At 38.9% G+C, this 72089-nt stretch overlaps 1 protein-coding gene across 1 annotated transcript; it reads left to right on the top strand.

Moving 5' to 3' along the window:
* The first annotated feature begins 26267 nt into the window (after positions 1-26267).
* Positions 26268-61092, top strand: LOC147480241 (uncharacterized). Its single transcript, XM_086578595.1, has 14 exons — positions 26268-26369; positions 26464-26598; positions 26697-26737; positions 37189-37282; positions 39169-39436; positions 39702-39848; positions 39952-40682; positions 40740-40945; positions 41418-41549; positions 41739-41811; positions 42133-42172; positions 42387-42459; positions 43920-44034; positions 61027-61092. The coding sequence occupies exons 1-14, from the start codon at positions 26268-26270 to the stop codon at positions 61090-61092; spliced, it is 2223 nt and encodes a 740-aa protein (XP_086434721.1).
* The last annotated feature ends 10997 nt before the right edge of the window (positions 61093-72089 follow it).

Raw genomic sequence — 72089 nt, 5'->3', positions numbered from 1 at the left:
ATCTTTGCATCTATCTATAAATATATTACATGAGTATCCGGATTGTTAGCAGTAAGTTTTCAAATCTAGGCTAGTAAGTACTTATTATACAAATCCTGGAGAATATAGCCTAAAGCCTTATATGAGCTAAACATTTGAGAAATGACACAAGGGAGAAGTAAAAACCGGATAGAGAAATCACACGTCCACTTGCTTGATCACTAAACCATATCCTAAGCGAGAATTTAGGCCCTCTTTGGATCGATATAGCCAGAAATTCAAACCTATGAATTATTTTCCGCTAGTCGCCCCTCTGAGCCTTTCATAAACCACAAATCCTTTACCCTGTTACAAAAACAAAACAAAACAAAAAAAAATAACCTACCCAATTTAGAATAAGTCTGAGAATAGAATGAGTGAAGGAAGAAGAAGAGAAAAACCTGTGTAAACAAAAAATTAGTTAGTTGCTTCAGAAAATAAAAGAAAAGAAGTTTCCATCCAAAGAAAAGAAAAAGAAAAATAGAAATAAAATAAGAACTCCAAAAATACAATAAAAGGGAGTCAAAAGCCAAAGAAAAGAAAAAGAAAAATATGGCTAAGGATGGAAACAAAGTGTAGAGGCAAAAGTAAATAACAAGGGTTTCTCTAGTTACATAATATGAAGACTCTATTATCTCAGACTTTTTCTTTTGAATATCCATTTCCTTCCTTCTTAAACCATCTCCTAATCCCCGCAACACCTAATAAAGACCTCTAGCTCAATTAGGAATAGGTTAGTGTGATAGTAAGTGGCAGATGTGTTTGATCGACTCCGGGTTCTTTGTGTGTCATTGAGAGTGTAAGGTAAAGTGTGCCCACTGCGCACTGGAGTAGCGAAACTCGAGTGGAAAAATCAGAGTGTTTGTATCTTGACTTTATTGTGAGAACCCACTTAAGGACACTATTCCGAGTTTCAGAAACGAACATGTTATTTCATAGTATTACTCATAGTAGATATATTTGTATCATAGATGATTGATTATTATGCATATATTAGCTTAAGTTTTGACTTGGTTATTCTTATTCATTGCTACTGAGATGTATAGATAGTTGAGACATGAATGAGGAAACGATAGTTTTATTTCTTAGTCGTTGTAGTATAGATGAAGTTTGTGAGTACCTTCACTGGAAAACTCTCACGAGGCTATAACTCGTCCACTAGGGAATTCCTAGTGGTTTAAGGCCTTATTGCATATGGTAAATGCAATCGCACTCAGCGAAACGAGAGTAGTTAGAACTCCATTTTGGTCGCTTATTCTAATTTCTCATATTTGCTTGAGGACAAGCAAAATGTTGTTTGGGGTTGGTTTGATAAGAGCCCAAAACTGTAGTTTTAACCCCTTAACAATCATACTTTTAGACCAATTATGTGAGTAATAAGTAAGAGTTAATACTGATTACGTGTTTTTATGCGTTCCAGGCTTTAAAGTTAATTATGTGCATAAATGTGCCACTTTGATGAGATAAAGGAGCAATGGTTGGTTGCTAAGGATGTCTGTGATTAAAGGCCAAGATTCAAGAAGACAAAGTCTTTGTAAAGCCCGGTCAAAAGATGGAAAGTCAAAGTCCACGCGGGCAGAAACAGTGCTTAAAGTCAGAAGAACTTCCGAAGACCGTATCTTTAGACTCAGACCTCGGATTTGGACCTATCTTATGTCAAAACGACCGGCTCGGAAAGAGTTTTCCAATGGTCCAAGCCTTGGCCCAGTCAAAGGAGTAGAAGTGGACGAAAAGTCTATTGACGTTGAATCCAACTGAAAAGGGGTCTGTGGACTGAAGGAATTGGGCTTTGGGCCTGATTCTCTGGCCCAAAACATGGCTCCAAGCCCATGCACGATTTTGGATCTGAAACATATAAAAACAAAGTGATGCTTAGCTCTGAAGGAATCTAGTTTTTGTGAGAAAAACTAGTTCATTGTTAATGGTAGTTAGGTTAGGAAGCTTTTGTTAATGGTAGATAATTAGACTTAGATTAGATATAGATTATTTTACATTAATTAATAAGTTTTATTCTTGTTTTAAATTCAGTACTAAATCATTGTTGTTCTTTGATTAGATTAATAAATTAGTATTCTTGATATCTAGTTTTAATTAGTTTTAGATTACTTAATTAGTTTTCATTCTTGTTTTAAATATTAGTATTGAATGATTGTTCTTCATTTAATTAGATAAATAAAAATAGTTTATTCTTGATAAATTCGATTTGGTCATTTACATTTCTAGATCTAGTTTCATTCATTGTTTGTTATTCATTTCTTAGTTATAGAAGTAGATTTAGATTATTGGTTAAATTAAGATTAGTAAATTTCAATTATTTATATTATGTCTAGTTGTAATTCATACAGAAATGATTGTGTAATGATTCTCGGCTAAACCTCCATTAGAGGGGGTTGAGAAGCCTTGATGAAAGCTTGATTCCGATTATCGTAGAGTCGTTGTAATTTCCTATTCCACTCTAGAAATGATTAATTCACCATGAGAATGGGGTTAATCGTTCACACGCTAGTTACGAATTGGTAGAAATGCCATGTGTAATTAGGAATTAGGAAGAACCAATCGTTCTGCGTCATGAAAGCAGTTCAATTCAGATTACGACGATTCGTCGCTAGTGAGTTAAGTTGAGTTAAGGTGGAATCAATCCCCCTCTAATTCCTTATCATAGAATCACGTAGCATTTCCATAGTCGTTTATTTAGTTGACTAGTTGCATCTTGTGGGTAGTTGCATCGTAGTCTAAACCACCTTCGTAAATCTCTCACTTGACTTTAGAGAGAGAGTAATTAGATACGAAAACACAACATGCGGAAGGACTAGGAGTGGAAAGAATTTCGCGTTCTAATCCCTAGTGTTCATGGCATTTCTACCAAATACTAACTAGCATGTGAGGTTGCCCACCCATTCTCATGGCGCAAACGACCTTCTAGAGTGGAATAGACTCTCCAACGATTCTACACTATACAACTAAGTTTTCATCAAGGCTTCATCAACCCCTCTAATGGAGGTTTTAGCCTTGATTCATCAAACCAACATTTCCCATTGAATTAACCATATACATAATCTAAATAATTGAACTTACTTAATTAAACAATGATTAAATCTAAATTAATCACTAACATGAAATAAGAACAAGAATTGAATTTAGATCTAGAATTTGAAATGACAAAAATCGAACTTGATAAAAATAACTACTTTATTGATCTAATGAAATGAAGAACAATAATTCAAAAGTTTAATCTAATACAAGAATTGAAACTAATTAAATTAAAACTAATTAATTCTAGATCTACAAGCTATTCTAATGGCTACTTTCTATATCTTATTTTCTAATTATTTTCTACCTAAAAGCTAATTATTTTCTTAACTTAAAACTAACTATTCTCTATATATCCTCTTTTCTTAAGAGCTAAGTCTTGCTTTGTGTGCAAAAGAGGAGACAAGATCCACATTTTCGTGCATGGGCTGAGGAGCCATGGTTTGGGGCGGAAAATCGAGCCCAAATCCCGATTTCTTCAGTCCACAGAGGCCTCTTCAGCTGGATTCGGCTTCAACAAACTTTTCGTCCACTTTTGCCCCTCTGATTGAGTCAAGGCTTGGATCATTGGAAAGCTCTCTTCGAGTCGGTCGTTTTGATGTAAGGTAGGCCTAATTCTGAGGTCTGAGCCTAAAGATATAGTCTTCGGAAGTTCTGCTACTTGCGCAAAGGCTTTGTCTTCTGGAATCTTGGCCTTTAGTCACGGAACTTCTTAGCAATCAACCCTTGCTCCTTTATATCACCAAAGTGATACAATTCTGCACATAATTGACTTTCATGCCTGAAATACATAAAAACACGTAATCAGCATTAACTCTTACTTATTACTCGCATAAATGGTCTAAAAGTACGATTGTTAAGGGGTTAAAACTACAGTTTTAGGCTTTTATCAAACCACCCCCAAACAGCATTTTGCTTGTCCTCAAGCAAATATGAGAAATTAGAATAAGTGATCAAAAATGGAGTTCTAACTACTCTCGTTTCGCTGAGTGCGATTGCATTTACCATATGCAATAAGGCCTTAAACCACTAGGAATTCCCTAGTGGACGAGTTATAGCCTCGTGAGAGTTTTCCAGTGAAGGTACTCACAAACTTCATCTATACTACAATGCCTAAGAAATAAAACTATTGTTTCTTTATTTATGCTCCCAACTATCTATACATCTCACTAGCAAATGAATAAGAATAACTAAGTCAAAACCTAAGCTAATATATGCATAATAATCAATCATCTATGATACGAATATATATACTATGAGTAATACTATGAAATGCATTACCAGGTCTGTTTCTAAAAACTCGGAATAGCGTCCTTAAGTAGGTCCTCACATAAATGTCAAGACAAAAACCACTCTGATTTTTCCGCTCAAGTTTCGCTACTCCAGTGTGCAGTGTTAAGGGGTTAAAACTACAGTTTTGGGCTCTTATCAGGTTACCACTCCAAACCTGATTATACCCTCGCATTCTTTGATCACCGACGGGCATTTATAAATTGCCATATTATGCACAGGTATACTATTAAGAACTTGCTTAGCCAAAACCACTCGGCCCTTGAAGGATAGCATCTTTCCAGCCCAGCTAGCTGCTCTTTTTCTAATCTTGTCGACCAGAGGAGCAAGAGTTGCTCTTGTAACCCTACCCACCGTTAAAGGAACCCCAAGATAGTTTTTCGGGAAAAAGCCCTCTTTTATGCCCACGATTTCCTCAATGACATGCTTTCTTCTGTGTGACATTGGGCTTAAGAAAATCTTACATTTTTCTTTGCTTATTAGCTGACCCGCAGCCAACTGATAGGAATCCAGAAGTTCCATGAGGTTAATAAGATGCCGCCTGCTTGCATTACAGAAAATGAAGATGTCGTCTGCGAACATAAGGTGTGTAGGGCTGGAATAGTTACTCTGACTCACCATTCTTTGTATTCTCTTGTTCACACACAGCCATTCCAATCTTTTACTCAGACAGTCCTCTGCAAAGGCAAAAAGTATCGGAGAGAGAGGATCTCCTTGCCTGAGACCCTCTCCGCTGTGAAGCAACCAATAGGCCCCCCATTAAAGAGAATGGAGATGGAATTATTTGCAACTGCTCCCTTTATCCATCCTATGAGTTTCCCATCAAAGCCCATTTTATGCATAACTGCCCAAAGGAAGTTCCAGTCTAGAGTATCGAAGGCCTATGATATATCCAGTTTAATGGCAATGTTCCTTCCTCTTTGCTTAACTTTCAGCTCATTAATGAGCTCAGAGGCCAACCCCACTGCTTGAGCAGAGTTTCGATTGGCAATAAACCCATATTGTTCCTTTGTGACAATCCTCTGAGCGAGGGTATTTAGCCGTGAAGCCAAGATTTTCGTAATGACTTTGAAGCTAAAGTTTGCCAGACATATTGGTCTATATCTACTCAGTTTTTTGGCGCCCTTTTCTTTTGGAATCAATACCAGGAAATTAGAATTAAAGTTGCTGGGAATGCGGCTTCTGATGAAGAAATATTGTACAGCTCTGACCATGTCTGAACCCACTATGTCCCAATAAGTCTGAAAGAAGTGGCCTGTGAACCCGTCCGGCCCTGGAGAGCTATCTGGATTCAAGTCAAAGAATGCCTTCTTGATTTACTCCAAAGGAGGCATCTTTATCAAGTTCTCATTATCCTCCTCTGTTACCGACCTTGGCATCAAATTAATAAGGTCAACATCAAGTTGCAGCTCAACTCTCCTCAGCTTCTTCGTAAACAACTGCACTATGTGTTCCCAAATTTCCTTTTGATCTGTGAGAGTCGCCCCTTCTGTGTTTTCCATTTTGATGATGTAAGATTTGTTCCTGTTCATATCGGCTAAAGCATGGAAAAACTTCGTGCTCTTGTCCAGCTCATTGTCCCATTTAACCTTGGACTTCTGCCTCCAGAAGGACTCTTCTTGTTCCAATAAGCCCTCTACTTTATTCTCTTGATTTATGATTTCGTTGGCCAAAACATCATTGTAATTCCTCTCCAAGTCTTTTTGCATACTCTCCAGCGCCGCAGACTCCTCTCTGACTTATATACCCAGTTTCCCAAAGACATTGCGATTCCAGGATTTCAGTGCGCCCTTCAGACGTTTGAGTTTCTGTGCAAACACAAATATTGAATGCCCTTCCATGGGCTCCAACCAACTTTGTTTCACCAGGTCCTCTAGGCTTGGGTGTGTGATCCACATCTTGAAAAACTTAAAAGGAACATTCCTGGGCCTTGGGATAGAGATCGACCAGCCAACAATGGGTGAGTGATCAGAACACAACTTGCTCAGAGCCTTATATCGCCATCCTGGGTGTAAGAGATTTCATTCATTATTTAAAAATGCTCTGTCCAGCTTCCCTACCACCTTGTCAACTCCCATCTGTTTATTCCATCACGAAAATTCAAACCCGGAGTGAGGCGCCTCCAACAGATGATTCTTGCTTACCATGTCTCTGAATTCTGTCATTGCCGCAGACAGGGGAGTTCTACCTCCTCTCTTTTTCCGTTGGGCTAAGGTAAGTGTTGAAATCTCCAAGAACGAGCCATGCTTTAGACTGCGCATTTGTGCTGTTCAAATCCTCCCAAAGCTGCCTTCTTCTCACATATATTGAGCTTGCATGGATGATGGTGATCCATCGATTCTGGGACTCTACAGTGAGATGCTGACTCGATTGACTATGCATAGTTGGAGCCATCATATCATTCTTCCAGAGCAACCATAGGTTAGGCACCCTATTGTCATTATTATTGTGGACTATTTGAGTGCATAGCCCCAACGAACAAAGATAAGCTGAAGAAAAGCTAGAGGGATCAGTCTTAGGTTCAGCTATTCCGATGATATCTGGCTCCCATTTTTCCACAAGCCTAGCTTGCATTTTATCATTCGAGATACCTCAAACATTCCAAAAGATGAACCTCATTATAAAAGGAGATGAGTTTATTTTCCATTAAGGCAAGCCTCAGTTCCTTTTTGCTGCCTTCACCCCAGACTGGAGCCTAGTCGTGGGTGGAGAAGTTGTCTGCAGTGACCATTGTGGCCTATATCCTTTTCTCTGTGATATGTTGTCCGCCTTGTCCGGTAGTAGTACTTCCTCAGCCATTTCAGCCCAGCTGATGGACGTTCTCTGTTCCACATTCTGCATACCCCCTGTACTTTACTGTGGAGGAGTACTATTTGCTGCACATATCAGACCTGAATCTACCTGTTAAGGACTTAGATTGCATAAGATGTTGTGCTCCCCATGTTTGGTGCCCTGATGGACTACCATGTTAAGGACCATGTCTGCCTCAAAATTTATGACCTTTCTCCCCGACTCCTCCGAAACTGGTAAGGTGGAGTGATTCACAATGTCACTGCTGCTGTCATGGATCACCATCTCGAGTGAGGGTCCATCCTTATCCACATCCACTGGTTCCTGGGCCACTTGTGGCTCTGTTGCATCAAAATAGACCTCCTTGGTGCCCCCTTCCGCCTCTTCATTGATTCCATTCAGCGTCTCAAATCTATTGTTCACCTATGGTCCCTTGTCCTTTCCTGAGGTACTGCCCTCCTTCACTTTCCAGACCTCTGTACTTGTTTCCCCATGTTCCCTCCTATTCCTGGATCCCATTTTTCCTCCGGGGATGCGTGGTGTCTGTGAGAGGAGGGGTTTCTCCTCAATTTGCATTGGGTGACCGACTCCACGTGCAATAGAGAGCAGAGTTTCTGGCACCCAGAATTCCTGTCCTAGTCCCGGCAGACGGATCCAAACTAAAGCATGAGATTGACGCTGTAAATCCGGGTTGAAGTTTGGGCTCCATTGACTTAGACGGAGAGGAACATCTTCCAAGTTCCAAGACCATTGCACCCAGACTCGATTCATGTCCTCTGCATTTGAAAACCGAATGAAGAGAAATCCCTTGCCTATGGGTGTGATGAGCCACTCCCCAGTTGGATGCCATTTCTCTTTTGCTATGATTCGAACCTTGTCTAGCGGCATCTTTGCCAGATCAATTCTCCCAATAAAGCAGAATTTGCAATACTCCATTCCTCTTTCATAAGCAGATGTCGAGATGGTAATAGAGGGGTAGTCCCCCATCTGTTCTGGAGGTGGAAGCTCGTTCATCACCACTTGTGGCAGCGCACTTAGTTTCATTGCATCTGCGTAAGACTTGGGGGGGTTTACTGTGTTTGCAGCAACACTCGAATTTCCCACCACCTCCATTGAGGTTGGGTTCTCCAGCTCGTAAAGGTTCATGCTTGCCGATTTTGTTCCAGAACTCTCACTGTGTCTCAATGAAGGATTTTACCTAGAAGAAATTGTGTCATGAATTTTGAGAGAAGAAACCTACTACACCAACCTTGTCAGAACTCTCACTGTTGATCAGTGGAGGATTTGACCCGACAAGTGGAAGAAAGATCCCTTTCCAGAACAAAGAGAATCCAAAAAATTTAATTCTCCTCTCCGAACTCAGCACAGTTCGTAGTGAAGGATTTCACCGGAGTGGATCAAAGCAAAGGAGTAAAGGAAAAGAAATAATTCCATTTTTGAACTCTACACTGTTGTCAACAGAGGGTTTTACCAAAAAAGGAATGAAACATGAGGTTTTGGAGAAGACAGGAGTTTGTACAGCCTTTTTTTAACCAAAGAAGGAAAAAATGGAGTACTAGATCATGGGCGCAACTTATGTTATATCCCTCCCAGTCGCCATAAGATTAGTCCCCATTGCTTACTTACAGTCGCCATAAGAATCATCAAATGCGATATATGGGGATGGATATGGGATCTCGTTAGGTTGGTGGTTAATTTAATCTTGTAGCATGTTCAAGTATCAGTTAGGTCTTAGTAGAGCACTTCCAATGTACTGATGCACTTATCAATGGTGGGATATGATTGAAAAAAATATTTTTAGCAAGGGCTTGTAGACAATTTATATCTTATTCCTTTCTCCTTCCTTACTAATGCACATGTTTCCTCAAGTTCTAATATGACCCTAATAACTTGGGACATACCTATTTAATAACTTCAATTAGTATATTTTTGACTAGTAGTAATTTTTGCCTTGGTGTTGGCATACATGTGTTAATATTTATGTTTTTAAGACTTCTGAAGGAGTTTGGGATATCGATGTTCCTTGGATCACTTATTATATTGGACAAGCAATGATAAACGACAAAAGGCGTAGCTGCAAGACTAGCATGCAGCTTGATGATTGCACAAATGGTGTCGCGATATGATTAGTTAAGATTTAGTTCTTTTATATTATAAGGTTTAGTTCTTTTGTACGCTGTCGCATTGTGTCAAGCTAGCTAGCTAGGTTTTGTAAACCTGATGATGGTGTATATGGATTAAGTTTCAATGTTGTAGACGTACTATTGTAAATAAATGTGTATTTTGGTGTTTCAAGCGTACACATTATATTAGTACTTGACAATATAATATATAATATATTTTTTCTATATTTACTGGGCGGTGGATACATCAATTAGGGTACCAATTGGCAAACGTAACAATTGATTATTTTTTTTTTAATTTTTGGTAAACATGACATCACTTTTAAAGTGACTTGAAGTGTATTTGAGATCACTTTTTAGGTGCTGTGTTATTATGTTTAAGTGATGTCTATGTTGCATTCTTATGTCACTTATAAAAGTGATGTGAAAATAACAACTACTATATCACCAAAAAAGTGATCTCTATTCAAATAATGTCACTTTGGGTCATCACTTCCTAAAGTGACGCATCTTTACCAGACCGCCTAACAAGTGACGTGGAATATCTATAAAATCACTTACTATCATCACCTAAAAAGTGACTTAAAAAACTCCTACTTTTCACGTCGCCACCATTTACATCACTTTCAAAAGTGACATCACATATTTTTGACATCACTTATATAGTGACTTTAAATGTCTTTTCTATTGTAGTGTATTGACTCATAACTAGCCTTTGATTGGTAGTTATAGTTGAGCTAAGCTTCACCCTTTTAAAAAGGTCTTAAGTTGGCCTTGGATCCTTTTGGAGGTCCCATATGTTTGAATTTGGCTGATAATTGCGTGAAATTTTCAGTTGAATCATGCTTAACCCTGGCGTTGGTGTTAAGTTGATTTAGGGTCTTTTTGGGGGACCTAGGGTTGGATTTGATTGGTAATTAACCACTGCGTGGTAATTATAGTTAAATCGTTCTTAACTCCGTCTTTGGTGTACGACCTGACATTATGATGTCTTAGGTCGAGTTGCTAATGCAAGATGCGTGGTATTCATGTAATGCAAAAGATGACATTTGTACTCGAACTGCTGATGAAATTTTATTCATATTGACTGATACATTTGGAGAAGGATTATTAGTAAAATCACTTGAGGAAAGTTGTGTTCCAAGGTCGGGGAAGCACATCACCGAGCTGAGTTTTAATCCAGTATGCTCCATTTCCAACGACTTTGTCAACAATATAGGGGTCTTCCCATGTTGGGTCAAGCTTGGCTGGAGCTAATGTCTTTTTGAGGACTAGGTCGCCAGCTTGGAAAGATCTTAGGACGACCTTCTTGTTGTAAGAACGTTGGATTGTTTGGTGGTACCGAGCTAGGGATATTGCAGCTGTTTCCCTTCGCTCTTCTAGGAGATTGACTTCTTTTGCCAAGATGTTGTCATTTTCTCCTGATTCGACGATGTCAGAACGAGTGGTTATGATTGTGAGTTCTGATGGTATGACTGCTTCTGTTCCGAAGCAAAGTGTGAAAGGAGACTCATTGGTACTGGCTCTGGCTGTTGTTCTGTATGCCCATAGAATGTTCTCGAGTTGTTCTGGCCATTGGCTTTTCTTGCTCTCCAACTTCTTTTGGAGATTTTCCTTGATTGCTTTGTTGGTAGCCTCTGCTTGACCATTGTTTTGTGCATATCTAGGTGTAGAAAATGCTTGAATGATGCCTTGACCTGTGAGCCAGCAAATTAAGTTTCGTTGTCCATGACAAGGGTGTGGGGTAGACCAAATCTTGTGATGATATTGGTCCATATGAAGTTGATGACGTGGACTTCTTTGACTTGAATTAGTGGGTTTGCTTAAACCCATTTGGTGAAGTAATCTGTGGCTGCTAGGACGTATTTGAGTCCTATTTTCTTTTGTGGGATGAATGGTCCCATGATGCTAGTCCCCACATATGAAAGGGCCATGGGCTGGCTATGTTGATCAATTCTCGTGCTGGACTTAGATAGTTGTGTCCAAATGTTTGACATTAGTGGTATCTGAGAACGTACTTCTTGGCCTCGATGTGCATGCCTGGCCAATAATACCCTTGGGCGATTGCTTTATGAGCTAGAGATCTTGCTCCTGCATGGTTGCCACTAGGGGTGATAAAAGGGCCGGGCCGGGCTAGCCCGCCCCTCAAACCATAAAAGCCCTCATGATTGAGGGCGGGTCGCCTCCAGCCCTATTTTGTATTGAGGGCCGGGTCGAGTAAGGTCAAGCATGAAAACTCAAGCCCTTAACCCGCCCCTCGACCCTCATTTTTTAGGGCCAAATGAGGGCCGGGTCGGGCCCGGTCTAATTATACTTTACTAGTTTAATTTTTTTTTTTGTGATTTTTTTTTTTTTTTTATCATAATTTGATTATGAATATCAATTTTAACTAAGTATATAAAACTAATTCTTATGTCTTTAAAAAAAAATAAAAAAATAGATAGAGATGGTGGAAGAGATGATATTCTTAAAACATCTACATTTTTCATACTTAATTATATTGTTAGGTTGGATTTGCCTTTATGTATGACTTATATACCTATCATTAAATCAATTACAAAAGCGCATATGTTATATTATGTTATAATTTATCCCCTATTGAAAACTAATTTAATGATTTTTTTTATACAATTTAAATAATTATAGTATAATACATAAATATAATGTAAAATAACAAAAAAAACGTATGAGGGCCAAGTGAGGGCTTGGAAGGGCCAAATGAGGGCCGAGCCCATGCTCCAGAACCTAGACCCTAGCCCGCCCCTAACAAGCATGAGGGCCGGGCCAGCCCGCCCCTCAAATCTGTGAGGGCCAACTTTTGAGGGTTTTGACATGCATTTTTGAGGGCCGGGTCGGGCCGGGTTGAGGGCCTGAGGGCCAAATTATCACCCCTAGTTGCCACAAAAACCTTTGTGAATTTCGTCGAAGATGAGTTAGCCTTCCCGTGAAGTTATACACCTTAGGTGGGGTTCTCCTGCGGATTTACGAAACAATCGTCCGTTGATTATGGTGTATCTGGGAGCTTGGAATTTTATCGCACGAGCGGTCTTTGCTTCTACTGGGAGGTCACCATATAAGAGAAATTACAGAAATGGGCCTATCCAAGATTGAGTGATCCTCTTCTTTAGATGAGGGCTAAAAGTCTGTGAGACTGTTGACACTTTCTTGCTAGTATGCGGGTCTCTTCAGGATGTCAATGTAGACTGTGGTTGGACATGTCTCTTGGGTCTTCGAGGCTAAGAAAGCCAAGCTGTCTGCATGCCTATTATCCTCTCGAGGAATGTGTTCCAAGGAGAATGTTTTGAACGAGTTGATGATGTTATTGATGATCTGAGTGTATTTGGCCAGATTTGCTCTTTTTGTTACATACTCTTTGGTGATCTGCTTGACGATTAGCTGTGAGTCACTGTGAGCTTTGAGTTTCTGGACTTGTAGTTGTTGTGCCATGCGGAGACCTGTGATTAATGCTTCATATTCCGCTTCGTTGTTAGATGTTGCAAAATCGATCTTGATTGACTTTTGTAGCTGTGTTCCTTCTGGTGAAGTTAACACAGCCCCCAGTCCACTACCGCTGTTGTTGCATGCTCCATCTGCGTAGAGGTGCTATGTGTCTGGGGTGGATGTTTGATGAAATGAAGTAATTGGCTCAGGTTCCCAGTTGATATCTTCGACGGGGAAGTCTGCCAAGAAATTAGCAACGACCTGACCTTTGCAAGATGTTCTAGAAACAAAGTCGATGTGATGTTCTCCGAGTTCTTCAGCCCATTTGGCCATGCGGGCTGTTTTGTTGCTTGAACTCAAGATTTGTTTGATGGGTACATCTGTGAAGACCTTGATGTTGTGAGCTTGGAAGTAAGGTCGGAACTTTTGAGCGGAGTACAGCAAAGCTAACATTGTTTTCTCCATCGGGGAGTAATGGTTTTCTGAGTCGGCCAATATCTTGTTGGTGAAGTAGACTGGCTTTTCGATTCCTTCATTTTCGCAAAAGGGAACCGAGCTGATAGCAAAGTCGGTAGTTACAAGGTAAAGCCCCAGTGTCTCTCCTTCAGTTGGTTTGGACAGGACGGGCGGAGTTGACAGGTAAGCTTTCAGGTTGTTGAAAGCTTTGTGGCATTCATCTGTCCATGTGAAGATTGCGCCTTCTTTAATATTTGAAGGAATGGTCTGCACTTGTCAGATGCACGTGAGATGAATCTGTTAAGTGCTGAAACCATGCCAGATAACTTGTAGATTTGTTGCTTGGAAGTTGGTTCTAGTATTTCGAGGAGAGCTCGTATCTATTCTGGGTTTGCTTCGATGCGCCTTTGTGAAACGAGGTATCCTAGGAATTTTCCTGAAGCTACCCCAAATACAAGGACCAAAATATCGCCGATATATCCTATATATCGTTTTTTTGGTACACCGACATCGATATATCCGATATATATCCACCGAATATAGAACCCTTTTTTTCCCATTTTTTAATATAAATATTTCCGATATATCCGATATATATCGGCAAGATATCTGATATTTCTGATATATATCCGATGATGAGACACAAAAACCTGATACTGATGATGATGATAGTGGTGGTGGTGGTGATGGTGACAACAATGGTGGTAGTGGTGGTGGTGGAGGTAATTTTAACGTTCAATTGCATGACTCAACTGGTGAGGAAACTCCATTGGACCCACAAGAATATGCGGTTGCACCCAGAAACAATAGTGGTAGAGGAGTTCTTAATGACAATTCCTAAAATCAAGACGAGGACACATAATGATTCTTCTAGTGGCTAATTTTCAATGATGAGTTCAGTGGACCGGTCATGACAATGAGAAGTATATGGTAGTGGTCATATGGTTCTTCATATGGATATTGGATGGGGGTTGATCAAAGCAACCTTATGGATATTGGATGGGGTTGATCAAAGAACTTTATGGCGCACACTGAACCAACATATGGACAACTCTATCCAAGTTATGAATCTGTTAGAACTGCACTGGATTTGTTTGCATTGCCTAATGTATACTTACACCAACACTCCTCGAATTGGAATCATGTTAGAATTTCCAACACAAAAATATGAGTGGCATGTTCGACAATTTCTCAACGGTGGGTATAACTCTGTATACACTTGGGTAGGGTATTGTGAAGCAGTTAGGATTCAAGAATCGGGTATGGAAGTTGACCAGCCACGTCACTCGTTTATGTATTGATGTAACTTATTTATCTTATTTTGTAATTTGAGACTTTGAGTACATTAGATTATGACATTGTGGTTAATTATTTGTCAATATTTTTTTGTGGTTTTCTTGATAAATAAATGTTGCTATTATGTCCTCCGATATATCCGATATTTCTGATATTTTAGATAGTTTGGACTGGTCACAAAAAAACTGGATATATCCAATATTTCTGATATATCCAATATATATCGGTTTTCGGGTACACCGATATATTCACCGAATTTGATACTTTGGTCCTTGCCCAAATACACATTTTGTTGGGTTGAGCTTCATTTTGTTTTGGCGCAGTCTTTCGAAGGCTTCCTGTAGGTGAGAAATGTGATCTTTAGCCTTTTCGCTTTTGACTACCATATCGTCTATGTAGACTTCCATAGTGTCACCCAGCAAGTCTTTGAACATCTTTGTGACCAGTCTTTGGTAGGTCGCGCCTGCGTTCTTCAAGCCAAATGGTAGGATGTTATAGCAGAACGTTCCCTGTTTGGTTATGAAGGACGTCTTTTCCTGGACTTCCTCTGCTAGTGGTATTTGATTGCATCCACTGTATGCGTCCATGAACAATAGGAGTTCGTGACTGCAAGTTTGATCTACCAGTATGTCAATTCTTGGCAGGGGGAAGCTGTCCTTGAGGCAGTGTTTGTTGACGTTGGTAAAGTCTATGCAGAGTCGTACCTGGCCATTCTTCTTGGGAACGACTACGATGTTAGCTAGCCAGGTCAGGTATTCGAGTTCTCTGATGAATCCAACATTTTTAAGCTTTTCTATCTCTTCATTGATAGTTTTTTGAAATTTGAGTGCTAGCTTCCTAGGTCGTTGTTTGATGGGCTTTACATTTGGATTGACATTCAATTTGTGGCAAGCGACCTGAGGGTCGATTCTTGGCATATCGATATACGACCAAACAAAAACATCTTTATTGAGAGATAAAAATTTGACGAGTTGCTCCTTGAGCTTGGGGTCTAAATCAGCCCCTACATAGATAAACTTTGGGTCATCATATGTGCCCAGATTGACTTTTTCTCCTAGTTCAATTTGTGCTTGTTTCCCTTTGAGCTTGTCTACTCCTGCTAGTGGAGGGCCAGGAGCTTGAAGATCTTACTTCTTTAGGACGTCTTTGCCTTCGACTACCTGAGGCTTGGGTGTGGTTGTTGTGCTGATGTGATTGTATCGGTGATCTTCTAGTTGGTTGCTTTTGAGCTCCATTATGCCTCGGGGTCTGGGGAATCACAGGACCTGGTGTAGGGTTGATGGAATTGCTTGGATCTTGTGAATCCATCGGCATCCTAGAATGGTAGTGTAGGACGACTTGACATCGATCACACTGAAGTGTGTTGAAGTTTTGACCATGTCCTCTTTTTCTCTAATGGAGACTGGTAGGATGACGTCTCCAATGGCATCTGTGCGTTCTCCGTTGAACCCATAGAGCGGTGCATTTGATTCTATCATCATCGAGTCTGGCAGGTGCATGTCCTTGTATGTTTGATAGAAAAGTATATCGCAAGAGCTGCCTGGATCGATGAGGACTCTTTTGACTGTCCACCCATTGATTTTGACGTGCACTACCAGGGCATCATTGTGGGCGTAGGCACACCTTGTCTAGATCGTCCTCTGTGAATGCTATGGAGGTCATTGACTAAGAGCTGGTAGGAGTGATGACTTCAGCTTTGTGGGAGAGGTGGTAGATTTCTTGTAGCGCGCCTACCCGTCTGCGCTTTTCCCGACTTGAGGTTTCGTCATTGGAGGTGTCTGTAATCGTGTTGATTACCTTTTCCTTGCTGTGGTCGGAAGAGTGCTATCTCCTGTTGTGCCTCGACCGACCTGGAGATTTAGATCATCGGACTGTTCTACTCCTGCTTATGTTGTTGGCAGGTCGTTCATGGCTGCGGCTCCTGTTTCTATGGCGTTTGGCATCCAGCTTATGCCTGAGGTCACTTTCTGGCATGAACTCTTTCAATTTGCCCTCCTCAACTAAGTCTTGGAGGTAGTGCTTGAGGCTCCAACATTCATTGGTGTCATGGTAGTGGAGCTTGTGAAAATGGCAGTATGGACGTTCTGGTATGGCGATCACCTTGTTGATGTTGGGTTTGAAGTATGGTGTTGTATATATCTTCTTCAGGATCTGGCTCAGCGTCCTGGAAAAGTTGGAGAATTCCCTTTTTGTGTAAGAGGGCTTGTGGGAGCTGGAGCCCTTGTTGTTGTTGTTGCTGCTGCCCGAGTAGTGATTGTTTCTTTTGGGCCCTCGCTTGTTGCCTACTGCGAGGACTTTTTTGCCCTTGCACTAGGCCAGCCATTCTTTGTACTTGATGTACTTATCAATTCTGTGATACAGGTCGTCTAAGCGTTCTGGTTTGTTCCGCATCAGAGATCCTGCTAGGTCAAAGTCATCCAGGAGAGCATTGGTGAATGCAGAAGTTGCAAAGCTATCCTTTAAGCCTGGCTCCATTGATAGGAGCTCTTTTTTGAAACGTCCTAGGAAAACGCGGATCGTCTTGCCATGTGCTTGCTTTAGTTGAAACAAGGAGTCCAGGTCGGCTTGCTTCTTTCTGTTGTGGACGAACTCTGCTGCGAACGTCTCAGCTAGCTTGTCGAAGTTGCTGATTGAGTCAGGAGTGAACGTGTAGAACCACTCTAAAGCTCCATCCTTCAGGCTGGCTTGAAAGAGCTTGCATTTCAGGTAGTCGTACTCTAGAAGTATTAGAGCGCTGTAGAGTGTGAGAGTCTGGCTGAAACGAGCTACGTGCTGGACTGCACACGAGCTACCGTCGTACAGCGGGAACTTTGGTTTGATGAACTCTGAAGGAGGTTGCTTGTCCCTGATTTCAGTTGTGAACGGTGACGCCTTGTACGTCTGGAGTATCTTCTTAGCGATCTGGATCGTGCTTGTCTTGTCGTTCGACTTCTCCAACCTTTGTATGAAGTCTTCTAACCTTTGATTGGTGGTGGTGGTGAGGGCTGTGACGGCGTTGTTCTCCACTGCGTTTGGAGTGTCGTTGTTAGCGTTGGAGGTAGCTTGCTTGCGCATCATTTGGTTTTCTTGTTGTAACGTGATGAAGGCCTTTTTGAGCGTTTTCATCTGATCTGCTAACATCTAAAGTGAGGGGTCCATGGTGGTTTTTCTTACCAGCTTCGTGGGCTTGAGAAAAGAGTGTGTCTTCTTTTCTTAAGGAAACAAACCGGCAGGCGGCGCCAATGTAGAGGTTTGGTGTTTAGGGGACAACAACCTGATGATCTGTTTGATAGGGAATGGCTGCACTCTTCTTGGGATAAGAGTTGCCTACGTATCAAGTTTCTTGGGGTAAACTTGAATCAAGCCTTATGTAGTTCATCTCTCTCTATTTATAGATGTTTGAGCTGACTTTCTTTATTTGCTCCAAGCCGTTATGAAGTGTAGATCCACCTTGTGTGCTATCTTGATGATTTGCCATTACTCTGATGTTACAAAGTAAATGTCTCCTCGATTGTTGCGTTGACTGAGCTCCAGGATTACGCTAGTTGATTTGCTTCCATAAATGGTCAGAATCTTTGCCGGGGACCCACTGGTTTTGTCGCGTTGGTGTGCTCTAACCGATAGGTAATGAAGCTGATGGATTGGTATGACCTGGTGTGTGGACACGTGTACTGTTGTGCAGAACGGAGGGTACTTACAAAAGCTAAGCACAAAGCCGATTAACTTGACGTCAAGCACACCCACATGATGTATGCCCATCACAATTCCAACACACAGACATTGCCCCCACCCCAGCTATAACTACTGTTACAACTAATCTAATCCATATGTAAAGTGCGAGATATTAAGGAATAATTATCTACATTTGTGAATGTTCTTGGTGTACTAAGTTATATATGATGCTGTAGTCGTATGAGTAAATTTAAATTTTAGAATTTCCCTTTGACAGTGGATTTGCTGAACCAAGTTTGATTTCACCCTCACATTGAAATGCACTTTGTTTGTTTTTGTAATTTGTTGTTTGACGTTTAGATTATTTTGATATCAGTAGTAGGTAGTAACATAAGTTTTAGAAACCATTCATTAATTCTTTTGATAAATATAGTTGCTCAGTCTATATAGTTTAAACATTCAAGGCACTATGAGTACATATGTGTTTCATAAATTTTAAGATGAATATTCTAATAGTGTACAAACAAGGGTATTATGAAAGTTTGAATGGACCCTATCATCCAAACCTTTTAAGCAAGTGATAGAAAAGCCTAAAAAAATTCATTTTGGCAGATATTTTTCAAAATTATGTTAATCACATTTTTCAACAAAGTTTACGTATTTCTTTTCCGTTTCCGTTTAAATCGAATGATTACTTGATGGTTGTTATAATATTTAATTTTCATATCAACTAAGAAGAAAAAAAATCAAATTAACAAGTATTTATGTAATAAGCCCGTCCCAGTGGCTTTTACCTATAGTTTGTTCGTGTGTTTATTTTTTATTTATACTAAATAGAGAAAAATAAAATAAAATAAAAAATAAAGATAGTAAGCCCGGCCATAGGACGGGCAGATTAGCCAGTATATACATATTTCTCTATGATACAGTTCTCGCTTATCTATTCAACGTTGTAATGAGGCGTAGGCGAGCCAGCCGAATGCGCCGGGGAAAATACCGTTCGCACACTTTTATTTGTTTGACACGTATTTTTTTTTAAATGGTGATCTCTGAAAAGTCAAACCCTTCGCACCACTTCTTTCACTTTTTGGTTTTGTGTTTTAAAAAAAACGAATACTTCAGCAATTCTTTTATTTTGTTCCGTTTTGTTTTTTTACTAGTATTTGCCGTCTTTGTGACGCAAGATGATACGCGTCTTCGGGGGCCCCGACTTGAATCCGCCCGTGACGGGCATAGCGGATACAGCGCGCCGGGCGCCCGATCAAGATCCACCTTCATGCGGCATAGATATCGTTTCGGGCCCCGACACACATCCACCCCCAATACGGCACAAATACACACGCCTTCGGCACCCCCGATGCACATCTCGCTGAGAGATACGGCACATATATGCGCGACTTCGGCGCATCCACGGCCCCCCTACTCATGTTTCCAGAGCCCAACAGCCCATAAAAGTTCAGCCCAAAAACAGTCCACACTTTTTTTGTGTGGGGTGGGTGAGGTGAGAAATTTTTTTTAAACTCACCCCAAAAAACTTGTTAACTCACCCCAGAAAAACAATCTAGTGGCTATGGTGAGGGGGTGGCACGACCAAATATCACCTTATGAGGTGGAATTTGTCGTCCCACTCCTCCCTTCTTTGTTATATAGATAAGCCCACGACCCACCTAAATACTACACTTCAGCAATTTGTTTTGTCATTTTTTCCTTCTGTTTTTTTTCCCCCTTAAATCGTGCGTAGCACGTGTAGAAATCTAGTGATTATAAAGTGTTGTAACCTGTATGGCTGTACAAGACAAGTGATCAGATTTGCTGGTTGTCGTGTCAGCCCCAGATGCTTTCTATTCAAGGCCAAGAAAAATGAGTAGTCCCAACTCCCAACGAACTAAACAAAGTGCAAGGTACAATGGGTCCAATCTTCCAAGCCCATGTAGAAGATTTGTTGGCCGAAGTATGAAAGCCCAACGATTTCTAGTTGTTGGTTAATTATAGGCATCCAGTTCCAGGCTTCCAGTAGAGAAACCGAGAAAGACTGGAAACGGCTAAACTAGTCTTCGGGTCAAATTGTTTGTTCATCTAGTGGTGGTACGTGTCCCCAACTCATCACACTATAAAATCGAATTTAAGCCCAGTCCAATTTCCAAACCCAACCTCTCTCCCTCCTCCGTTCCATTTTTTTTCTCTCTCTATAAATATATATATCATTCTTAACGTGTCAGGGTTTAGAAAATTACCAAAATGAATGAACCAAATTCTGGAATAACAGTTTTACCATTCGATTATTCCGTCGAGAATCATTTCAAAGCAATGAACACAATTCATAAACTCGTCTAACAAACGAGAGCGAGAACAAGAAAAATGATGACGTAACTCAAATATTACAACACTTTAATTCCCACGTCACTTTTTAAGGTAATATTCTTTAAAAAAAATTATTATTCAGTTTTATCCCTTTTCTTGATTTTATTTACTTAATGAATGAATAAATAAAATGTGTTTTATAGGGAATGGATCAAGGTATAATAATTATTACAAGCCAAGGGTAGTAAAGTTTAGTTGTCAAGTTAATGGGAAGAGAGGAAATGAGGTTGTTACTAATGAAGTTGACTTACCTCAATTCTCTTCTGCTACTGTTCCTAAGGTGAGTACTGAGTTGTAATAATAAACTGTACATTTTTTGTTTCTTATGTTAAGTTGTCTGTTCTTGTTTATGACTGTTTTGTTGTTGTTGTTTTTAAAGATTGAGAGTTCGTCAGGTGAGACAAGTTTTCCAGCAACTAGGTATGTTTTGTTGCATTGATTTGTTTTACGCTTATGATTATAGTTGTGAAGTATTGTAATAAGGATATGTATGAATGTATACTATGTCATTTTTCTTGTGATTGTCTGTGAAAACCCCCACCATCTACTCGTCAATGTCGTCTGCATAATCATTGTATTCTTCAGAGAAACTAAATATCTAATGATCGTCCTCCTAGCCTTCATTGCCAGAGTGTTCAAACACTTGATTGATTGAATGCATCTATTAGTGACGCTGCGATCTACCTCCCCGACGACGGCAGATATACACCCGCGCGGGCGCTCCGACGCGACATCCGCCCCATGCGACCCGGATATGCGCGACTTTTATCGCCTCTTAACGTGCATCCGCCCGCAGACAAGATCGATAAAGCGCACTTCGGCGCCTCGACGCTGCGATCCGCCCTCAGACGGCACAAATAAATATCACGCCTTCGGGCGCTTGACACACATCCGCTGATTCAAGACGCAAGCATATATATGCGCAGTGCCTTCGGCTTCGGCGCACCGACGCACATCCATCCCCCTCGATACACATCCGCCCAAAGATATAAAGACATATACCCCGCCTTTACCTTCGACGACATCCATCCCCCTACTCATGTTTCCAAAGTACGACAAATATATGCGGCTTCGGCGCTTTAATCGATCCACATCCCCCAAGATGCAGCATATTATATGGCGGCGCCTTTGGCGATCCAACCCTCTACTCATGTTTCCATAACCAAACAGCCCATAAAAGTTCAACCCAAAAAACTGTCCAAATTTTTTTTGGGTGGGGTGGGTGAGGTGAGTATTTTTTTTAAACTCATCCCAAAAAACTTATTAACTCACCCCAGGAAAACAATGTAGTGGCTATGGTGAGGGGGTGGCACGACCAAATATCACCTTATGAGGTGGAATTTGTCATCCCACTCCTCCCTTCTTTGTTATATAGATAAGCCCACGGCCCACCTAAATACTACACTTCAGCAATTTGTTTTGTCGTTTTTTCCTTCTGTTTTTTTTCCCCCTTAAATCATGCGTGCGTAGCACGTGCAGAAATCTAGTGATTATAAAAAGTCAGAATCGTACGGGCTGTCTGGGACAAGTGATCAGATTTGCTGGTTGTCGTGTCATCCCCAGATGCTTTCTATTCAAGGCCAAGAAAAATGAGTAGTCCCAACTGATAAGCACCCAAAAGTGCATTATGTTTTTAGTTTTGTAATATAGCTTGTAATAGTTTTAATGGAGAAAACCTTGTGTTCCTCTTGATAAATTCTCACTTCTTCATGCAAGTGAGTTATGATGTATTCAGTTAAAATTCATTTGATAACGTAATACTTGAGGAAATTACAGCATGCAATGATATTTAACAACTCATTGATCTAACAATATCACGTTAAAAGATCAATGAGTTGTGATGTATTCAGTTGCATGTTTTTGTACGTAATGTGTTTTTAATTTTTGTGTAGTAAAAATCTAAACAAGTATTAGAATTAATATAATCATATTTAACTTACTCACTAGTTCCCTAAGAGTAAAAACCAAATTGTAGTTTGTCCTAAACTTTAGGTTAGTTCGAATCTTTACTCCAACTTTACGAACACGAAGATCGTGAGTAAGGAAAAATCTTGATTTCGCATTTTCGACAAAGAAGAGATCAAATCTTTAAAGATCAAAAAGGCAAAGATCAAATGGCACCGCTTTGGGAACTAGTGATATTAGGTCAATTATTTAACTTACGAACACGAAGATCGTGAGTAAGGAAAAATCTTGATTTCGCATTTTCGACAAAGAAGAGATCAAATCTTTAAAGATCAAAAAGGCAAAGATCAAATGGCGCCGCTGCCGGGAACTAGTGATATTAGGTCAATTATTTAACTTACGAACACGAAGATCGTGAGTAAGGAAAAATCTTGATTTCGCATTTTCGACAAAGAAGAGATAAAATCTTTAAAGATAAACGTGCCTTGGCGCCCACAAGATCATCCCCAAGACGCGGCACAAATATCACCTTCTACGCCTTTGATTTAACATCCGCCACCAAGATGCGGCACATATATCGTGTGCCGCCAAATACCTAACGCACATCCACCCCTCATACACATCCGCCAGACAAAGACATATACCGCGCCTTCAGGGCATCCAAGCCCCCAGGTGCCTTCGGGCTTCAGCTACCCCGGCACGACATCCACCCCTACTCATGTTTCCGAGAATCGACCACAGATATGCATGCCTTCCCCGATACAGATCCGCCTCCCGGTAAGGCACATATACGCGCCTTTGGCATCCAAGCCCCTCTACTCATGTTTCAAGAACGAAACAGCCCATAAAAGTTCAACCCAAAAAACTGTCCAAACTTTTTTTGGGTGGGGTGGGTGAGGTGAGAATTTTTTTTAAACTCATCCCAAAAAAATTATTAACTAACCCCAGGAAAACAATCTAGTGGCTATGGTGAGGGGGTGGCACGACCAAATATCACCTTATGAGGTGGAATTTGTCATCCCACTCCTCCCTTCTTTGTTATATAGATAAGCCCACGACCCACCTAAATACTACACTTCAGCAATTTGTTTTGTCGTTTTTTCCTTATGTTTTTTTTTCCCCTTAAATCGTGCGCAGCACGTGCAGAAATCTAGTGATTATAAAGTGCTGTAACCTATACGGCTGTACAGGACAAGTGATCAGATTTGCTAGTTGTCGTGTCAGCCCCAGATGCTTTCTATTCAAGGCCAAGAAAAATGAGTATTCCCAACTCCCAACGAACTAAACAAAGTGCAAGGTACAATGGGTCCAATCTTCTAAGCCCATGTAGAAGATTTGTTGGCCGAAGTATGAAAGCCCAACGATTTCTAGTTGTTGGTTAATTATAGGCATCCAGTTCCAGGCTTCCAGTAGAGAAACCGAGAAAGACTGGAAATGGCTAAACTAGTCTACGGGTCAAAATGTTTGTTCATCTAGTGGTGGTACGTGTCCCCAACCCATCACACTATAAAATTGAATTTAAACCCAGTCCAATTTCCAAACCCATCCTCTCTCCCTCCTCCGTTCCATTTTTTTTCTCTCTATAAATATATATATCATTCTTAACGTGTCAGGGTTTAGAAAATTACCAAAATGAATGAACCAAATTCTGGAATAACAGTTTTACCATTCGATTATTCCATCGAGAATCATTTCAAAGCAATGAACACAATTCATAAACTCTGTCTAACAAACGAGACAGAACAAGAAAATGATGATGTAACTCAAATATTACAACACTTTAATCACCACGCCACTTTTTTAAGGCAATATTCTTTTTAAAAAAAATTATTCTAGTTTTATCCCTTTTCTTGATTTTATTTACTTAATGAATGAATAAATAAAATGTGTTTTATAGGGAATGGATGCAGTATAATAATTATTACAAGCCAAAGGGTAGTAAAGTTTAGTTGTCAAGTTAATGGGAAGAGAGGAAATGAGGTTGTTACTAATGAAGTTGACTTACCTCAATTCTCTTCTGCTACAGTTCCTAAGGTGAGTACTGAGTTGTAATAATAAACTGTACATTTTTTGTTTCTTATGTTAAGTTGTCTGTTCTTGTTTATGACTATTTTGTTGTTGTTGTTGTTGTTGTTAAAGATTGAGAGTTCGTCAGGTGAGACAAGTTTTCCAGCAACTAGGTATGTTTTGTTGCATTGATTTGTTTTACGCTTATGATTGTTGTTGTGAAGTATTGTAATAAGGATATGTATGAATGTATACTATGTCATTTATCTCGTGATTGAATTGGAAAACCCCCACCATCTACTCGTCAATGTCGTCTGCATAATCATTGTATTCTTCAGAGAAACTAAATATCTAATGATCGTCCTCCTGGTCTTCATTGCCAGAGTCCTCAAACACTTGATTGATTGAATGCATCTATTAGTGACGCGCATCTACCTCCCGTACGACAAAGATACACCCGCGCCCGGTCGATCCGACGACACATCCCCCAGATGCAGCCCGGATATCGCGCACCTTTATCGCCCCTAACGTGCATCCGCCCGATGCGCATCGACGATCATCGCGCACGCCGCGACCTTCGCCCTTAGCATCAAGATCCGCCGGGTATGGCACACATACGCGCGCCTTTGGGGTCCCTGACTCGCATCCGCCTCCCATACAGCAGCAGATACCGTGCCCGGCGCCCGACAGCGCATCCGATCCCTCGTGCGGCACAAATACGGCGCGCTTCGGGCCTTTGACGGCATTATCTCGCTGATGACGCATATATATCGTGTGCCTTCGGCTTCCCGACGACATCCACCCCGATATACATCCGCCCCATGTATAGCATATATATCATGCAGCGGGGCATCCAAGCCCCGTATTGCCGCCGGCTTCGGGGCTTCGACGCACATCTACCCCCTACTCATGTTTCAGAGTAACAACACGGATATCGTGCCGATACACGATACAGATCCGCCCCCCCCGGTAAAGGCACATATACGGCGCATTTGGCACATCCAAGCCCCCTACTCATGTTTCAAGAACCAAACAGCCCATAAAAGTTCAACCCAAAAAAATTGTCCACACTTTTTTTGGGTGGGGTGAGTGAGGTGAGAATTTTTTTTAAACTCATCCCAAAAAACTTATTAACTCACCCCAGGAAAACAATCTAGTGGCTATGGTGAGGGGGTGGCACGACCAAATATCACCTTATGAGGTGGAATTTGTTATCACACTCCTCCCTTCTTTGTTATATAGATAAGCCCACGACCCACCTAAATACTACACTTCAGCAATTTGTTTTGTCGTTTTTTCCTTCTGTTTTTTTTCCCCTTAAATCGTGCGTAGCACGTGCAGAAATCTAGTGATTATAAAGTGTTGTAACCTATACGGCTGTACATGACAAGTGATCAGATTTGCTAGTTGTCGTGTCAGCCCCAGATGCTTTCTATTCAAGGCCAAGAAAAATGAGTATTCCCAACTCCCAACGAACTAAACAAAGTGCAAGGTACAATGGGTCCAATCTTCTAAGCCCATGTAGAAGATTTGTTGGCTGAAGTATGAAAGCCCAACGATTTCTAGTTGTTGGTTAATTATAGGCATCCAGTTCCAGGCTTCTAGTAGAGAAACCGAGAAAGACTGGAAACGGCTAAACTAGTCTTTGGGTCAAATTGTTTGTTCATCTATTGGTGGTACGTGTCCCCAACCCATCACACTATAAAATCGAATTTAAGCCCAGTCCAATTTCCAAACCCATCCTCTCTCCCTCCTCCGTTCCATTTTTTTTCTCTCTCTATAAATATATATATCATTCTTAGCGATGTCGGGGTTTAGAAAATTACCAAAATGAATGAACCAAATTCTGGAATAATAGTTTTATCATTCGATTATTCCATCGAGAATCATTTCAAAGCAATGAACACAATTCATAAACTCTGTCTAACAAACGAGACAAAACAAGAAAATGATGACGTAACTCAAATATTACAACACTTTAATTCCCCGTCACTTTTTAAGGTAATATTCTTTAAAAAAAAAAATTATTATTCGTTTTATCCCTTTTCTTGATTTTATTTACTTAATGAATGAATAAATAAAATGTGTTTTATAGGAATGGATGCGAGATAATAATTATTACAAGCCAAGGGTAGTAAAGTTTAGTTGTCAAGTTAATGGGAAGAGAGGAAATGAGGTTGTTACTAATGAAGTTGACTTACCTCAATTCTCTTCTGCTGCTATTCCTAAGGTGAGTACTGAGTTGTAATAATAAACTGTACATTTTTTGTTTCTTATGTTAAGTTGTCATTCTTGTTTTATATTTGTTTGTTGTTGTTGTTGTTAAAGATTGAGAGTTCGTCAGGTGAGACAAGTTTTCCAGCAACTAGGTATGTTTTGTTACATTGATTTGTTTTACGCTTATGATTACAGTTGTGAAGTATTGTAATAAGGATATGTATGAATGTATACTATGTCATTTATCTCGTGATTGTATGTGAAAACCCCCACCATCTACTCGTCAATGTCGTCTGCATAATCATTGTATTCTTCAGAGAAACTAAGTATCTAATGATCGTCCTCCTGGTCTTCATTGCCAGAGTCCTCAAACACTTGATTGATTGAATGCATCTATTAGTGACACGCATCTACCTCCGTGCACGACGCGGATACACCCGCCGGTATCGACGACATCCGCCCCGTTGACGCCCGGATATCGCACCTTTATCGCGTGCATTAACGCATCCGATTCGTGACGCAAGATCGATACGCCACCTTCGGCGTCCCCGCATCCAAGATCCGGTCGTATGGCAACACATACGCCTTTGGGGTCCCTGACTCGCATCCGCCTCCGTGACAAAGACGGATACCGTTATCGCGGTTGCCCTCGCCGCGATCCCGCCTCCCAGATGACACAAATATGGCGCACGACCTTCTATGCGCCTTTGACGACATCATCCGCTTGATGCGACGGCACATATACATGTGCGCGCCAGCCTTCCGTGACGCACATCCACCCCTACTCATGTTTTCGAGTAACGACACGGATATCGCGGCGCGCCGATATACATCCATCCCCAGACAAAGACATATACCGCGCCTTCGGTGCATCCAAGCCCCTCCTGTGTGCTTTCGGCTTTAGCGCCCCCGACGCACATCCACCTCCTACTCATGTTTCCAGAGTACGACACAGATATGCGCGCCGTAGGCGCCCCTGATACACATCCGCCTAAGACGGCACATATATGGCGCCTTTGGCGCATCCAAGCCCCCCCCCCCTCTACTCATGTTTCCATAACCAAACAGCCCATAAAAGTTCAACCCAAAAAACTGTCCACACTTTTTTTTGGTGGGGTGGGTGAGGTGAGAATTTTTTTTAAACTCATCCCAAAAAACTTATTAACTCACCCCAGGAAAACAATCTAGTGGCTATGGTGAGGGGGTGGCACGACCAAATATCACCTTATGATAAGTGCTCAAAAAGTGCTATTTAACCCTCGATTATGCCTCTTGTTTAGCCATCTTAGTAGACTAATAGTGTTTGTAAGTTATGTTTTAAGATTCTACAGGTAAAAAAGAGTTTTGTAGAATATTAGAGAAAATGGGGTAAAACGGCAGTAATTGAACATTAAGGATCACATGGGAGGTCCGTGGACAATCATGGAGAAGGCCAAGGAATTGGAGCTATTAAAGATGCGACTTGGACCTATTTTAAAGTCTATTTGGAAGCCAAGGCAAAAGGATTCATTGCTTGGACCAAAGCCATAAAAGAGGATAGAAGGATAGAGCGTAAGAGAGAAAATTGGCTTATGCGTGGGACGATGGATCGGCGGCCCAGATGCATTGATTGCGTCTCGGACGATACATCAAGCATCCGACGCATTGATTAAGTTTGGGACGATGAATGAATATGCGTCCAGACGCATGAATCGACAATCGTAGCCAATTCCTTCTCGGTTTTGAAGGCGAAGTCGGACTCGGAAGAAGTCCAATTGTATTAGGAAACAAATGGACGGTTTGGAATGCTTCAGAGCTCATTGTAACCCCTATAAATAGAGGACCTAAGTGCCTCATGTAATTTGCCAATTCACTTATATTCTTGTCTCTCGAACTTGAAGAGAGAGATTAATAATAAAAGATCGGTTTTAACTAGGTGAGTCTTAATAAATTAGTCTTTCTAGTCTTATATTCTTCGACTCTTCTTTCTTCTCGTTCTTCGTGTTCTTCCTTCTATATGGAAGGCTAATCTTCTCCTTCAAGGGAGGAGATGAAGCCGGTGCTTAAGGTTTAATGATTCTTCCGGTTCATGGTGTTCTTCAATCAAGGTTAGTTCTTTATGTTTTTTTAGTTATTAGTTCCATTGCTTGCGCAAGGGGGATGGAAGTATATAATAGGGTTTATGTTTTGCAATATTAATATCATGCTAGTGTTCTTCACTTTTCTTCTAGTAGTGTAATTCTTTAGAGTTAGAGAAGTATTCTTTGTGTTGCCTTAGAAGGGGTAGCGAGGGGGGAGTTTTGCCTAGGGAAGTATTCTTTGTGTTTGCCTTTTAAGTGGTGATTCATTGAATGGGGCCTATTAGGAAGTACTCCTTGATGTTGCTCTTGGTAATACATTGAATGGCTGCCCGAGCTTACATAAAAGAAAAGAAGATATTAATAGCATAAACATAGGAACAACTTTAAGTAGAGTTAATTGTTAACGATGTTTAGATCAAGAGGGCATCGGCAGACTTGCTTCGATTGCCTAATTGTAGTCTACTTGTAAGAACAACCATGAAGCAGAAGGTCATAGATCAAAAGTATTGGTGGATTCTAATCTCTTGAATTCCCTCTCTTATTAATTCTCAATAGTTTAGTTAATTTAGTTTAGTTTAGCATTAGAATCTACAATCTCTACAATATTAGTTTTTAATCCCTCAAACCCCTTTCCCCTTTCCGGTCTGTCTTCACATAACATACACTTAAAAGTGAAACGATACCCTACTCATCCTTTACTCGTTGAGGGATAATTAGGTTTTGATACGCTTCTATTTGTTCAACGACCATCATCTATCTACATCATTCACATCTCATCTACACACACAAAAGGAGCGAGTGTCACCTTATGAGGTGGAATTTGTCATCCCACTGCTCCCTTCTTTGTTATATAGATAAGCCCACGGCCCACCTAAATACTACACTTCAGCAATTTGTTTTGTTGTTTTTTCCTTCTGTTTTTTTTTCCCCCTTAAATCCTGCATAGCACGTGCAGAAATCTAGTGATTATAAAGTGTTGTAACCTGTACGGCTGTACAAGACAAGTGATCAAATTTGCTGGTTGTCGTGTCAGCCCCAGATGCTTTCTATTCAAGGCCAAAAAAAATGAGTAGTCCCAACTCCCAACGAACTAAACAAAGTGCAAGGTACAATGGGTCCAATCTTCCAAGCCCATGTAGAAGATTTGTTGGCTGAAGTATGAAAGCCCAACGATTTCTAGTTGTTGGTTAATTATAGGCATCCGGTTCGGGCTTCGAGAGAGAAACCGAGAAAGACTGGAAATGGCTAAACTAGTCTTCGGGTCAAATTGTTTGTTCATCTAGTGGTGGTACGTGTCCCCAACCCATCACACTATAAAATCGAATTTAAGCCCAGTCCAATTTCCAAACCCATCCTCTCTCCCTCCTCCGTTCCATTTTTTTTTCTCTCTCTATAAATATATATATCATTCTTAATGTGTCAGGGTTTAGAAAATTACCAAAATGAATGAACCAAATTTTGGAATAACAGTTTTACCATTCGATTATTCCATCGAGAATCATTTCAAAGCAATGAACACAATTCATAAACTCGTCTAACAAGCGAGACGTAACAAAGAAAATGATGACGAACTCAAATATTACAACACTTTAATTCCCGTCGTCTTTTTAAGGTAATATTCTTTTAAAAAAAAATATTATTCCAGTTTTATCCCTTTTCTTGATTTTATTTACTTAATGAATGAATAAATAAAATGTGTTTTATAGGGAATGGATGCGATTATAATAATTATTACAAGCGAGGGTAGTAAAGTTTAGTTGTCAAGTTAATGGGAAGAGAGGAAATGAGGTTGTTACTAATGAAGTTGACTTACCTCAATTCTCTTACGCTCTTGTTCCTAAGGTGAGTCTTGAGTTGTAATAATAAACCGTACATTTTTGTTTCTTATGTTTAAGTTTATGCGATTCTTGTTTATGATTTGTTTTGTTGTTGTTGTTGTTAAAGATTGAGAGTTCGTTCGAGGTGAGACAAGTTTTCCAAAGAACTAGGTATGTTTTGTTGCATTAATTTGTTTTACGCTTATGATTACAGTTGTGAAGTATTGTAATAAGGATATGTATGAATGTATACTATGTCATTTATCTCGTGATTGTATGTGAAAACCCCCACCATCTACTCGTCAATGTCGTCTGCATAATCATTGTATTCTTCAGAGAAACTAAATATCTAATAATCGTCCTCCTGGTCTTCATTGCCAGAGTCCTCAAACACTTGATTGATTGAATGCATCTATTAGTGACGTAGCGATCTACCTCCCAGACGGCACGCGGATACACCGCGGCTTCACGGCCTCGACGCACATCCGCCCCGATGACCCGGATATCGCGACCTTTATCGCCCCTAACGTGAATCCGCCGATGCAGCAGCGATCTGGCGCGCTTCGGCGCTAGCGACGCGATCCGCCGGGTATGGCACACACATAGCCTTTGGGGTCCCTGACTCGCATCCGCCTCCCGACAAAGCCGCAGATACCGCGTTCGTGCCCCGACAGCAAGATCCGCCCTCAGATGCAGCACAAATAAGCACACCTTCGGCGCCCTTGACGCACATCCGCTGAAGACGGGCACATATATACGTGTGCGCCCGGCTTGGCGCCCGGCGCACATCCACCCTCGATACACATCCATCCCTCAGATAGCACATATACGGCGCCCGGGGCATCCAAGCCCCCGTGTGCCTTCGGCCGGCGCCCGGACTTCGACGGCTTCATTTGTAGAGCTTGGTCATTTTACTCTACAAATATGCTATTTGAGTTAAACGAGCCGAGCTTCATCAAGTTCATTTGTTACACGAGCTTTAATTTGAGCTCGAGCTCGGCTCATATAGTTAAACAAATGAAGCCGGAGCCGACGCAGCTTCGGCTCAAATTCCACCCTTAGTCCCAATTGGCCCAAAACTTACAAGAACTTCGACATATAGTATTCGTGATCATGGATCATGGACCATAGATTATATAGGAACAACTTATAGCAACTCTAACACGTGTAGTATTCGTGGATTATGGATCATGGACCATAGATTATATAGGAAAATAGTCTCATTTTACAATATCTAACGGCTTACAATATAACTCTAACACGGATCTAAATTGATAGCAAAAATATAATATTGATCGTTCTTGGTTGTGCTACAACTTATATCTGAGTCAAGCTTGAACATACTATAACTTAACTTGATCATGTCTTTAATTGAACTTCGGCTATCAAAGGTTACTTACTTAAATTAATTGAGGGTTGATTTCCAGGAGCTAGTCATTCCATAATTGAGTATGTCTAACTTTGCCAACACCTATTTCAAATTTTAAGAATCTCAGAGTGTGGATAATTCCATAGTTTACTAAATATTTTTTAACGATATTAGACATCTTCAAATGAATTGAATTCTTGTGAGGTTGATCTCTATGACGTGGAGAACATCTACACCAAAACTTCTAACTAATCATTTTTAGTTTTTTTGGAGTTCGTTTTCGTGCAGTTCTTATAACAATTACCTAATGAAAAAAGTGAAATATTATTATAGTTAATCAAGAAAAAAATTGAGGGAGAAAATAGGACGACTTAGTTATGTTTCAGCCCTTCCTCACACTTTTCTTATATAGGTGAGGAGGGGTTCCGTACCCCTTTTGTGACTGCTTACAAGAACTCTAAAAAAAAAAAAATAAGATTAGTGGTTCAGAGAAACGAGACAATTGGTAAAATAGAAATTCGAAACTATACTGACCTTCACTTGAATTTTACTAAATATCTCAGTGGATTTAAATAATATCAACTTTCGCTTAAAATTTTATAGTTATGTCAAATTTCCATAAAGAATATATACATTATATATTTCCATACAATTTCTATAATTTTTTTTTTTATAATTACATCAAATTTCTTTAATGAAAATATTGTCATAAACCTTATATCAATTTTTGATACTTACAAGCAGCTAAATATATTCAAGTCAATAAGTATACCCCTTAAACGCTTAAATCTTTGGTCAAGTCAAAATAGTTTCTTAAAAAAAAAGAGCAAAATATATCAAAATGTTAGCTAATACGTGGCTGATTTGCCTCCAAAAAAACGTGGATTGGTTTGCATCCACAAAAATGTGGGGTATTGGTTTTCCACTTTTCCTCCAACAATCAACTAAAGGTGGCTGATTTGCCCCACAACATGTAGCTTTAAAAATATCCAAAATATAACACCAATTGATGGTCCGGCAACAGCAAAAACTAGCCCAAAGTTGGGCAACTTTAGTCTGACCCAGTCTTAAATGGGATGATTTAAGACATCAAAAATTGATATCCTTAGGCACAACAGAAAATTATTTTTTTTAAGTACAACACCAAATTGATGTCCCTGCTACAGCAAAAGTTAGCCCAAAGTTGGGCCACTGTAGTCTGGCCCAGCCGGCCAGCCTTAAAATTAGATAAGTTAAGACAGCAAAAATTGATGTGCTTTGGCACAACAGAAAGTTTTTGTTTAAAGTCAAAACCACTTCTTCTTCATCAGGAAAGATCTCAAAACCAGGTGCTTGAACCTTGAAGTCATTAATGGAAACTTGAAGGAAACCTGAAGAGAAAGAAACCAAAGACAGATTATTAAAATAAAGGTATGTAACTGAAAACTCCACTTACAATTTCTAACTTCCCTCCTAATTTGACTATGAAAAAAGCTGTTTTTTTTTTCTCAAAGCCCTCCGACCACGTATCTGTGTCGTGTCGGTGTCGGTACGACACGACACGGGACACGGCGGAAGGAGAGGCGTACCCATGCAACACAGACGACTATTCATATAAGGGTGACAATGATTTGAGTGACATTTGACTTGATTCATTTGATAGTGGTTGTTGGATCACCCTTGAATGAGCGACGTGATTTAGACAGTTGATAAACATACTCTGTCACTTGCCTAATATTGAAGCTTTTCACTTTACAAACGTAATTTCTGAACTCTAGTACATTTTATATTGAGGTCAAGTGGTTAGTGAATTTATCAGGTCCTTGTTTATCAAAAGTGCTGATATTGTTTCAGGTTCTACTGGATTGACATGGTTTGTTAGCTTTGGTGTTAGTACCATTGAACTGTACATTTGTTAGCTTTGGTGTTACTACCGATGAATTGTTTGTGTTATTATTTTAGTGCTATTTGACTGTTATAGATGTCATATTTGAACATGATAGGTTCTATTATGGTAGGTAACGTACTTGCTAAAGTCTTAGGTTGATTGATAGTTTGATTCATGCGATTGATTTAGAAAAGTATATTTGTGAAACTGGGTATGTAGTTTTATTCAAGTAAGGATGGATTAACATGTCTCTGTCTGTTTGATCATTCAGGTTGATATTGTATCCATTTCAATGATGTCCGAACTATTTTTTTTTTCTTATTTATCTGTGATATTGTAGAGAATTGAGAACTCGCACCTTTATATATTTTTTCAACTAACTTGGGTTATACTCTTTGCGCCACTCGACCACTGAATTATTATGTTTTTAACTTTGAAAGAATGGAGAAAGAGACACAGAATGTTAAAGGCCAAAACAGTAAGAGGACGGTGTGGACGCCTCCAATGGATAAAATTTTTATGAAACTTATGGTGGCGCAAGTGCATGATGGACGATACCTTGATGGCCAATTTAGTAAACATGCTTGGAAGCATATAGTGGGGTAGTTCAAAACTAAATTTGGTCCCAATTATGATTGGAAATTTTAAAGAATCACTATAGAGCATTGAAGAAGAACCATAGTGCTATAAGAACTTTAATTGATCAAAGTGGATTTGGCTGGGATAATAATAGAGAAATGGTATATGCCGATGATGACCAGGTTTAGGATGATTATGTCAAGGTGATTTTCTCACTTTACTTTAAGAACTTTTTGTCTTCCAAAGAACTATAATTCATCACTAGAAAATTATGTCCACCATATGCAGGCACACCCGGATTTTGGAATTTGGAGAACTAAGTCTGTTACAGGATATGAGGACTTGTGCATAATATTTGGTGATGGTGGGACTAGTGGGAAATATAGTCGTGCGCCTAGTGAGAAAGTTTTGAACCATGAAAAACATATTCCGAAAAATGAAGAGGGGTCCCAAAGTCCACTTGTTGGTTCTGATGATTTGGGTAATAATACTCTAAAACCGATCAATTTGGACAGTGAGTTTGAAGCTTGTGCCCAACTCAAAAAGAGACGACCAAAGATGATGCCAAACCCTCATGAGACTAAAAAGTCGCGTCCTAAAAGCACTGTAGAGGGTATGGTAGATGTTATTCAAAGCATGGCAACAACATTTACTGAAATAGCAAACAATGCAGATTGATGTAATACTTTTGATTTTGCTTTAGATTTGTTTCATGTTAAGAATGAAATGACCGGTGATACTTGTTTCTAATTAAATATTTTGTGGAACTTTTTTTTTTGGTGAGAATATAGACATTTTGTATTTAAGTTATTATTTCTTTTTTGATTTATAATGTTCTATTATCTTTTCAAATATGTAACATGTTATCGATTGTAAGCAGATCTGATTGTGAACCAAACAATGGAGCCTTGTTGAACTTGTGATGAACGAGTGGCAGCCAAACAACTTCCAGGTTAACTTGCTTTAAGTTGCACATCTACAGAATTAGATCAGCTAATCCAGGTTGGCTACTACGAATTTTTCTACTGCCAAACAGAGCCGTAGAGAAACCGAGAAAGACTGGAAACGGCTAAACTAGTCTTCGGGTCAAATTGTTTGTTCATCTAGTGGTGGTACGTGTCCCTAACCCATCACACTATAAAATCGAATTTAAGCCCAGTCCAATTTCCAAACCCATCCTCTCTCCCTCCTCCGTTCCATTTTTTCTCTCTCTATAAATATATATATCATTCTTAACGTGTCAGGGTTTAGAAAATTACCAAAATGAATGAACCAAATTCTGGAATAACAGTTTTACCATTCGATTATTCCGCCGAGAATCATTTCAAAGCAATGAACACAATTCATAAACTCGTCTAACAAACGAGAGAACAAGAAAATGATGACGGAACTCAAATATTACAACACTTTAATTCCCACGTCACCTTTTAAGGTAATATTCTTTAAAAAAAATTATTATTCGGTTTATCCCTTTTCTTGATTTTATTTACTTAATGAATGAATAAATAAAATGTGTTTTATAGGGAATGGATGCGATTATAATAATTATTACAAGCCAAGGGTAGTAAAATTTAGTTGTCAAGTTAATGGGGAAGAGGAAATGAGGTTGTTACTAATGAAGTTGGCTTACCTCAATTCTCTTTCGCTCATCATTCCTAAGGTGAGTACTGAGTTGTAATAATAAATTGTACATTTTTTGTTTCTTATGTTAAGTTGTTTGTTCTTGTTTATGACTGTTTTGTTGTTGTTGTTGTTGTTAAAGATTGAGAGTTCGTCAGGTGAGACAAGTTTTCCAGCAACTAGGTATGTTTTGTTGCATTGATTTGTTTTACGCTTATGATTGTTGTTGTGAAGTATTGTAATAATGATATGTATGAATGTATACTATGTCATTTTTCTCGTGATTGTATGTGAAAACCCCCACCATCTACTCGTCAATGTCGTCTGCATAATCATTGTATTCTTCAGAGAAACTAAATATCTAATGATCGTCCTCCTGGTCTTCATTGCCAGAGTCCTCAAACACTTGATTGATTGAATGCATCTATTAGTGAGTTTGCATTAGAATGAATGCAAAATACTTGATTGATTGAATGCATCTACAAGTGAGATTGCATTAGAATGAATGCAAAACACTTTGATTGGTTGATTTAATGCATCTACAAGTTTAGGTCGATTAGGGGTGCCCCGACCTTTTCTTCCTCATCCTAGTTTAAATGCACTTATGACAAAATCATAGAAAGACTTGTGCCCAAGTGTTATATATAATATAAGTGTAAACAGGTGCTATATTGATGATATATCTTGAACAATCAAGAAAATTTGGTGAAGTTTGGAAACTGAAATAATAATGTGAATGGTGCTTTGTCACTGATGTGTTAAATTGTTTGAGGATGGAGTACTTGCCATGGAAATGAATGGGCAAGTCTTGCCTTTACCATAATCACAACCTCTTTCTGATCTAAATAATAATAAAAAAAAAACTATCATGTAGTTTAATCTTATTTTCAACCAGTTAGGTTGAATGTATGTTATTGAGTATGAGAAAAAGAAAGAAACACGGAGATATTGAGAAGAAAAGAGAAGAGAGTATACAACCTTAGTGAATTAAGGTGCTCTATATCCGTTATATATATGTATGTAGAAAAATAGTAAGCCTTTTAGACGCCCTCGAGGAATTGCCTCATATTAGAAAAGCACTTTAGCAATAACAATATGAATCATGGCGGAAATCAGTGGATATGATGTACTTCAAAGTAAAAGTCATCCCTTTTCTTTAAGATGGATAGTGGTTTACCACATGATTTTATGACTTGTATCTAGATTTTATTTAGTGTTATTAGTCTCCATGTAAAAAATTATCTACTGGTTTTTATTTGTATGAGTTGGATAAGGCTCTACTTTTCTGCAGGAAAGATTTTGTGCTTTATGTTGGAGGACATGTTTGGGCATTGGATTGGTGTGGTAGCGTATATCAACAGTCCGATTCTCATATAAAATGTGAGGTACTTGGGTGTACATTTAATTAGTTTATTTTCAATTCGACTAATCAGAATGGTAAAATTATGTTATTGCTAATGAAAAAGAAAGTTTATAGAGAAAGGATAGAGAAAAGAGAGTACGTCTGAATTAGTTTCGGCTTTCTCTCATGCTTCCTATATAGGAATATAGTTTGCTTACAATATGGAAAACCTCAAAAACAAACCCGGTTGTGGGGCCCCTTAATTCCCAATACCCCACGACCAATGGCACACTTCCCTACTATTCGGGTGAGCAAAGTGTCCTACCTATCTAATGACTCACGCAAAACTCTAACAATAATATTTTTTGCATCATAATAATCTGGTATTCAATTTCGTTCTTTGCATGTGCTTTTTGAGTTTGTTGATCTTTAAATAACTTTGCTCATCTTTCTTTGTATTTTTGAAAATCGTATGCTCTTGCTTATTCTATTTTATTGTGTTTGAAAGCCCCAAGATGAATTTAGTCTTGCAGTAAAACCCTTTCTATTTGGGTTGGTCGAAAGTAATTACATAGTTCTTTTCCTTTTATTGGGTATAACGATTTCATCCAATTAGATGCGTGTGTAGTTTTCAGTTACAATTTCATCACAAAAGTATGAGCTTTTGCAAAATGCAAAGACGCTTTAATATCCGGTGTGTTAGTTGCAAGGTTTTTGAGTCCAATTAAAGTTTGAAGTTGTATAACCCTAGCCTTCTAAGTGTGCAATTCCCAGCTGTCCAATCAAATAAGACCTGTTTTAACTCCAATCACCATAAGACTTGTTACATACTTTATGCTTGCAACAGTATTCATCGATTGGGTAAACAATTTATGATTGCAAATGTGTACAAAATGATCTTCCTTGGACTTACTTTATGCTCTTTCATATTTTCTTAAACATTGGGTAAACAATAAGAGAGAGAGGGAGGGAGGGAGAGTGATCCATTTAGAAGTACCTGGTAGGACAAAGCAAATAAAAGAATTGGAGGGAAAATATAAGAGGCAGAGCATCTTTCACTGTGTAACAATGAAGGCCAAAAATAGCGACCATCTTAAATGTGGTCCCCTTCACGTGCTGCCACTGCCCATAACAAAGTCGAACAATTACCTTGATGAATAGAATTACCTGAGGAAAAACCTGCAACTATGACATAAAATTCATTTGTTTCGCTCTTTGCTACTTGACATTTCACAGGACCCACAAACCCAGACTTCTTGCCTTAGACATGAAGTTAGTGTGATCAAACTTTGAATGAAACTCTGCTGCAGTATTTTTGTAGTTTTGAGTGAGTAATAGTTTTGTTTGACTTTTGTTGTTGTATGGCTTACTGTACCACGTTCTGGCTTTTGACAGAAAGTGAAAAAGTGGGACATGTGTTTTCGCTTGTTTGATTATGTGGTAAAACAAAACATGTAATTGGTTTACCATATATAGTTTAAAACAGACCACATGTTAGATTCAATTGGGGTTGCCCTTGTTGGTTTACAACTTTCAGGTTTGACCCTCACCCAATCAAAAAGAAGTTATTTATCCTACTTTTTCAGAAAGAAGTTACTTAACCACCTTTTTACCAAATCCTCCTCCTTTTTCCTATTATTCTCCAGATTTACATCAACAATCTACTTTCTCATTATCCTTGTGAAACGGTTGGTAAACAATTTTGGTGAAAACTGTTGCAATGAAAACGCATTACAATGGAAACTGTTTACAATGAAATTAAAGTTCAACCTAACCAACACGGCCTATATTCGTTGTTTTCAACTTTGTGGATGTAGATTGCATGGGTACTAGACTTCTCGAATAAAATATTGGAACTTCTCTCAAATTTTAAACATAGTCGCCTAAATGTATCTAACTACCGTTTTCTGGCTTTCAAATATCTTTCAGTATCTTGCAGTTGCTGCTCATCCTCCTGAAACTTCTTCTGAATCTTCTTATCACAAGATAGGTATGCCTTTGACAGGAAGAGGTGTTGTTCAGATATGGTGCCTATTACATGAAGTGAAAGAGGAGGTTTTACCACCTATACCAAAAAAGCAATGTGGGAGACCAAGAATGCAGGTTAGAAAAGTGGAACCCTTGGGTACTTTAGAAGCTGAAAACCAGGATCAAGCACTTTCTGTTCAATTAGATGATGCAAAAGCGAAAAAGATATGCTTCCATTAAAGAGGCCAAGAGGGAGGCCCAGAAAGCATGATAGAAAGGAATCTATTGGATGACTCAAATGGAGAAAACCAAATGGTTCAGGCAACTGGTGGTCAATTTGATATTGCAAAGAAGAGTCAGTTCCACTGAGGAAGACAAGAGGGAGACCTAAGTAAAAAAGAAAATAGAGGAATCGCTTGCTAATTTAGGTAAGGAATGCCATTTTGTTCCACCACTTGCTGTTGACGTCTCTCTAGAATCGCTATGTTCTTTAGGGAGTGAGAACCTGGGTCAAGCACTTGCTGTTCAATTAGATAATGCAGAGGAGAAAGATGTAGTTACTTTCAGGAGGTCAAGAGGGAGAACTAGAATAAAATCTTTAGATGATTCCAACAGAGAGAACCAAATGTTTCAAGCAACTGGTCAAATTGATCATCCAAAAGACAAAGAGTCACTTCCATTGAGGAAGGCGAAAGGAGAGAATTAGAAAGAAAAGGGAAATAAAGGAATTTTTACTTCGTTTAGACACAGAAAGCCAATTTGTTCCACCACTCGCTTTTGACATCTGTCAAGACCCATTAGGTGCTTTAGGAGGTGAGAGTCAGGGTCAAGCACCAGCTGCTCAATTAGTTAATGCAAATGAGAAAGATACACATCCATTCAGGAGGCCAAGACGGAGACCTGGAAAGAAAACTAGATGCAAAAGTAAAAGTGTTCAAGGAGCTGATGGCCAGTTAGATAATGTGAAAGAGAAAGACTCACTTCCGCTTAACAAGGCAAAAGGGAGACTTAGAAAGCAAAAGGATATAAAGGAAGGTTTGTTAGTAGACACAGAAAGCCAGGTTGTTCCACCCCTTGCTGTTGACATCTCTCAAGAAGCATTAGATAATATGAAAGAGAAAGATTCACTTCCACTGAAGAAGGCAGAAGGGGGACTTAGAAAGAAAAAGGACATAAAGGGTGGTTTGTTAGTAGACACAGAAAGCCAGTTTGTTCCACCCCTTGCTGTTGGCATCTCTCAAGAAGCATCTGGCTTTCTTGCTTTAACTGAAGCGACCAGGAGTACAGAGGAGCAAGCCATGGTAGAAAGCTGGGACACAGATGTTGGGTTAGAAACACAAGCACTTGATCAATGCAGATACAAATTAACCAAGCTGAAGAGGAAAAAGAAAGATAAGACATTGAGAGTTACTCATCATGTTACTACTTCATCGCTCACATTAGCGCAAGATAAGGATATGGATACTTCTTTTGATGTTCTGCATGGGAATAAAGGCTTTTGATCAAGATGCAATAGCATCGAAGTCTGAAAGTGGCTTAACAATGGATCCTTGGAAATCAGTTCCAATAGCTTTAATCCTCCCAAGGATGTTGCTTTACCTAGAGTTGTATTATGTCTAGCTCACAATGGAAAGGTTGCATGGGACGTCAAATGGCGGCCTCCTAACGTGTGTGATGTAGAAAACAAGCATCGCATGGGCTATCTTGCTGTCGCGTTAGGAAATGGTTCTCTAGAAGTGTATGCTCTCATCCTTTCAATTTTGAAATTCTGTTTTGCATCTATTTGTTGCCAAATCAATTGATATAACAAAATGATAAAAAGATCCTTATTGATTTGCTAAAGAATTCATAAAACAGGTGGAAGGGTAGTGATGTCTACATTATCTAAGTTGTCCTGCCGTCCCCTTAAAACACTCATCGTTTGCTTTCACCTAACAAGATACATAACCCTCGACAACTGTTTTCCTGCCCCGTAAACGTTTTAGCAAGAAACAATAAGCCTTAGATCCCTAATTTTTTTAACTATTGAACAGATCTAATATTGGGTACTAACTTTAACAAAAGAAATAAAATATTCAATATGGGTATGAGTGTCTGACCCTAATTGTGTGCATATACTTCTTTTGAGATTCATGGGCTAGGAAAATTCGATTGTACTTTGTTTCTTTACTGTCCTGATTGTTGCTCACAATTCAACCTCTTATGTGCAGTTGGGAAGTTCCTTTGCCAAGAGCTATAGAAGTTTTATTTTCTTCTTGTAAGAAAGAAGGTACAGATCCTCGTTTTGTGAAATTGGAGCCTGTTTTTAGATGCTCAAAGTTGATATCTGGAGATAGACACAGGTACATCTTTTTCTTGTTTTGCTGGGGCCTATTTGTGGTCACATTTGTTGCTCCAAATTGTGATAGTAATTTCTAAAAGACAGAAAATAGAGGAGCATCACCATAAAACTACCTGTTAGTCTGTTACTTTAGTGAATTTGTTATGTGGTTTTATAGTACTTTCTTACTTGCTTTCTTTTCTTCAAACAGCATTCCTCTTACGGTCGAGTGGTCAACTTCATCCCCTCATGATTTATTACTAGCTGGATGCCATGATGGAACAGTAATATCTGCAGCTCATCTCAGTCTATTTTATATTTTTTTTTTCGCTTTCTTCACAAATTAATAGAAGGGTGTTTTAAATTGGAGAGTGATATATCAATTCATCGACTTCCAAAGCTGCTTTGAAAAAAAGAACTATTATTATATTTATTTTATTTTTGATTTTTGATAAATGATATTACTTTGCTGTTGTTCTTATATTCTTTTATGTACCATTTACCGTGTATGATTTCTGAGTAGTGTTTTTCATATCTTATGTATCTAATGGACATGCTGTACTTAGTTTACTGGGATGAAAGTTGATACATTTCTGTTCACTCAGGTTGGCTTGTGGAAGTTCTCTGCAAGTGGTTCCTCTCAAGGTATTTTCTAACAGTGCCAGTGACTCAGTTATGTAGAATATGGTTTGGATAGTCGTTTCTCATTATGTTTATTTTAGAAAACAACTAAAAAAAAGAAAAAGTAGAGAAACATCTCCTTCAGCTAAACTTTTCGCTTTTATCAATTTTTTATGTGGAAGACGAGGAGGGAGATCAGGGCCATCCTTAATTATCTTTTCTTGAATTCTGTTTGCAGATATGAGGCCTTTGCTTTGCTTCAGTGCAGATACCTTTCCTATTAGAGCACTTGCTTGGAAGCCTAATGAAAGGTAAGTAATGTCCACTTATTGAGTTTTTGACCGATAAAAAATAATTCGTTAATTCTGGAACTAAGATCCTCGCCAAGATCCATAACCAAAATCTGTTCTTGGTGGAGGGGCCATATAATAATCTTTTTTTCTGCTCGGTGAACTTCTTAAGTTTCATCAAAGTCAAAGTAGTATGTCGATTTGTCAAGAATTCTTATGACAAAAGGGAAAGTATAGCCAAGTAGATCAGAACAAAATAAAATCTATTGTCCAAATGAAGCAGTTGGTACTCGGTTCCATCTCCCATTCAAATACTAGAACGGGTGATTATCTGGTTTCTAGACCACTCGATCAAAATAGAAACATGAAATTCGTAAAAATCCTTAAAAAATAGATATTTTGTAACTAACGTAAAAATACTAAAGTCACATTGACACGGGTAAGCGTGTCGGACGACGATCTGTATGAAAGTAGGATGCTGGGACACATCTGATTAAAAAGAAAACTATTACTATGCTTTAGTTACCAACTAATTCATGGGCTCAAGCGTCAAGACCTTCCAAACCTTTTATCACTTTGCAAATGGGAGGAGGAAAGTATTGATCGTATTCTTGTCAGTTGGCCACTTGAAAACGATGTTTGGAATGCTTTCTTATTCTCGTTCCATAAACCTTGGACTCTAGCATCAAATGTTAGAGAAGCCTTGGTGAAGGAATTGATTGTGGGTCTTTTTGTCTACCAAGTCAAAGTGGCTAGTGGATTGTTGGGGACGGAGATAAACTTGAGGATCTTCGAGCACAAGGAGAAAGAAATACACATGATTTTGAAAGAGGTCAAAAAAGTCTTGTTCCGTTGGGCTAGTGGGTGTCCAAGCTTCTGGGGAGCGGGTTATATATATTTTACTTGTAATTTGGACGCTCTTGTAGCTGAATGTAATGAGTGGTAAGATCGTGTCGCTTCTTGCTACTCAAATCACTACATGTAACTTTTTGAAATTGAATAAATTTGAGTTTTATTGAACAAAAAAAATGATATTTTTACCATTAGTGTAATGTGTGTATGACATGCTCATTACACTTGGATATGCAAAAGGGTTAATCTACCGTTATTCCATTAATGAAAAATAGGTGTTGTTGCATAGTTGTTGTCCGTTACATTTAGCATAACTTTTGACTATTAAAACAGTAGGGCCACCAAACATTGTCTGGAACCACGTCAGCCATGTACCTGAATGCAACCCTAACCCATAAGAAATTTGTATCGCTGAAGATGCAGGATAGGCTAACATTGTCCTTTCCCTGTGATCTTTATGTATGTTTTGTTTATGCCCCTTAATTTGAAATATGTGAAAAACAGTTTTGTTCTTTTCAGTGATAAGTTTGTCAATATAATAGACTACATCAATCTTTTCTTTCCTAAAGCTACACATCTTTTGTTTATGCCCCTTCTGAAAGATCTGTAAGGCAATATTGTTTTTTCAGTGATGAAGAGAGTGCAAATATAGTAGTCACTGCTGGACATGGAGGAGGCTTAAGATTTTGGGACATCCGTAAGGGCCACTTTTTTTTTCTTACTCCCAGTTATCTTAGAGACAAGGTTTTCACACTTACATTATACCTGTTCATCTTGCACTCACGGTTGCTATCTAATCAGTTCTCTCATGACTCTTAGCTTGCTTAGTTAAAAGTTAAAACTCTAACTGAATGTGTGATGCGAGACATATTCAATTGTGCTGATTTCTTGTGAGGATGATCTTTATGGGAGGTAGATTATCTCCATAAAATATCGGACCTAATTCATTTTAGGTATGCTTTTTATCTAGGAGTGTGTGTTTTTATATAAAATTTTTAATGAGCCGATTTTCTGTGGAGGATAATCAGTATGGGGATGAAATCTTATCCACAAAAATTTAGTTGGTGATGTAAGCTTTATCTTTCTCAATGGGAGAGATAAAGGATAGTTAGTAGCTATGCAGTCATAGGCACCAATAACGCCAAGGCGGCAATTTCTAGTAAAAATTGCAGGCTGTTGTCTATGGCCAAAAGGCGACTAACGCTCTTGGGAAACCTTGCCTTGCCTCACGAAGACATAGGTTAGTATCCTAATGGCCCATTTCCTTTCAAGAAAGATATTTGAATTGGAAAATTCAGTTGTTTGTATTGTATATCTTTATAGGGGAGTGAAGGTGGGAACAAGCAGGGGTAAAATTCAGGCTATACTGGATACCAGAAAGGAAAAAGTGCATCAAGTAACGGGTACAAGTGTACAACAGGCAAGGGCGGAGGAAACGTGATGAATCGAGGAAGAAGACTTTGATGACTTATTCGATTGTGAGGACGGGATGCAGGATTTATAAATGTCGGATGAGTACTATAGCAGGGAAGTGGTTGAGAAGACTAGGAGTGGGAATTGGAGATGAGGGGAGGAAGGCGAAGTTTAGGTTGGAGGGAATGGTGGTGGTTGAACACAAGAACAGTGAGGGTGTAGTGCCACCCCGGATCTGGCTATATCCTTGCCCAGATCCATATTTTTAATACAAAACCAGATCCGGATCCATACCAATGGATCCAAAATGTCATACCATGTGTGAACCATTTTTAAAATGGTATAATCAGATCCGACTGACCGACCAATTACAAACCATAAGTTCTCAATCACCCCTACGCTTGATAACAAGATGAGTTAACTACTGGCCCTCTCTCGGCTTTGATGCTCCACGCCTCTTAAGTCTAAGTCGGAACCGATCTTCTCTGTTCTGCAACGAATGTTAACTACACGAAGTTTCATATCTCGTTGCGTGATACCATATTCTCTACCGTTAGTTATCACTCTAATTTGGCAAAATTGCGACCAAGTTTTTACTCAATGATCTTCGTGTTCAGAAGTTCAAGTAAGGATTCAACCAACCTAAAGTCTAGACAAACTACAACCTGTTTTTACTCTAGAGAATTGAGTGGTGTTTAATATTAATACTAGGTTTCTTTTACTACACAAACATTAAAAAACATTAAGTTTCAAAATAATACAACTAAGACACAATAAAATTTTACAAAGCAGAGTTAATCCTCCTCATGTGAAGATAACTTTTGTTGTTGGTTTTAATAAGTTCATTTTATTCTTCCTAAACTCATGTAAGTCCACGAAAACTTGACCCTAACATGTATGGCTCACTCTCTAAGCTCATACATGTTAGTAAGGCTGAACCAAATCAATGACTTATCTCTAAGCTTATCACTTTGATTTTAACTAGACACTACAAACTATCATTTTGATAGGATGTAGGTCTAGTTGTTCTTCCCAAACAACAAACCAAACCAACAACAAACATTTTTTCCCTCACATGAGTTTTTATTAACTCCCCAAAAGTGAAGTTAGCTCATGATCCTCGGGATAAAGGATTTAAAACTAGAGAAACAAAGAAAGAGAGAAAAGGAAGAAGAAATAAACTATCAAACTCAATTTATTTATTTTCTAGAAGAAAACCAAGTTTCCATTAAAACCATACAAGCTTTCTTCTAAAACTAAAAACTAAAATAATTTTTTTCACTAAGGAACTAAAAATAATGCCATGTAAGGAAAAATAAGCGGAGTAAATGGAGGTCCCCCCTTTGTCTTGTTTTTCTTTCCATTTGAGAGAAATCTCATTTCCCAATGAAACATCAAACCACATTTATTCATTTTATCCACCACATTAAAACAAAGTGACACCTTTGCATTTTTTTCACTATTAACACCTAATCTAATTGATACATGCGTGTCAACTTTGTAACTAATAATTTGTCATTTTTGTCTTGATTACGCTCCATGATTGATGACTATCCAATCTTTTATGGCCCGTGATAAGTATCCTATGTATTTCAGTCCGAGCTACAACTCCTCACCTTTGAGTAGTTCATCACAACTTCCTAATGGTATTCGAGTCCCAACTTTAGGTAGAGCTGAATTGTCCGATGGATTTTACCTGGCCGTATACTGGAGTCCCGGTTCAAGAGGTTTAACCAATATTTAATGTTTATGCTCTTAATTCGGATTTTGAATAAAACATATTTATTTCTACTTAATTATTAAACAGATTTAAATAATTTATATGTCTCAATGTTTATAATAAGAATTTCCGGCTTATCAAATATGAAACAATATTTATTTCATGATTATTAAACACATAATTAACCAAAATTTATATGTCTCAAATGGGTTTCCATAATACACTTTTTGGTGCTTATCACACTACACCCAAAGACTTTGCTTGTCCTCAAGCAAAAAAGAGACATTAAAACATAAGTGGCCAAAATGTGTAGTCCCACTAATTCTCAAGCTGCAGCAGAGCGGTTGTATCAGAAAGTATACGCAACAGGTCTAAACCACCAGGAATTTCTACCGACGAAGTTATAGCCGCGGAGAGTTTCCCAGAAGATAATTCACAAACTTCATTTATAATTTTACAACACTCAATGACGGAAACTCGCTTTCCTAAATTAATCTTCGAATATCCAAACATCTCCTTAGTAGGGAACGGTGATTGATTTCTTTTGAAACTCGTTAATATGTATGTATTAAAACATCTACATATGATTATGCATGCAAGGCTTTTTATTGAAATGTACTGCGGTGGTTGTTTCTCGATCCTTGGATAACAGGTGGCCTAAATCGGTTCTCACAGGTATGTGTTGGAAACACCATTCCACTCAAAATTTTACCACTCGTGCCTTTGTTAACTCCAAAGATGCAGCTGGAACATGTTTCTTCACATCTCAATGACAAATGAGGAGCCGATGTCGATCAATCACGCCTACTACTTATTATCACACCACCATACCCTCCTAATCGAGCTAGAGGTCTTTATTAGGTATTGTGAGGCTTAGTGATATAAACAAGAAAATGGAAATGATAATCAAAATTTACGAAAGCTTGAGAGAATAGGCCTTCATATATTTACACTAGAGAAATCTTTGTTTTATTTCCTTCTTCTAACCGAAGTTTTTCCGAATTTGTTCTTAAGCCTCCGGATACCATGTTTTTTTTTTTAATTTAATTTTATATATATAAACTTAAGAACATGATTCTATTTTTCTTTTTATTTGGGACAGTCTTTCTTTATTCTTCCACATTTCATCCTATTCCCTCATACTCATCACTTAGGTAGGTTCTTTTATTTGGTGTAATGATGGGTAAGGAATTCGGTGAATATCAAAAGGTTTGATGAAAGGTTCAGTGGAGTGACTAGCGTAAAATTTGTAACAGTGTAAGAATTTTAGCCATGTCGATCCAAAGAAGGCCTAAATTCTCTTGTAGGTTCGTGGTGATCAAGTAAGTAGACGCTGATTTTCTCTAATCGGAAGAACTACCTCTACGTCATCACACATACAAATCACTCATGTTAAGGCTTTTGGTTAGATTCTCACAGGATTTATAGTTTAAGAACTAACCGCTGGTTCCAGAACTTATCGCCATGTACAATCGATGATACTCAAAGGTAAGGTGAATGTTCATGAAAAAGATGTATAAACTATTGCATATGTATTATCTTAAGTTTCTAAAAACAAATCCAATTCATATACTAATGTGAGATTTCTAGACAATTTTCATCATTGAAAAGGAAACAAGACTTTGTCACTATACAATTATTATCATGAAAATAAAAACTATATACATGCTTACAATATGCCAAATTTTGCTACAAAGTTAAAAGCACCCCTAAAACAGTAATGATGCTTTTAGTCCTCAAAGTATTAATAAATAAAAGAGAGAAAGTACCTAAGAACCGCGGAGCAATATTAGGGCTAGATTGCCGACAATGTTGGTTGGAGAACATAATATATTATCTCCGTAAAGAAACAATAAAATATTCAATAGCACACCTAAACATAATTATTTAGCTAGATATACGTAGCAATACCAAACATAAAATTTAGCATCCATATGTACAATGGATGCTGAAATTTACCACCCGATTTGAAAACCCCTTTTAAGAAAATGATTTCCTTAGCATCGCTCGGCTTCAAAAGATAATAGTCCGCCAAATTTCATTATTCGCTTCCCCTAATTTTCCTCAAATGTTTCTTCATATTTTCATCCTTTGGGTAACAACTAACATGTCTCCAACGACCGAAAGGGGACACTTCCATTGCCGTAAACCCTCAATGAATGAATTATTTTGTTTGCCGGGCACATAGAATCTACCTTGACCCACCATGAAAAGTAGTCGCAAACCGGTGGGAAATGTGCTTCATGATTAAACGCGTTGATCGGGTAAAGTATATAACGGGATCCCTCGAAAAGTACGAGCTTTCTGTGTCGGAGATAACACAACCTAAAATGTTAAATAATGTATGACCTTAAGCTAGGGTAATCAATAATGACGCAAGCGTTCTCATTGGCGAGAGAAAAATGCCAATCTCCCATAATGTTCAGAGTATAAACAACATCATGATCCCATGTTCATGGTCATGCTTGCTAATGGAATGGTGATGTCGCCATGGCACATGGCCATTTCCTTCGCTTAATCTCAAGACCATCACCATAAGAGTCGCTAAATGCTTCCACCGAAAGGAACGGTAAGAATTATGATAGATGTAATGCCATGATGCAGCGAGTTCATGGTATGGAAGATCCAAAGTTAGAGGCAAGTTGTTGTTCGAAAAAGATGTGAGGTGTGTCACCAACCAGGATTGTGAACCCGTCTAGAAGAAGAAACCATGCATGGTTGAATCAATGTCAATATCTTCCATATTAGCATAAAGTATGCAAACAAACTTCGAGAATAAGTTTGGTCGCTTGAAGAATTAGGGAAGACCAATCGATGTTTGTAATGTAGTCACCAAGAGATGGCCATAGGTATTGAATCCATCATAGATCGAAAGGATTGCTCGGGAATGAGTTTGGGAGATACCATGTTTGATGAAAATGCAATTGATGAAGATGCCATAGTGGATGAAGTAAAAAGAAATAGTTAACGACAAAGGCAACCGATGGATAAATGAGTATGTAAGAAAAATAGACCCTCCCGTAAGCACATACGTTAAAATTATATTAGTCACAACGAAATGATGATAATCCTACTAAGCATTTCATACAAAAGAAGACGAAAGATAAGACAAAAATTCATAATACGACGAAAAACGAATAACATATAATTATTTATTTATTGACTTAGTAATATTAGAAAATTATAGATTATTATGTTGATCTTGGAGACGATATCGCGGCACTAGATTGTTTAGTTCTTCCATTTGTTGGCCGAAATTGCATTTGAATGTCCCTTTGCGGGCAGAGAGTAGTTTGATTTTCCATAAGGAGAGCGTGATTTTGCAAGGATTGAGAATGATTTTCCAAGATTTCCTCCTGCTCAACATCATGTTTTGCTTGACATTCTTGGAAATCCTTAAGAGTTGTAATGATGATATTCGACGAGCGTGTAGTTCCCGTGATGCCTTGATGAAGAAATTGAATGCCTTCCATGGGATTAAAAAATTTAGCATGGCATTTTCATCAAAGAAATGTTCAGTGGTTTGAGCTTGGGTCGCTCGCTCATCCGGTCGAGTATCAAGAATCCAAAACCAATGGAGTAGTCCGGTTTTGGGAGTACACTAATATGTGCTCTTTGAAGTGGTGTTTTCGAGAAATTCATCGATAAACCCCTAACGATCATAATTTGGCGGACTAAAGTAGGTAGAGGTAGAGGTGCCGACTTTCTTGTTTTCCGGTGATCACGCTCGAGGTGTTGGATTAGACAAAAATCATCTCTTTGATTCTCGCAAAATCCAAAGCAGCGGAGTTGAAGCTTTGTGACTTCGATTGGTGAGATGTACCTATCACATTGTGTCCCAACCAGTGGAGCACAACTCGTTGATTATGTTTCAAAGAGCGTTGAAGAACAATGTGATGTCTATTTCCCACTTCACCATGAGATATGGTAGCTCTTGGTAAAGTTTTGATGAATCAAATGATGACTCGAAAAAGGAACTCCCGGTATTCATTGGTATTTGAAATATGTCCAAGATAATTTCCTAGTCAATTCCAATCATTCCATAAGCATTGAAGTAGAATTTTCCATTCTCGTGTCCTATAAATTGGTAGAACATCAAAACCAATTCTCGAGAATAACAAGTTGCTGAATGATATAGAAGAGGCATCCATCCCCGACATATTATTTCGGTGTCAAAATAAGGATAAAACCGGCCATCTTCTAAAACTTTTAGGTAGTCTTTCTTGGGCATTATTTTTCTTGGTTGATCCATTTGGTAGTATTACTGAGGGAAGGATAGTGAAAATTGTTTGAATGAGAATGGCTGAAAAAGAAGAGATTTATAGCCAATCTATGAGTTTGTACCAATCTAGATTCCAAGTGTAGTTAATGACCCATGTGGTTATGAATAGCAACAATGGGGATCCATAGTAAGTCTTGTCATGTCAGATTTCCAAAAACAATTAATGAGATGGTTCAATGTTAGAAAATACGGAGGAAAGTTTCACATGGTAGTTAGACTTACACGTAATTTCAGAAATGATGATCATACCGCAGTAATAGAATATGGATCAAGCTGCATGTGTGACAAGTGTTATGCGTACCTTGTAGCGTGCACGATCTTCTCTGAACACCATGAGTATCAATTAATTATTTTGGTGAGTTTTGGATGGTGTTTTTTTTTTTTAGAAAGGAAAAGACAACTAATATACACAAATATTTTATACGAAACTTCTCCATTTAATACGTAACCCGTACAAATGTGTGAGAATTATTTAACACACCATACTAATATACAAAACGCATTGCATTTAAAGAGAGATGGTTACATAGATCTATATGTGCCGGATCATGTTATGCATGAGTGACATGCAGAATAATAATAAACACCGCTATCACGAATATGGTGATAGCCTATTCGCTGCCCTTTTCCCATCTCTCGATTGATTCATTATGATCAAGAAAATGAGAATTTGTGAAGAGGAATTTGTGAAGAGTGAGAGAAGGGGATGAGTGAAAATGGAAAAGGAGAGTTGTATTTATAATTAGATTTCGACCATCAAGCATCCGACCATTTGATCACCGTTTGGTTCGACCGTTGGGGCTTTGAGAGTAGGCCCAATGCATCAAGGAACAAACTACTATATTATAAAGTACAATAATTGCATAACATAAATAATTTCTCATTCAAACCGTCGAGATACAAAATTATGAGAAATCAACCGATATATAATATTTTATCACAAGAAAACTAAAAATGCAATGTATAAGGGAAATAAATGACATAGTCATTTCTAGACCAAGAAATAAACCTCCTCCCGTTAGCGTAAGATGAACCCGGTTTCTACGCCGCCGGGCCACTTAATCGAACGAACCGGGCGAAATGACCGGTCCGAATGTGGCCTATAGATCAGAGCAATTGATCTTGAATTGCCGCCGATTTGCCATTATCATTCTCTGGAAACGGACTTGGCGATTGCGCATTTCTTGTTGGAAGTCATTTTGGGAAGTAAGCATCTCTTCCTGACGAAGAAACATCCTGCACATACTAGTGTTCATGTGTCTCAAGGCTTCCATGGGAGTGTTGATTCAGCCCATGGTAGCCTCATTAAAACAGTCGGGTGGTGAAGGGGGAGGAGGAGGTACGTTATCACACTCAATATCATCTCTAGCTACTGGGTCCCAGTGGTCTAGAACACAAGTCTCGAAAATTCCAAAATTCTCGAAAGACCTTGTTGGAATGAAAGGAGTAGCGGACTGGAACCCTAAGTTAAGCATAAGCCGAAAGTAACAAGTACAACAAAGAGGAGCTAACCTGTTTGACGCGGTCGTAAGAACATGGCCCAGGAAATGGACCATACAGAAAGTGTTCTTCTTCTCTTGGAGGATCCACAGCAGGTGCAAGAATGTCTTGTTCACGTCAGACGTCTTTGAAGTTCCAATGACGTTGTACGCCAGCCATTGAGTGACGGCTAATTGGTTTTGTCTGAGCGAGTGCTGGTACACGCAGTTCGAGCCATTATTGTACTCTCCCTAGAGAAGCGTGTCAAACATTAAGTCCCTCGTAGTCGGATACTCTGACAACAACAAGGTCGGACTATCGAGTTTATTGAATCAGGTCAGATTCGATATTAACTCCAAAGCGTGAGTTCACGCTCCAACCCATCCGCCGTAATCCAAAAATTCATCACCCCGAAACCTCCATTGTCGTAGAAAATTTCAACACCAAATCTTTGGAATAATCAGCTGGAATTTGATGCAAGAGATATTCCCACTCTCTACTAGCAATTTCCTCATCGAAAAATAGATGAAACATCCCAGAATTGAGAGATTTTCAAAATTTCTCTCAACTGTGATTCTCCTTCGTGCTGCCATAGCAAGGTCTAGATGAATTTCTGAGGGTGGAAATTGCTAGGAGTGATGGAGGAGATGGTGCTGGAGGAAGGGAGTTCGAATTGGTGGAGTTTAGCCCGCGTGCGCGGGTTGAATTCGGGTCTGTCTAGTCGCGTGCGCGAGGTGAGTGTGAGGGAGACCAAGATCCGGATTTTGAAGGGGAAGAAATGTGAGGGTTGGTCGTGGGGTGCCCGCGGTGGATTTTTGTAAACGGGTCCGTGATTTTGGGTCAGGTCTAATTTTTGGCCCAAACCCAAATGAATTCCAGAAATTCCCCTTATGTCCCGAAATGTTCCGAAATTTCAAACGTGGAATTTCGATTCGTTTAAACTCCAAATTGAAACAATGATATATCAAAACGATCGGCATTAAAAATGCCATTCACTGGAATATGACAAAATCACATTCAAACCTTTTTTTTTTTATTTTTTTTTTTAGTATTTATTTATTTACAATTTTTATATACAAATGTACAAGTCGAGGAACGGTCAACAACACCGGCAAATTCAAATAAAACAACAATCACAAGTTCACAACAAATTTTAACTCGAGCAACTTTCATGTCGGCTCGGGCTTAACCCAATCCAGCCAGACCGCGGGCTTAACCTTTATGTTTTGGGGCCTAGGGTTCGTGGATGGTACCATCCCTGACCAATGTGCAATGGTCTAATAATAATATTACCCTTAGTACACATGGTATGGCCTCAAACCGCCCCGAAATCAGTCACATAGAAAACCGATCGGGGTTGGGCTGGGTGGAATCCAATGCCCGCACGAATTTGGAAATGTCCGATATATATTGCATATCACGACTCTCTTTGGGCACCATGCTGGGTGCTAAGGGAAAAATAAAAAATAAATAAAAAAAACAAACGAGTATATACATATATGTTGAGTCTTTTTACGTCAGATCCTCAAGATGAATGTGAGTCTTTTAACGTCAGATCCTCAATACGAATGTGAGTCTTTTAACATCAGATCCTCAAGACGAATCCCAACCCGTGGGAATAATAGGGCGACGAACGGTTTATCCCCACCGCCGGTGTCGCATAAATAATATATCTTATACCGGCTCATCTCGGATAATAGATCAAGACCTGGACAGAAGCGTTGTTGACAATTCATACACAACCCCATCCTTCTAGCACGTCGCTTTTGAGCAAAAGTACTACGACCATTACCAATTCGAGATGGGTGAGATTTACACCAAATGATGAGTTGGAGTTTGCGAGGAAGAGAATAGAAAAGGGAGGAGAATGAAGGATTTGAAATTTTGGTATCCATTGTTTTCCAGCGCACGCTTGCTCGATTATCGTAAGACATTTATACTTCGGTTCTAAAGTAGAGTTTTTGTGGACTAAGGTTCCGCGGTGCAACCACACACTCTAGAGATTTGTAGAAAAGAAAATAGAAGAGGGCCCAGCTACCCTAATGGCGTACTTTTCTTGTTTAAGTCAATTGGAAAAGAAGTACACCAAATAATCTATTAGTCTGTGTAGACTGGATTATTGAGAAGAGTCTCTTCGACATCTGGAGAGCGCAACTCATGATAATGTTTAAGGCGTTGGCCATTTACTTGAAATTCGCTATCATCATTTACATTTTTCAAAGTGATAGCCCCATAAGGGGTGACAGCCAGAGACAAAGGAAAGGACCGCACCATCGAAGTTTTTAATTTTCCTGGAAAAATATGTAATCTTGAGTTGTACATCAAAACTTTTTGACCCACTTTGAAATTTTTCTCAATATGTGCTTGTCATGCACTCTTTTCATGTTGGCTTTATAGGATTTTGAGAGATCATAGGCATCACTCCGAATTTCTTCAAGCTCATTTAACTACAATTTTCTCTTCGCGCCTGCCGCGTTAGTATTATAATTGAGGCTTTTGATGGCCCATAGAGCACGGTGCTCAAGTTCAATCGGTCAGATGACAAGGTTTTCCAAAAACGAGGCAATAAGGAGACATCCCTATAGGTGTCTTAAAAGTTGTTCTGTATGCCCATACCATATCGCATCAGATAATCGTAGAGACCAATCTTTTTTAGATGGATTGACAATTTTTTCCAAAATGGATTTGATCTCTATATTAGAGACTTCTACTTGACCACTGGTTTGAGGATGATACGGAGTTGCCACTTTGTGCGTGACTCCATATTTCTTTACTAAAGATTCAAAAATTTTATTGCGTAAATGTTTTCCCCATCACTAATTATAGCTTTTGAACACCAAATCGAGAAAAAATATTTTTTTACTTAACAAAACGACCGCTTTATGATCATTAGCACGACATGCCAATGCCTCAATCCATTTTGACACATAGTCAACTGCTACTAGTATGTATAGGAAGCCATGTGAATTTGGAAATGGACCCATGAAGTCGATGCCCCATACATCAAAGATTTCCACAATTAAAATGGGATTTAAGGGCATCATATTGCGCTTGAGTAATACGTCCTAGCTCCGGCAAATATTGCATGCTTTGCAATGCTCATGTGCATCTCTAAACAAGGTTGGCCAATAGAATCCATATTGTAGGACCTTGGCGCAGTTTTCTTACCACTAAAATGACCACCACAAGATTGTTCATAGCGTAAGGATAACACATCATCATGTTCCCGGTCGGGAATGCAACGGGCGGATTAGTTGGTCGAACAATACTTGAAGAGGTAGGGATCATCCCGAAATAAAATTTCACAAAGGATAAGAACTTTTTCCGTCATTACTGAGACCAAGATGAAGGGACTTCTTTGGTAACTAAGTAATTTACTATGTCGCCGCTACCAAGGGGACGAAAAAATAGAGTACAAGTGTTCATCCGAAAGGAATCACGATAGGTTTGGTATCAGTATCAACATCACTGACAAGTCGTAATAAATGGTTTGCAACCACATTTTCGCAACCTTTTTTATCTATAATTTCTAGAGTAAACTCTTACAAAAGGAAAATCCATTGGATCAACCTTTGTTTTGCATCTTTTTTCGCTAATAGATAACGGCGTCGCACATGGTCGATGTAGATAATAGTTGGAGAACCCACTAGGTAAGGATCGAAACTTATCCAAAGCATATACAACGGCGAGAAACTTTTTCTCAGTGGTGGTATAGTTACGTTGAGCTTCATTAAAGGTTTTACTCGCGATAGTAAATGACAACCGGCTTATCTTCTCGGCGTTGCCCTAGTACTCTCCAATAGCATAGTCGCCAAACACACATTAATTCAAAAGGTTTAGACCAATCAAAGGTTGAAACCGGCAAAAAAAACGCATCTTTAAGCAGAGATTGGTTAAAGGTCGAGCAACCTTTGAGAAATCTTGAATAAATCTCCTATAGAAACCTCAAGGTCCTAAGAATGCGAATGTCTCGAACTGATTTTGGTATAGGAAGTGAAGCAATTTTTTCTATCTTAGCTTTGTCGACTTCGATTTCGTCCTTTGAAACGATATGTCATAAAACTATTCCTTTTGTAACCATGAAATGACATTTTTCCCAATTGAGAACAAGATTTTTCTCTTCACAACGTGTAAAGACCTTTTCAAGATTTGATAGACAACTATCGAAAGAATTTCCATATATTGAGAAGTCGTCCATGAATACTTACATAAAACGTTCAACCATATCACTGAAAATATGAAGCATGCAGCGTTGGAAAGTACCAGGTGCATTGCAAAGGGTGAAAGACATTCGTCTATATGCAAATGTACCAAATGGATAGGTGAACGTGGTCTTTTCTTGATCAGCAGGGTCTATGACTATCTGAAAATAACCTGAATAACCATCAAGAAAATAGTAATATGCATGACCGGCTAAGCGTTCGAGCATCTAATCGATGAATGGAAGTAGAAAGTGATCCTTACGAGTGACGGCATTACGTTTGCGATAGTTAATGCATATTCGCCATTTCACTGGGATACGAGCGGAAATGCATTCATCTTTATCATTTCGCACAACTGTAATGCCAGATTTCTTGGGAACCACGTGTACAGGACTCACCCAAACACTATAAAAAATAGGGTAAATAATACCCGCATCGAGTAATTTTAAAACTTCTTCTCGTACCACATCTTTCATGGTAGGGTTTAGTCAACGTTGCGGTTCACGCGACGTCTTAGCATTTTCTTGAAGGTGTATGCAATGGGTGCACACAGTAGGTTCAATGCCTTTAATGTCATCTAGGGACCATCCAATAGCAGAACGATGTTGTTGAATGACATTAATTAAACGAGCTTCCTAATCGTCAGTCAATTGTGAAGAAATGATAACTGGGTGACGACCATCCGGATCAAAATTATGCGTATTTTAATTCGAATGAAAGGGTTTTAAATCAGGGGTGGACGGAGTGGGTATTAAAGATTCTTGAGGAAAGTCATCATCTATGCAATAAACAGATTGATGTTCATCCAAATTACTGGATATCACAGTCGTAGGGTCAAATAATGGTATTGACTCTAATAACTCATTTACTTCTTGTGTATAATCATCGTCCTCAAACTCGGATTCGCTAAAGGAAAGAAATTGGTACACTTCATCTTCTGGAAAAGAGTTTGTTAAATACTTTTGCGTAATGCTGTGAACCCTGTTGACCTCACCATCAATGTCAGGCTCTGGAAGTTGTTTCATCAACTTGAACACATTCACCTCGACCGACAGATTTCTGAAGGACATGGTCATAGAACCATCCCTACAGTTAATAATAACATTAGCAGTTGCTAGGAACGGACGTCCTAAGATGATAGGAATGGAATCACATGCAACTTCTGTATCCAAAATAGCAAAGTCTACAGGATAGAAGAAGTCTTGGACTTTTACAAGGACGTTTTCCACAATTCCTTTTGGATACTTTATGGAACGATCGGCTAACTGTAGAGTCATGGTGGTAGGTTTGAGCTCATGAAGACCTAGTTGTTTAAATAAGTAATATGGAAGTAAGTTCACACTAGCTCCTAGGTCTAGTAAATAGAAGAGTTGTATATTTGTCACCTAAGGTGCATGGAACCGCCGCTCTACCGTGGTCCTTGTATTTGACTATACCATTGTGTTCGGTGATGGATGGAAACCGTTCGTGAGGAACGCTTGTTGAGGAACATTAGTTCTCCTTTTTTGTGGTGCACATATCTTTCGAAATTTTGAATGTTTTGGTAATAGTTTTAAGGCATCGAAAAGGTAAGTTGATTGTCAAATTTTGAAAAGTCTCTCGAATTTCAAAGAAAATTCTCATCGTTTTTATTCTTTGCCAAGCCGCAAGAAACGGTGCCTTAGGGCTGAATTTGGCAAAGGGTCTACTTGCTTGTTTCCTACATTCGATTTTGTTGACTTTGTTGGATCCGGGGAATCCTCCGTAGGTTCATTATTAGAAATAGATTCATTGGAACCTTCGTTCCTTTGGTTGATTATCCGCATACGATTTGATTGTCTACAGTTTTTCCAGATCGTAGAGTAGTGATTGCATGCACCTCACCTTGGTTGGGGTGCTTGTACCAGTGCATTGGTGAGTTCAAATGTCGTGTTTTTTGGTTTAGGGTTTGAACCGCTTGTTCGAAACACGCCTTTTCTCGACTTTTTTTTGCCAATTGTTGAAGTGATTGTTGGATAGACGTTAAAATTTGAGACTGTTGGTTCATGTAAGCCAAGAAAGTCTCGTTTTGTCCTATCCGTAACGGGTGGCGCAGTTGTTGCAATGTAGTAGTTCTCGATTATTGCTTAGAAGTTGCTGATTATAGTTGGGATCTGGATTAGCTGGAACAAGGCTGCGGTTGGTTTGATCATTAGCATTGGAATTATTTTGAAATTGACCTTGTGGGTATTGTTGATTATTTCCTTGGCGGTATGGAATAAAATTGTTGGTAGGTTGAACAGGTGGATTAGTGAAACCCGAGAGAGCCCCATTTGTTGGTTATTTTGGCACCAAGCTTAAATTCGATGTTGTCTCCACGGTGCATTAGGAATGTTGAATGCACATGCCTCCTCCGATTGTTGAGTAGGGAAGCATATAACAAGGGACAATATGCATCGGGACGGTCGACTAAGACAAAGGACACACGGGGAGGGGTGTCAACGCGTTTATGACCGGTTTTGGTAGTTGATCGTTTACTTGAACCGCAAGGGGCATCTACTTTTTAGTTAGGGATTCTATCAAATTTTTAATTCGGGATCGGGTTTTACCTCAAAAATAGATGTGGCCTTTGTAACATTGTCCTTTGATAACCTAGGACGACTTCGGTGTTACCCCATTGTACCTTTTTCACTTGTTTTTCAAGAAAAGTATAAGCTTCAGGTAGCTCCTTTGTCCATGAAGCAACCTCCATTCATTATATCAAGAGTTTCTTTTTTGATGATCATACGCACCATTAAAGAATGAACGAACAAGGACAACTTTGTCTAGTTGGTGGTGAGGACATTCTAACGTAAGATCGATTGAAACGACTCCATGCTTCCGTAAAGGATTCATGAGGATTTTCACGAAAAGAATTGAATTTTTGAAGCATTTCGTTGTTTTCTTCTGAATGTAAAATTGAAGCATGAAAGCTTGAACTAATTTATTCCATGTGTCTATGGATTGTGGCTGTTGTCCTGCTAGCCAAATTGACGCTTTCTCCGCTAAAGTGAATGGAAACAACTGAAGCAAGAGTTGTTCCTTAGAGACGGATGGATGGTGAAATGTTGTGGCCACTTGTTGAAGCCTCGCGAATATGATTATGCGGGTTTTTCGTGTTCCAAACCATGATATATAGGTAACAAACTAAAAACGTTTGGCGGATACTGAAAATCACCGACAATGTCCTCAAGTTTGATCGCGGGGAAGAAGGTCCTTCCCCGTAATGCAAGATAGAAGTCCGACCAGAGGCTTCTCAGCTGGTGGAGGATCGTCAGCCATAACGATAGAAGTTAATGGCGATGAAGGATCTTGATGAAGGTAATTAACAGAAGAAGAACAATTTTTAGGTGAGAACTTACGCAATTGCTTATCGTATTTTCTTCGACGATAGGTATGTTCAAATTCTTTAGTGGAACCAGACCGTAATCTCATGCATGCAAGCATAAAATTAGATCTAATTGATAGAAGAAACTTATTATTACTTGAATTTTATTATTATCTTTAAGCTGTAGAGTTGAACAACGTAGGCCTAAGCTACTGGTAACGTAGCAGTAAAGCTAGGAATATGTGTTCATAAACCAACAGCCAGGTCACAAGAGAGATATGAGGGAGGTTTTCCGTGCAAGCACGGTTCTAATTAAGTAACCTCAATCTTTCAAGTTTCTTAGACACCGTTGGAATATGATTATGAAAAAGATTTATGGAATTAAAATTTATGCAAGGGCTTAATTTATTAATTTATTTTTTTTAACTAAGATTTATGCAAGGGTGAAAATATAAACATGCAAATACGATCTACTCATACAATACTAGATGCAGTAGCATGTGAAGATACTCTACTCATACGTATAGCTATACGAATAGGCAAGGTTGTGTCATCGATAAATACTTCCATACGTATAGGCAAATATACATCAATAATACATATATGTACGCTAATTTGTAAGTCGATATTATGTAGGCGATATCAACAAGAATGTGCAAAATTTGAATCACTCATACGTATCGAAATACATTAGCATGTGAATATAGTATAATGCATACAGATAAATCGACAAAAAGTAAACATACAACGTATTATACATAAACTAAAATATTTACTCTTGTATTGCATAATAATTTGATTTCGCAATACTCATTGAGATTGCGAGTGTCATATAGAGAGCGACTTTTACCCCATAGGGTTTAGAAACAACTTATCCAACTCATATTTTAACCCTCGTTGGAATGTTCTCCTCTTTCTTGACAAAATCGACTTATTAGACAATACCGTGTACGTATACGTAGAGAAATACTAAACATGCAATAATAGACACTTATACATATAAATATAGATAACCATGCAAAACAGTACCATTGGTATGTACATATACATTAATATGCAATTCATACCCACTTAATCGCATATAAATATTTACGGACGTATTAACATGATTCATGCATATTTCTAGCCTAAGACGTAAATAATAATCCATAAACTATTACATTATACTACATACATGGCATTCATGCAAAAAACTAAAAATAAAAACAACACTAAAAATTTGGAACCTATAGCTTCCCGCTAGTCCGCCAAAGAAATGAAACAGACGTTTCAATCCGTCGACGTGATTAATCCCAAAAGATATTCGAAATTTCAGGTACAGGTCCAGAGAGTTAGGTCTGGATATGGATCAGGATTTAGCAGTGGATGTTGGGGCTATTAGATGAGCAGCAAATGAGCAAAGTCACCCGCGGACGCGAGTTACACTAGCGGACGCGAGTCCAGCCACGCACACATGTCAATTATGCCACAATGAGTTCAACTTTTCACAGAACTCTTATAATCGCCTGCAGTGTACTTTCCCAGTCCTAACTTTTGGTACCTGGAAGTACAACAAAAAATCCGTGAGTGATCAGGTCTTTTGCGAGACAAAATACGAAAATAAACCAAAAACATAAGAAAGAAACGAAAAGGAAGAAAAGAAGAGAGTGGGGGTTCCCCCTTGATGCAACTTCCAATCTGTAGCACAAGTCCTATGCCTTTAGAACAGTAGCAGCGCCATTTTGATATTCCTCTTTCTACCACGTTAGTTATTGACTCTCTAATTTGGCAAAAAATGCAAATTCAAAGTTTCCTTACTCACGATCTTCGTGTTCGTAAAGTTGAAGTAAGGATTCGAACCAACCTAAAGTCTAGGACAAACTACAACTTGGTTTTTACTCTTAGGGAACTAGTGAGTAAGTTTAATACTAATACTAGGTTTCTTTACTACACAAACATTAAAAAACATTAAGTTTCAAAATTATACAACTAAGACACAATAAAATTTACTAAAAGAAAAGGTGGAGAGTTAATCCTCCTCATGTGAAGATAACTTTTGTTGTTGATTTTAATAAGTTTATTTTATTCTTCCTAGAACTCATAGACAAGTCCTAATAGAAGAAAACTTGATCCCTAACATGTATGGCTCATCTCTAAGCTCATACATGCTAGCAAGTGGAACCAAATCAATAACTTATCTCTAAGCTCATCACTTTGATCCCTAACTAGACACTACACCAACTATCATTTTGGGATAGGATGTAGGTCGAGTTGTTCTTCCTAAACAACTTACCAAACCAACAACAAGCATTTTCCCTCACATGAGTTTTATTAACTCCCCAAAGAGGTAAGTTAGCTCATGATCCTTGGGATAAAGGATTACAAGTTAGAAAGTAACAAAAAGAGAGAGAGAAAAAGGAAGAAGAAAACTAACTATCTAAACTCACTTGCTTTTGATTTATTTCACTAGAAGAAAACCCAAGTTTCCTCCATTAAAACTATTACAAGCTATTTCTTACAAAACTCAAAACTAAATAATAAAAATGACTGAGGAACTAAAATAATACAAAGTAAGGAAAAGAAGTCAAGGGAGTAAATGGAGTGTCCCTCCCTTGTTTTGTTTTCTTCTCCATTTGAGAGAAATCTCATTTCCTCCCACGTGAAACATCAAACCACATTTACTTCATTTTTATCCACCACATTAAAACAAAGTGACACTTTGCCTTTTTTTCACTATTAACACCTAATCTAATTAATTACATGCAAGGTTTCAACTTTGCACCAATAATTTGTCATTTTTGTCTTGACATGCTCCATGATTGATGACTCATCCAATCTTATGGGCCCGCATAGTGGGTCCTATGTGCAGTCCAGTGGCGGTCCGGTCTTTGGCCAATTTTACAACTTTCCGCCTATGCGTAGAGTTCATCGCCCTGATTGTCTGAGTAGCTCACTTGTCGTATTCTGAGTCCTGGTTCAAGAGCTAGGAGCTTCGGAAGTTTGATGCTTCTGTGCGGATTTTGAAGAATTCATATATATGTCGTTCCTCGAGCTTTATCGCAGGTTTAAATAATATTTCCATGTTTACTGCGAATACCTGCAAAAGTATGAAAACATATTTATTTCATGATTATTAAACACATAATTAACCAAATTTATATGTCTCAATGGGGTTTTATAATACACTTTTGGGTGCTTATCATACACCTGCTGAATATCCTCATACGCTTTTCGAGTCTCATCATACGCACGTTGGGATTGCTGATATATATGAGAATATGCCTCCTCTATTTCTTGGCTATAATGATACACGACAGTCCTCATCCCATCAAACATACAAATCTGGTTCTCATATCTTTCCCGAACCTCAGCCTGAAAATTCAAGAAAATACATTGTGAGTACATATTATATATATAATGAATAAGAAAAATAAAACAACTAAACTCACCATGGTATACTGATCAATCTGCGGCTCTAACTCATAGCAGCGAGCACGAGGTACCTCAGGAATGGAAATGTAAGTAGCCTCCCCAACAGGTCTACACACGGCAAATATCTGAGGATTACTGGCAGACACAGGAGCTGGATGATATGCATTAAGAGGTTGTGGGTTGCAAATAGGCAGTGGCGGATGAGGAATACGTAGCTCACGTCTCATCCCTTCTAGGCCCAAAAACTCAAAGTTGCTAGCCTGACCAACATGGGGCAACAACGGACCCATGGAGACACGATTCCACCATCTATAATACGTATCAGTAGTTTGCTCAACAACAAAAGAAGACACATCTGGCCAATGACCACAACTGGCAGGAACTTCATGAACTTGAGTTATACTCCACGACTTAGCATCACTAACATCTGGTATGGGAGCACATAAAACTCCATAACCTCCAGTCATCTGTCTCCAACATCTGTTGCCACAGTACCAAACCTTACAGTCACGTGCGGCAAAAACAACTCTGTGACGTGACAACACACAAGCATGTTGCACAACTGGATCGTCAAAGGCAGTAGACAAACGCTAAGGTCTCCACTCAATAGATGACAATGATCTAATATCAATCTGAGCACGAGCAATACATACATTATTTCTAATATGCCCCCTGTTACGAGTCAAGTGAGGCCCTGATCAACTAGAAAATCTAGGGCGAGTATCAGCAATCATGTCTATGTTAGGACAAAGACAACGAAAGTACTCATAAAACTAAATCTCTAAAAGTCCTGTGAATCCTGCAATCTAAGGACTTCTACTTCCGAATGTTTGTGAAGATTTATCTAACGCCGATATCAATGTGGCAAAATACTGAGCTACCAAGGTCATAATCTCTCATATTATACAAATCAGAAACATAAGCATAATATCCAAGTCGTACCGTAGAATGACCATTTGAAAACATAACATGCCTAATAAAAAACATAAAAAAAGCCCTAACATACACATCAGTACCCTCACTATCAGGTAGAACAGTCAAATCAAACTCCGCTTGTATATCAGGATCTAAGAGGGGTTCCATATACAGTCTTAATATGAGATAGCTTAATACCAGAAGAATCATAAGCATCCACATCCAAGCGAGGAAAACTCATAAGCATACTACCCATATTCTCATAATTTGTATTAAAGGTATCGGTTGGCCTATACCGATACTCAACCTAGAAATCATGGTGAAGTTTAGTGGTGTGAACCCTAACTCCGCACAAAGAAAATGAAATGTATGATTTGTACTCCACTATCTTTCTACTAAAGCTATGACCACTGCCCAATCAGCCTTCTCATAATCTACATCAACCAAAAGACCCAAAGGTGTACACAGAATACTATCTCTAATATGTACAAACTCATCCAAACTCTTAATAACCTTCCACCAATCTTTAACACCAAGTAAAGCCGATCTAATTCGATAGTCAATAACTTGCTGATATTATGAAAAAAATAATAATGCATATAAGATAAATAATTAATTGGTCCAACTTAACTAATTAATGCATAATATTCAAAATATTTAATCAAAATTTATTAATTACCTAAGAATTAGCCACATCACTAGACACGTGTTTTGTATCACGTAGAAGACAGAACTTGCTATCAAGTGCTTCACCAAGATTAAATTGCCAATCGAAGTCGTTCATTTGATACTCAAGTACATAGGGATGTCTATCAGTCGGCGCGACATCCTCGACTTTTCTCCCCCACCGTCTTGTACTTCCTCGGGTTCTTGTACCTCTCCCCCATCGCCAATGTCGTTTGTGTATTGCCAATACACATCGTCATTATCGTCATCACCCTCGAAAGGTTCAAAAGGATCCATATAAAATTTCAAGAGTTTAGATAGTTTTTTTTTTTTTTTTTTTTTTTTAGTAAGGAGAGGGTTTATAATTGAGAGAAAAGTTGAAAGTGATTGAATCGCGCGGTTTTGGTCATCTTTATATAGAAATAGCACGCGGTGTTGAGAACACCGTGCGGTTTTCCCAAAACCGCATGGGCTTGGGCCTGTCAGATGGGCTTTAGTGGCGCGGTTTTGGGAAAACCTGCGTCATTTGTTGTCGAAAATTTGATGTTGCTCCTAAAGATAGTTGGTGTTTTTTTGGTTTGGTGTTTGGGTTGGTTCAAAATTTTGGTGTTTGGGTTGGTTCAAAATCTTTAGGAGTGATACTTTCCTTGCATCAAACACCAAATTTCCAACAATTTGGTGTTTTTTCAACTTCAGGAGAGTCACATGTTTTCAAATCAATCTGCGGCTCTAACTCATAGAAACGAGCACGAGGCACCTCAGGAATGGAAATGTAAGTAGCCTCCCCATCAGGTCCACACACGACAAACATCTGAGGATTACTAGCAGACACATGAGCTGGATGATATGCATTCAGAGGTTGTGGGTTGTAAACAGGCTATGGCGGATGAGGAATTCGTTGCTCACGTCTCATCCCTTCTAGGCCCAAAAACTCGAAGTTGCTAGCCCGACCAACATGGGGCAACAACGGACCCATGGAGACACGGTTCCACCATCTATAATACTGATCAGCAGTCTGCTCAACAACAAAAGAAGACGATCCGCCAAGGACCACAACCCGATGAACTTCATGAACTTGAGTTCTACTCCACCGACTTCTCAAGATCACTAACATCCGGCATGGGAGCACATGGAACTCCATAACGTCCCAAATATCCGTCTCTAACATTTGTCGCCCGCATTCCAAACCTTACAGTCATGTGCGGCAAAAACAACTCTGTGATGTGACAACACACAAGCATTCTGCACAACTGGATCGTCAAAAGCAGTAGACAAACGCCAAGGTCTCCACTCAATAGATGACAATGATCTAATATCAATCTGAGCACGAGCCATACATACATTATTTCTAATCTGCCCCTTGTTACGAGTCAAGTGAGGCCCTGACCAACTAGCAAATCTAGGGCGAGTATTAGTAATCATGTCTATGTTAGGACAAAGACATCGAAAGTACTCATAAAACCAAATCTCTAAAAGTCCTGTGAATCTTGCAATCTGAGGACTTCTACTTCCGAATGTCTGTGAAACTTTATCTAACGCCGATATCAATGTGGCATATACTGAGCTACCAAGGTCATAATCTCTCATATTATGCAAATTAGAAACATAAGCATAATATCCAAGTCGTACTGTAGACTGACCATTTAGAAACATAACATGCCTAAAAAAAAACATAAAAAAAGCCCTAACATACACATCAACACCCTCACTACTAGGTAGAACAGTCAAAGCAAACTCCGCTCGTGTATCAGGTTCCAAGAGGGGTTTCATATATGCAGTCTTAATATGAGATAACTTAATACCAGAAGAATCATAAGCATCCGCATCCAAGTGAGGAAAACTCATAAGCATACTACCCATATTCTCATAATTTGTATTAAAAGGTATCGGTTGGCCTATTCTGATACTCAACCCAAAAATCTTGGTGAAGTCTAGTGGTGTGAACACTAACTCCGCACAAGGAAAATAAAATGTATGAGTTGTACCCCACCATCTTTCTACTGAAGCTATGACCACTGCCCAATCAGCCTTCCCATAACCAACATCAACCAAAAGACCCAAAGGTGTACACAAAATACTATCTCTAATATGTACAAACTCATCCAAACTCTTAATAACCTTCCACCACTCTCTAACACCAAGTAAAGCTGATCTAACTAGGTAGTTAATAACATGCTGATACTATGGAAAAAAAAATGCGTATAAGATAAATAATTAATTGGTTCAACTCAACTAATTAATGCATAATATTCAAAATATTTAATCAAAACTAATTAATTACCTGAGTATTAGTCACTGCACTCGACACGTGTTTTGTATCACGTGTAGAAGACACAACTTGCATATCAAGTGCTTCACTGGGATTAAATTGCCAATCGAAGTCGTTCATCAGATACTCAAGTACATACGGATGTCTATCAGTCGGCGCGACATCCTCGGCTTCTTCTCCCCCACCATCTTGTACTTCCTCGGGTTCTTGTACTTCTCCCCCATCGCCAATGTCGTTTGTATACTGTCAATACACATCGTCATTATCATCATCATCCTCGAAAGGTTCAAAAGGATCCATATAAAATTTCAAGAGTTTAGGTAGGTTTTTGTTTTTTTTTGTTTTGGAGAGGGTTTATAATTGAGAGAAAAGTTGAAAGTGATTGAACCGCACGGTTTTGGTCATGTATATATAGAAATAGCACGTGGTGTTGAGAACACCGCCGTTTTCAAAAACCGCGTGGGCTTGGGATAGTCGGATGGGGTTTTAGTGGCGCAGTTTTGGGGAAAACCAGCGTGGGCTATATGGCGTGGTTTATCCAAAATCGCGTCATTTGATGTCGAAAATTTGATGTTGCTCCTAAAGATGGTTGGTGTATTTTGGTTTGGTGTTTGGTTTGGTTCAAAATTTTGGTGTTTTTGGTTGCTCTCATAAATATGCTTTATTATCTCAACCCAAGGCCAGCCAAAATATGTTAGATTGCTTTCGGCTTCTCCCAACAAATTAAGAATGAGCCCAGCCCAAATATTGAAGCCATCTATTCCCGCCAAAATCGTTGGCTTGAATCAAACGCTAATTGCCGACCCAGTCTCTATAAATAAAAGACTTGGGTCGGCACCAAGTCTCTATTTGCAAAGAAAGAAGAAGAAGATGATTCAAAAGGATCCATATAAAATTTCAAGAGTTTAGGTAGGTTTTTGGTTTTTTTAAAAAAAAAACTAAGGAGAGGGTTTATAATTGAGAGAAAAGTTGAAAGTGATTGAACCGCGCGGTTTTGGTTATGTATATATAGAAATAGCACGCAGTGTTCGCAAAATAGCACGCGGTGTTCGCAAAATCGCGTGGGCTTGGGCTAGTCAGATAGGCTATAGTGGCGCGGTTTTGGGAAAACTGCGTGGGCTATATGACGCGGTTTATCTAAAACCGCGTCATTTGATGTCGAAAATTTGATGTTGCTTTCCCAAAGATGGTTGGTGTTTTTTTGGTTTGGTTCAAAATTTTGGTGTTTTTTTTGTTGCTCTTCTAAAGATGCTTTATTATTCAACCCAAGCCCAACAAAATATCTTCGTGCTCACTTCTCCGGCAAATTAAGAATGAGCCCAGCCCAAATATTGAAGCCATCTATTCCCGCCAAAATCGAACCCAAGGGTTTTGCACAAAAGAAATGTTATGACATCGCTTGAAGCAGACGCTAATTGTGCCGACCCAAGTGTCTATAAATAAAAGACTTGGGTCGGCACCAAGTCTCTATTTTCAAAGAAAGAAGAAGAAGATGATTCCCTTAGGTTATAGGTTTCTTCCTACACAGGAAGAATTGATTAAATATCTAAAAGAAGCCTCTGAAGGAGGAGGTCTAGACGGGATCATGAGCAACGTTATAGTTACAAGAGACCTATATGGGAGCGAGGAGCCTGCAGAGATATTTAACGGGAGTTCGGCAACTGAGTTGTTCTTTTTTACTGTCCTCAAGAAGAAGTCTGATCATGGTGGTGGAACAAACATAGATAGAACAGTCGGTGCTAAAGGAAAGTGGAAGATGCAGGGACGTGGGAGGACAAAAGGAGGAGTCAGAGACGCGGCGATCTACGACCCTCAAGATAAATCTCTAATCATCGGGTATATGAAAACTCTGAATTTTTATGGTAATGATGAATCAAAGAAAGATATAAGTTGGATAATGCATGAGTACACTTTGAGTGTTTATCCTCCTGGTCAACAAGTATGGGCTCTTTGTAAGATCATCAAAAAGATCAATAACAAGGCATGTTCAAGTTCATCAGAAATAATCTCATCAGAGAAGAAGAATAATGGAAAGAGGGTTCAGGTGGATTATAACCCGCTTCCTTACATGCCAAACCCTAAACCTCCCCGAACATCTTACCAAGGTTCTCCTATTACGCCTTCAGTTTATCAGTAATCATATTCATGATTCAAGTTCAAGGTTGCCTGCTGCTTCTGTATGCGTACCACTACCAGATGTGAGCGTGCCTACTACTGATGTTGATATGTTTTCCAATCCAGACCATCAGTTATTCCCTTCTCAGGAAGAAGAGCCCAAATCTCCGTCTGATAATAACAATGACAACGACTGTGGTTTAGACGAGTTTACGACACAATTGGAATCGGAACTGGAACTGCAAGAAGAAGAAGAGGATGTTGACATAGCAGAATTATTGGAACTATTTGAATTAGAATCAGCAGACATTCTTAGTGAAGAGCCAAAGTCTCAGTCTGATGAGGATAATCAAATGGATCATCATGATATTCCAGCTCAAACTAATTGGGTCCCTTATAATGAGAAAGACATGGAACGGACTTACGCAGATCTTGACAACTCTAAGTTCTTACAGGAACTAGAAGCTATTGTGGGTACTGATAAGTATGATGAGTTGCAAGTAGATGATCCATTTTGTAAATCATTCATGGGGGAGATGGATGTCGCATCTGCAATGCCATTATGCCAGCCTTGAGCGTCTAAATAATTCAGCAACTGCCTGCTCAATAATGTGGTGCAATACTGATGGTGTGCCAAATAGCAAGTCCTGGGCATGTGAAAAAGCTTATGCCCGGTCATCTACATAGAAGAGAAGAAGAAGCTAGAAGAAAAAATGAAGAAAGGACATACAAAAGAAGAGTATAATCTATAGTCAATTGGTGGTGCACTACTGAGGGCTGTGTGCCGAGTAGCAAGCGATGGACATGTGAAGAAGCTTACATCATTATCTGTTGAACAGAGGAAGCAGGAAAAAGAAAGAAAAGATAATATGTCCTAATTGTATCTCCAGAGGCAATCCATGTATTATCAACCTTGAACTTAATGAAATGATTCTCGCTCCCTGTGGATGTAGGCACAATGCCGAACCACGTAAATCTTGTGTTGTCTTGATTTTTGTTTTTGCTTCTTTTTCAATTTCCTTATTAGCATAGCAGCTTCTCTAGCTACGCATACTCATAGTCAACGATATGCATATTTACCGCTATTCTTTCAATTTGTCCTTTCAAAGATATCTATTGCATAAATATCCTTTCAATTTGCACAATTACGGTATTCTCATCAATCTTTGCACGGTTACAGTGGATCATCTTGGAGCTTTTCTGCTTACCTTAGATATCTTTATCTTTGGTTTTAAATTTTTCTAGGAGCATCTGCTGAAGATGACTACTGAGCATTGTGCCCAAATGGCGTCAAAACGTGGAAAATCTTCATTTCCTGATAATGGTTTACAACAGGTTTCTTTTGTTTTGATGTTATCCTTCTACAAGCTCCGCCTTTCTTATAGTTGATTCTCTGACTATGATTCAGTTTAGTTGGGGCGTTTACATAGCTTTTAAGACAACAACCATATATGTCCAATGAACTTAATTAATTGCTTTCCCTGGGAATAAATTGTCATATACTTAATTGTATGAATAACCTCTGTGTGTGTGTGTGTGTGTGCGACTGTTTTTCTTTGGAGGTTATGAGCTCAATCACTTGCTACCTACTGATTTCTTCTTTTACAGAGGTTGAAAGTATCCTCATTGTTCTTTTCATGTCAGGCAACATAGAAATCAGTAGTTTTATATATTCCTTCTACATTTACACTTAAAAGAGTTGCGATAATAACAGGTCTGACCTAAATATTGATCATTATTAAAGTGTTAAGTCAAAATTTAATCCTCAAATCTTATCATTGGTTCGCCCTTCCTCTTATCTGTTTTCTACTTCAGCTACAAGCAAAAAAGGAGATTTGGGCAACCAACGACACATAGAGTCCTCGTCTTCAAGCCGAATAAGAAAAAAGGGAAATCCACAGGTTCTAACAAACTACAAGTTAGACATTCACAGTGAACTAGAGTAACACTGACATTTTGCAAAAACACTAGAGTAACCAAAAGCTAACTCTAACAGATTTCAAAAACTAACAAAAATGAGTGTATCTACAAGGAGTGTATCAACTAATTCTACAAATACCAAAAACTGCTGGCCCAAAACTGCCCGACAGTTTTGAAAATTCAGCAGCAGTACGGCAGCAAAAGGAAATCAGCTCTGAACTAATTGCTTTCCAGCAGCAGTAGCAGTCACTACAACACACCAGTCATCACCACACCAGTCCACTACTCCACACGCACTATCACGTTTGTCTCCTCGCATGCCTTCCACACTCAACACCATGTGGTACTGGCAGTTCACATACTTTACATAGAGGCAGAGTAATATTCAAAGCTATACATGATTGAGAGAGAATTTAGCCACCATAAAAAAGATTAAGGATCCTGGTGGATTTGAACCACCATCACCTGGGATATGTGAAGGTGCACTCCAACTCCCAAGGGCTCTCCCATTTGAGCTAAAGATCCATTATGTGTCTTCTAACTTAAGCACTCCTGAACCTCCCCAATGTACATTACCAACAAATAAAGCATTCTCCTCATTTGCAATCTCTTCATCTTAACCAAACTTACTACTTCATCAATCAACTGAAGAATTAATAGAGCAACTAAATTATGTTCAAAAGAACTAAGCAACATCCCTGTTATTATTCCTGATTAGGTTTTACGCATAGGTTTTGATCCACATTTTACACATCCAATCAAGTCGGCAATTTTGTTTCAACTTTTTCATGGTTACATAGAAGTCATAGACTGAAAATGCATCATGATTTGTTAATCTTCGTAAATAAACAAAATACAAATTAACTAGTTTAGGGCTATATCGTGAAACCTTTAAATAGACTTGTTAGCAGTGAACTTATAGCCTCAATCAGAAAATAATTTTATCTCAATGTAAAACAAAAATATTGAGAAAAACAAGGGAAGAACAAAAAATAACTTGTAACCAAAATGGTTCACAATCCCAAATTCTAAACGCCTACGCACAAAGGGAAATACCTAAAAACACAGATTCGTGGAAAAAT

Source organism: Coptis chinensis, chromosome 8, assembly GCF_015680905.1.
Source record: "Coptis chinensis isolate HL-2020 chromosome 8, ASM1568090v1, whole genome shotgun sequence".
Classification (NCBI taxonomy): Eukaryota; Viridiplantae; Streptophyta; class Magnoliopsida; order Ranunculales; family Ranunculaceae; genus Coptis; species Coptis chinensis.
This window is presented reverse-complemented; position numbering and strand designations above follow the sequence as displayed.

Bases quoted from the DNA above. Each gene is read 5' to 3' on its own strand.
- LOC147480241 (XM_086578595.1), top strand. From the start codon at position 26,268: ATGAACACAATTCATAAACTCTGTCTAACAAACGAGACAAAACAAGAA. The intron at 26,738-37,188 runs GTATGTTTTGTT...ACTTTTCTGCAG, and splicing joins ACAAGTTTTCCAGCAACTAG to GAAAGATTTTGTGCTTTATG. The intron at 39,849-39,951 runs GTCAAATTGATC...TACTTCGTTTAG, and splicing joins CCAAATGTTTCAAGCAACTG to ACACAGAAAGCCAATTTGTT.